This window comes from Engystomops pustulosus, chromosome 1 (assembly GCF_040894005.1).
Source record: "Engystomops pustulosus chromosome 1, aEngPut4.maternal, whole genome shotgun sequence".
Classification (NCBI taxonomy): domain Eukaryota; kingdom Metazoa; phylum Chordata; class Amphibia; order Anura; family Leptodactylidae; genus Engystomops; species Engystomops pustulosus.
The window spans coordinates 220,810,803-220,882,891 of NC_092411.1; the positions used below are offsets into that span (position 1 = coordinate 220,810,803).

The 72,089-nt window shown below is 39.7% G+C and overlaps 1 protein-coding gene and 1 long non-coding RNA gene across 2 annotated transcripts; one reads left to right on the plus strand and one right to left on the minus strand.

Annotated features, from left to right (window-relative positions):
* Nucleotides 1-26,208: 26,208 nt before the first annotated feature.
* LOC140104915 (uncharacterized) lies at nt 26,209-31,437 on the plus strand. Its single transcript, XR_011850456.1, has 3 exons — nt 26,209-26,266; nt 28,966-29,065; nt 31,300-31,437. It is a non-coding gene; the product is annotated as an uncharacterized lncRNA (long non-coding RNA).
* A 9,400-nt stretch (nt 31,438-40,837) lies between these two features.
* PCDH18 (protocadherin 18) lies at nt 40,838-47,340 on the minus strand. The gene is made up of 4 exons (XM_072119409.1): nt 44,265-47,340; nt 43,935-44,020; nt 43,681-43,847; nt 40,838-41,752 (listed from the first exon to the last, which is right to left on the minus strand). The coding sequence occupies exons 1-4, from the start codon at nt 46,764-46,766 to the stop codon at nt 41,067-41,069; spliced, it is 3,441 nt and encodes a 1,146-aa protein (XP_071975510.1). The 5' UTR covers nt 46,767-47,340; the 3' UTR covers nt 40,838-41,066.
* Nucleotides 47,341-72,089: the final 24,749 nt, after the last annotated feature.

Consider the following 72,089-nt stretch of genomic DNA (forward strand, 5'->3'; position numbering starts at 1 on the left):
AAGTTAGACAGAAAACTGCTGCAGGGGCTTAAAAAATCTGGGCCATAATGTGTGCACAGGATGCAATTGAATTAATTGATTAATTATCTCCTCCTCATATTGTGACTCCTCATCTTCCCCGCATATTGTTGCCCTTCTTATCTCCTTATATTGTTGCATTTCTAATCTCCCCCTTATATTGTGGCTCCTCACCTATCCCTGATATTGTGTTCCCCCTCATCCCCCTCTCATATTGTGGATCCTCTTATCTCCTTCTCATATAGGAGACCCTCTCATCTCCACCTCATATTCTGAGCCCTCAACAATAACGCCAGGTGGTGGGCTCATTTATTTTAGTTGTCTTAGTTCATTTTTTGTACATTTTTCTTTAGAATTCAGATGTGGATGTTTAAAGATGTCACAAATAAACCTTCCCGAGGTGTAGTGGTTGCTGAGAAACTGGTTTTATGCAACTTTTTTGTTGAAAGTCATAAAAAAATAACTCAGATGCCACACTTATTACCCTCTAAGATAAATCAAACAAGCCCCTCCCAAAAAATAGTCAGGTACAAATTTCCAGACTTAAAATGAATGATCGCCAAGAACTTGCTGAATGATAGAAAGCTGATTTCATTAACACAGTACGCATTCTGAGGAATAAATATTTTTTTCTTGTACAGTTGCTGTTACTGTTGATGTTATCTGGTTTTAAAAAATAAAAATCATTTGCTTTAATATAAAAAAATTTAGCACATTTTCTAGGCATTTTACTGATTACTGGGTGGGTTCTGACTGAGATTCTAACTGATGTCTGACACAATAATGCTTCAGGTCTCGATGCAACGCCGTTCCAACACTTTGATCCCAATTCTTACATAGAGCCAGATTGGGAGTAAAACAGCAAGCAGGATCCCGCACATACCTAGCAGACATCAGTGACAGTCTCATTGGTCCTACCAATGCCATTCATTTATTGTGGGGAAACATTTTTAATCTTTTTAAGTTCTTAAGGCAAATATACATCCAATTATTCTACGGGATTGGACACTGTTTTAAATTCCTGATCCAATGCAATTCCCTCAACACTCAAGCGCACAGCAGGGAATATTTCATATTTCCAATTAACCTGGTAAAATAAACTACTCCTATGATCTCTATAACTTATAATGCCCTCTAATCTCAATGTAGACAAGATCAAAAGTGAGTGCTTTCTCTGTCAATACCTTTTAAAGGATAAGTGAAAAGATGATGACAAATAAAAAGCTTTTGAACCACCTACACTCGGTTTCATCAGGCAATCTGGAAAAAAATTTCTATTAATTTCTATCATCATCTTTTCAATGTATCAATGACTGGGGACTCGCAGTTCATATTTACTGAGAACAGAGTGCAAAGATACATTTTCCTGTACGCATTATTATAATGTACAATATAGTAAATATAATTATTGCTAGTTTAGCTTACATATATGTACCTTGTTCCTTGATTAATATTTTTTCTTTTTTATCCAGCTCACATATAAGTTATAGTCATCAAAAAGAACAGAATTAAATGTATAAATAAACATAATAAAACATAAACACAGTTTTATGACATCATAATGTTGAACATCTGTTCTTCATTTAATCAAAGCCCTAACAAAGAGCTGAGAGAAAAGAAGAGATGCTGAAAAGGGAGAAAAGAATAAGTTAAGTATAGCTTATAGTCTGGCTTATTAGTGGAAACCTTCTTTACCAATACCGGACCTGTTTAAATTGTAGCTTGGCAGTTTTCCGGTGGACACTATAGTGCATTTGTTGGGCCAGGGCATTCATGCGCCCGCCCCTCCAACTCTTCTGCTGTCCTCACACACATAAAGTGGAACACGCAACACAAAAGGCTAAAAAGTGGCAGAGATGGGGCTTGATTTATACCCACTCCTCCAGAAAACTGGCAGAGATGGCATAATAAAACTGCATACTTGTGCACCAGTTGGGTACCCTTGTGCACCAACTCCAGCCTCTTAGTAGATTGGACACATGACGGGGCTCTTAAGTAAATTCTAAGCCAGGTCCGGCCTGGATTAGAATTTTGCTATAACCTATAACAGGATCTGAGAGCCTGCCAGGGGTCTCCCCCACTTGCTGTCTGCCCACTTAGTGCAAGGGTGGCACAGGAAAGGTAAAAAGTCATTTCCGGCCATGCACAAGGTATTTTGACTTTTTCAATGCTTTTAGACCAGGAGATTGGTGTACAATCCATGATAAACTCATCCATTGTCTGTATTTGACCTTTTAAGGGATTATGTTATTTTGGGGCCATACTATAAGCCTTTATTTGGTACTGGCATTACATCTTCCTTCTTTAGTGGTATAGTATAAAACACTTTGTTTTAATATATTGTAAAAAAAAAAAAAAGCTAAATAATAAGGATCTCCTGATTATTTTCAGTGAAAAATGACCACAGGCCACAGAGTCAAAGCCAGATGTGAAGAAATATGATGAAAACAGCAAAGAGATGGTTGCAATGTCTGATAATGTACTTAGGAGCAGTAGGTTTGGAAGTGAAGTTATTAGAAAGGAGCAATGAGATTTCCAAATCTACAGTGTGGTGTTAGACTGATTCTTGAAGTAATAGGATATAAAATATATTGGATGGTGTTATTTCTATACTGAAGTCATAAAGTGAATTGAAATTAATATTTTTTTGCTATAGTTTCTTGGAAACAAAATAAAGTATATAGTATAGCAAAAGCAAACTATTTACAGTATATTATATATATATATATATATATATATATATATATATATATATATATACATATATATTGAGACAGCAAAAGAGGAATCAAACTTGACAGCTAGTACATTGGGGCACATTTACTTACCTGCGTGTAGTCCGAATCCGTCGGATCGTCTGGCGGCCCGCTCCCCGATTTGCGTTGCGTGCTAGCCGGCGCCGATGCGCCATAATCCGACCATGTGCGACACAATCCCAGGCGTGATGCGGTGTGGATTGTAAATCGTCGAAATATCTGACCAAAGTGCGGCCGTAGGACCCTTAGTAAATGAGCCCCATTAAAGGGGTATTCTCATCTAGGCATTCACATTTCATTAAATTCATTTGCCATATGTAAACATTTCTTCAATTGGATGTTATTAAAAAAATGTTCCTGTGTGAAGATAATTTCTCATAAATGTAGCCATGTTGTCCCTTAGAAACCAGATAGCTTCCTCGGATACGACCACGTCACACTCTGGCAGCTGTGGCCAGACATACGCTATAGAGTCCTGCCTGACCACCTGGATTCAGCAATCATTACCACAGGACGGCTGTGCGACATGTAGCAACATCCGGACATTTCATACACAAAAACTTTTGTTTCTTTGTGCAATCCCTCCAGCAGACGTGGCCGTAACCAAGGACACAGTCTTGTTTCTAAGGGACAACATGGCTACATTTATGAGAAGTTATCTTCACACAGGAACATTTTTTTTTAATAACATCCAATTGAAGAAATGTTTGTATATAGCAGATTAATGAAACTGAAAGTGAATGCCCAGACGAGAATACCCCTTTAAGTAAACAGAGTCAACCCTATATATATACAGTATATGGAACATTAAAAGCATACGTTGGATATCATTGAATGCAAGATACAAGCTACAAGCTTTCACTAATTTAAATTGTGCAATTCAAGAAGAACAAATTAAAAAGAACATTAATTATGGTCTGGATTAAAGTAACATATGTAAGTATGCTTAACTTTCATTGTGGCAACACATAATGTAACTAGTAGCATTCACATGCCTTTATGCACTCCTGACAACATGAACATCTAGGCATACTCCTGATGAGACAGCAGATGGTGTCCTGTGAGATCTCTTCCCAAACTTCCTCATGACAAGACTCGACTCCTTGACAGTCTGCGGTGCTATATGTTAGCATTGGGTAGGCTGATTCATTCATAATGTCCAGAGGTTCGCCAGGTTTCGTAAAGTCTTAGTTTAAATAGAATCAATGCCTTCATCAAACAAAGTCTATAGACATACCTGAGCCACATAAGACATAAGGAGGAAACCATTATGTCAAATGTGATAATAGAGAGAAGCCAATCATTGGTGGATTTAAATGAGGCTTCATGGAATTATACTATGAATAGAAATCTGTCTGCGGGATGCTGACCACCATGTGTGACCTATAAGACCATTTTGTAGGGTCATGACAGTGCTCCTTCTGTTCATCCGTACTAAAATGTAAATACTGTACATATCCTGCTGCTGTGTTGCTGCTCATTTATGGCCCTAAATATTTCTTCTCATGCAACTGTCCATGTCAAATCTTCTTTGTGCCATCCTGGAGTTGCTGGACTACCTGTGTATCATGAGATAATAAAGTAGTATGATGTTACCAGCAGTGACAATGATACTAACAAAATACAAAATTACTACATCAAGACCATCTTAACTACAAAAAATGTGCATTACAGTTTGATTGACGCAGCCTCGGTAATGGTGATGGCGAGATGATACAATCCTTAAAGGGGTATTCCCATCTGGGAACACATATAATTTAATTCATTTTCCATATATAAACATTTCTTCAATTGGCTGTTATTAAAAAAAATGTTCCTGTGTGAAGATAATTTCTCATAAATGTAGCCATGTTGTCGAGATACATGCGCACTTCTGATCTGCTCCCCACTACAGGTCACAGACATGCGCAGTTGCGCTGTCGAGACGCGACTAGCGTTTGTTATGTTTTTGAAAAGGAGGTTACCACACAGGTGAGATTTTACACTAATTTAAGGTAGAATATGAATTTCTAAACACTGGATTACCTTACTATGGTTATATATTTATTTCACCATTGCCCAGATCGATGTACTGACCTTAGATTGTTGTAATACTGTGAAATGAAGCACAATTATACATATTCCTGTAATGTTTATCTTTTGTATGATGTATGATGTCACTGCACTGCGACTATAAATATCTGTATGTATTCAGACACACATTGCTTGACAAGGCTGAACACAGCCAAAACGTTGCGGGAGGTGGAATAAACACCAAGTTTGTTTTCACTACTTTGGAGTGCTGTCGTTTTCTCTATTGGATATATATTGGACTCTGACTGGTGAGAGTCAAGGATAGCACCCATTACTATTGCTGATTAGGACTGTGGTGCTGTTTTTCAGATTTTCATGTTGTCGAGATAGCTTCCTCGAATACGACCACCTGACATTTAGGCAGCAGTGGCCAGACATGTACTATTGAGCCCTGCCTGACCAACTGGCTTCAGCAATCATTACTGGAGGATGTCTGTGGGACATGTAGTAACTCCCGGACATTTTATATACAAAATCCTTTTGTTTCCTTGTGCAATCACTCCAGCAGAGGTGGTCGTATCCAAGGAGTCAGTCTTGTTTCTAAGGGACCATATGACTACATTTATGAGAAATTATCTTCACAAAAGTATTTTTTTTAATAACCTCTAAGTGAAGAAATGTATACATAGCAGAATAATGAAATTGAATATGAATGCCCAGACTAGAATACCCCTTTTAATGGCAAAATCCTATGAGATTTGTCCCATGTTAGATTATGTTACATCTAAAAATAAATAATGTAAAATAAAGTGTTGTGCTAAAAGCTTTTAAAGTTGTGTTTGTGTTTCTTAATAATAATTTTAAGCATTTTCCCTAAAAACTATTTTTTTGGACAAAGCATAAACTATGTACTTGTGCTTTTTTTAAAACATAATTTTTTAATGACTTTTTAACATTTTATAACAGTAAAACAATAAAAGAAAATAAGGATTAAGGTTGGCTTACCTCACATGGCATACAAAGCATTAATGTAAATAGTATTGCATACATATATATGTGCAAGATGTAAAACCTTAAAAACTGTTAATATTTGACAAATTTCTTGATGGGACCCATCTGTATAACATTCATTGCCATAGGGTCCCATATTACGGCAATTTGTGGTAAAGGTTTATTTTTTTCACCGGTTGGCCTTTGACAGGTGCTATGAATCTGGCAATCAGAAAGCCCATTGGATCTCATGTTTAAAATATAATTTTGATTTATTTATGTTAAATTAGCATAATAACACACTGTGTTATTGTATGCAATTTAATAAAGGCTAATGAAGCATAATCTTTGTGTTTCTTATTTATTATGGAGTTCAGTTTCAACCATGCAAAGCAATTGGATTTTTTTAAGACAAATATTTCCCATTTCTACCATGTTGGTCTTGTTCTGATGAATTAGCTTAAATTTAAGTTGTTTCTTTTTCATTATATAGTCTGAACTTAAAGGGATTATATCAGGAAAGCAAGTTATGGCAAAATGATGTATCATGCAGTAACTTTTTGGGGCTTCACTGATCCTGAGATCAGGGCCCTTTCTACTTTACAACATGGCTGCCATCTCATCCATTAACCTCGTCCCAGATAAATACCTCAGGTGAGGGTGAGAAAATGTAATGATCCAGCTTTGATTCAAACTAGGAACACTTCTTTTATTGAATCCATACAAATCACATGGCACACATCAGATCAAAAACTTACAACATGTTTCTGGTGTAAATAGCACCCAACGTGCTAGATGACAAACAAGTAATATAGACAGGTGTGATACACACCTGTGACATATTTAATTATCAATGGGGCCCACTCTCCCTCCATTTACTTGTAGTTAGTACTATACAAAATAAAGGAGTTGCAATATGCTGGGTGTGCTGCTTAGGTGGCTAAGACTTTCTTTCGGGACCAATCCCATAATTTCATTTACAACCCGATCTTCTCTAAGGTGAGCCCAAAGGGCATGAAAAAAATGAAGCCAACTTACTGTTATGGGTTAAATGTATTAATGTAAATTGCCACCTCCTACAATCCCACCAGCAGGAAATGAAGGGCATACACTGAAGTTAGCCACCAGGCGCTGCTGAAAAGAAATAATTGTAACTGTAGTGTTCTCTTCTCCAGTGCATTCATGACTATGAGTCTTCCTTATTCTTTGATATCTCATGTTGACCAGACAACAGAATTGAGACATTAAAGCCAGTGAATACTAAATGAATTAAAAATCCCGGCTACCCAGCAGCTATTGCCATTAGCGATACTGTGCTCAAATTTGAATTCTAGATTACTTTTTTAGATGAAGACCTAAATAGGATGAAATGTTTGTCACCATCACAAATGTTCAGTATTGTCATGGAGACATTTTTCTAACGTCAAACTCACATGTCAAGTTGCATATTACAAAACGCATTAGGGAAAATACACATAGGCCACAAAAAGTAAGCCCCTGGAAATGATCATTGTTAGGAGAGGCCATGGACATTTAAGTTTTGATGGTCTAGCTGTTTAATTGGACAACTTGAACATCACCTTCACCATATACCAGGCACAGCTTTGAACTTTTCCTATAAGCTTTGCCTGGTATAAGAAGTGCTACAGCTTTTTCCTGTTCTAGTGAATGCTGCTGAGGTTCATTAATTAGGTAATTTTTTTAATATTATGTAACATTGTGAGAAGTTATACCAAAAGGTCAATTATGTTACTAGTTGAATAAAAATAGATTAATCAAAAGCAAAATTTTATATTCATACTCGAATGTAGAACTGACTTTCCGAAAAAGTATGTATAAGCATGCATGTCATACACAGCAAACAACTATATATAATGGTACATTTTCCGTGAGATAGAAAGTGACTTTCAGGCTTTTCAAAATCATTCTCCTGTCTTGTTCAGGCAACATCAAAGCAAATGAATTAGAATTAATGTGAGTGTTCCCTACAGAAGTACAATTTTCAATGCTTTGCTCCTGCCCGAATATTTGAAAAGCTATATATACATGCAGATAGTTCTATGAAATAGCATAGCAAGAGGAATCCATTTTTGCTTGGGAAATAATCCATTTTGCTACTAACACAAGGAGACGATAGCATCTTTTTATATTATTAACTGTTTTTACATTCTCCATCTTCAGAGCTGTTCTTTTGAGTGGATCTTTAAACTATTCCCATTGTGTTTGTCTTTTCTACCATCTGTATTTTACAATTTCTTTGTCTACAGCATGTTATTACTGTGCTAGAAGTGTAAGTCTTCCTTTAAGCACAGTTTACAGCATTAAAAAGAATTATTGCTGGAGATTCCACACATTTGTTCATATTCATGTGAAGATTGACGTGAAATCCATGCTTTTATGGAGTCAGCTGCAGTTCAACACCTTCAATGACACAACTTTTACAATATGTGCAGTGTGAGAAGAACTTTTCTATCATTAGAGAAATATTTTTTACTTTAGACAAAAAATACCCCCAATACTAGTAGCCTGGGGCAAGTTACCGATCATTCTTTACAAATACAACTAGTGACAGGTTATCACAAAGCCCTATTAACTAAGTGCCTCCATTCTTTTCACTAAGAACTGTTTCTCTCACATCCCCATAAAATCAACTTTATTATCTTACCTAGCATTGTCAGATCCTAAGCAAGTCACAGGGGGCTGTCCTCTCATCCACGCAAATTTTTACTCCTTCTAACCATTAAGCACTTCATGTCATGTGACCAGGGTGATGTCATCAAAGATTCTTTACTCACTAACAGTTGCAAATGATCACATGAAATCACAATCTCCATGGAGAGTAGAAGTGTAGGGAGGCATGCTGTGATTTCATTAAGAAACTATTTTTAAAAGAAGGGTGTAATTTAGTTAATAGGGCTCTATAGGAACCTTCCTCCAGGTTGTGAAAAATGTAGTGACAGGTACTCTTTAACCCCTTGCAGACATGTGACGTACTATTACATCACATGTCGGCTGCGAGTGTACGGAGAGGGCTCACGGGAAAGAGAAAACACCCACCCACCAAATTCCTTTTTTCTCCATTTTACTGTATTTGGAATTTTTTTCCTGCTTCCCAGTACTCGGCATGGGACATTCAATACCATCACTATGAAGTACAATTTGTTACTCATATAGCTCCTTACATGGAAAAATAAAAAAAGTTATAGATTTTTGAAGGTTGGAAGTATAAAATGGAAAGGCAAAAACTAAAAAAGGGCCTCAGAGTTAAGGGGTTAAAGACTAATAGTTTTAATATTTTATTCTCAGAAAAGTATCTGATGGTTTTTTTTTTCCATTTTGTAGCAAGTTTTCTTCTTTCTATTTACCGGTGGAATCTCAAAAATAAACTGGTCTCAGGAGGTAGAATGCCATAGCACACTATTTACACAGTTGTTTTGTACAATGGACAATTCACAACAAATAAGTATATTCAACATAGATACAGTATACTAATGATATTTCTCATTTTCTACTGAGCAACTCACCAAAATGGTATCAGTATTTTTTTTTTTGCAAAAATAGGGTCCCAATTGTTTTCATTTTACCCTCAACAAGAGGTTTCCTTTGTGGCAGTTTGAAAATGGGACACCTTCATAGGCCGTCAGTTGAACTAGCTGAAATTATTTTTGTCAGCATTGCTTTCTAATTACTGATGGATTTAAGCTGGTGTCATAACAGCAATGTTTTTGTGTAGTGACTGAATTATGTTACTACAGAAGATGTTTTATCCATTTACAGAGAGAATGGAGCTGTTCTTTTAGCTAAGTCTCTGTTGCTTCTGGCATTTGCTGGTGGTGGTCTCTTCAGTTGTCAGAACCCTTACTGATTTAACTTAAGTTCACTATCCCATGGAGAGGTCAAAAATACTATGAAGCTGTAAAGCCTCTTTAAAGCAATTGGAATTCTTTCAAGAATGTCCAGTTAACATTTTAAAAACATTTAAGTAATAACATTTTTCTTCTCAAAACATACCCTTCTTGCACTTTGCACATATACAATATGTTTATAGAACCAAAAAGTTTTATTTTACATACATTTTTGACACAGTGAACAATGGAAGTCTTATAGGTATCTAGTCTAGTGAGATCATTGTCTTTATTCCATTGCTTCCATCATGAAGGAAGTATGCAGCTCAAGGGGAACATTCTGACCTTTCAAACATAGTTACTTAATAACAGCTGGTTTTACTTTTATCATCCAAAGGTCTCCATTTTTACTATAGTCTCAGTGCTAGAACAGGGATAGAACAGCAAAGCACAAACTGCTAGAAGTTAGAATCCTCTGAAATTCCAATATATCTGTATACTATTCAAGCAAACACCATATATTGTCATTAATGCTTGTACCACACTTTTGTGAATGTATCATTTACTTAATGGTATGGGTTTATGTAGGTATTAGCCTCTTGAAGTGATCCACTGTGTCTGTTAACATCAGTCTCTTTGGGACTGTGAACTATTCCATAAACCTATAGTAACCCTTTATCCAGTGAACTTAAAGTTATGGTCTTCTGATTGTACCTGGATCTTTATTTCAAGGTCATCTACCATCAGATTTATTAATGGTAGCTGTCCCAAACTTACTTGCTCGTTATGTCTGCCAGGGGATGACATCACTTTTTGTATGTCTGTGAACTCACATATTCTCTTATAAAAGACTTTATAAAAATGTTCAAATCCAGCCTGCTCCCGTCTGCCAATTTGCAGACGTCACAATCAGTTAAGTCTAATAAACAAGCACAGGTATAGAGGAGGCCAAGAAGGTCGAATGAGGTTTGCTATTGAGCCTACATAGAATCCATAACCTGCTCAAATAGTGCGGCCCCCTACATAATGATCCGCACCTAGACTATTGCCCCAAAAGCTACTCAAAATGTGGTCCAAAATTACCCCTCAAAATGAAGGGAGGCGCTATAGAAATCAAAAATAACTTGTCTAAAAAATCATAATCTTTATTAATACCAAAATGAATAATAAAATTAACAAACCATGAAAACAAATAGTGGCCTCAGCGTTGAGGGTGTCCACGGGATACAGTACAGTAATGGATGATGAAACACAGAGAACAAAAGAAGGCGGTCTAAAACTGGATAAAGTGGAGATAATACATATATATATATATATATACAATGTATGATGCACCAGGCAATCAATGGCATAAAACCTGTAAGGTGCTGTCTATATATGCAGTGCATGCTCAGCTAGAGGTGGTCACTGGGATGTACTAAAGTGTGCAGGGACCTCTCAGTTTAGACTGCCAGTTCTTACCTAGTGAACGTGATATACTCCACTGTCCGGGAAGACTACCGCCCCAACGCGCGTTTCGGCTCAAAATGAGCCTTCGAAGGCTCAGTTTGTTTCACCATCTATTACTGTACTGTATCCCGTGGACATCCTCAACACTGAGGCTACTATTTGTTTTCATGGTTTGTTAATTTTATTATTCATTTTGGTATTAATAAAGATTATGATTTTTTAGACAACTTATTTGTGATTTCTATAGCACCTTTTCTCCCTTGATTTTGAGGGGTTAATTTTAGACCACAGATGTCATGATCAGTGGACGGGACCAGGCTGCAATGAACACGAAGGGAGCGTGCATATATTATCAGGCGGCGGAGCCAAGAGGTGCTCCGTTGACTTATCAGCTCGAACCAGTCTGCCCATTCTCCTCTGACCTCTGGCATCAACAAGGCATTTCCGCCCACAGAACTGCCGCTCACTGGATTTTTTTCTTTTTCGGACCATTCTCTGTAAACCCTAGAGATGGTTGTGCGTGAAAATCCCAGTAGATCAGCAGTTTCTGAAATACTCAGACCAGCCCTTCTGGCACCAACAACCATGCCACGTTCAAAGGCACTCAAATCACCTTTCTTCCCCATACTGATGCTCGGTTTGAACTGCAGGAGAATGTCTTGACCATGTCTACATGCCTAAATGCACTGAGTTGCCGCCATGTGATTGGCTGATTAGAAATTAAGTGTTAACGAGCAGTTGGACAGGTGTACCTAATAAAGTGGCCGGTGAGTGTATATTTTTTAAGAGAATATGTCCTCTGGCTGACATAACGTGAGAGTAAGTTTGGGACATCTACGATGATGGCAGATGTCCTTTAAGTATTTAGATACTTAAAGGAGTTGTGTTATATGGCTGGGGGGAAAATAATACATTACCTTTATTCACCCCTATTCAACTGTGGCGCCGCCTGTCACTGCTCGTCTATGTTTGCATACAGATGCTGACCCAAAAACAGCCTGAAACTCATGCTCTAGCAGGCACACAGCTGTAATTGGGACACTTCCAGCATCTGTATACAAACAAGTGATGGACTGCAGAATGGAAGTACCGGAAGAGGTACGTATCAGAGGTATATATTTTTTACAGTCCCCTAAGCTATATAGATTTTCATTCCCGGACAACCCATTTAAGGTTTTTTTAAACTGGTTTATTCTTCATTATTTAAACAGTTTCCAATTTTGGGCCATGCCCTTACTAACAGGGTGGCCACAGGTGAAATAGATAATAAAAGGAGAAATTTCACCAACTCCTCCAAATCCAGATTTGTGTATTCTACAAAAGGCGTAGCATCAGTGATTCCATTGTTATGTAGTCTCCACCTTTTCTGAGTGATATTAGTTTTGGCACCAAAAATTCTAGTTAAAATGGCAGTGCATGGACACAGCAATTGCAAATGCAGCTGTGGACTCTGCCAGCAGCATCTTAACAGTGGGGCTTTAGGTCCAGTTATAGTGGCTGGACCCAAACAGATTTTTAAAATACAGGTTCAGCTGAATTCCGATTTTAATGGGTCCACTCATCACAAGTGAATGGCCCTCTTGATGAGGATATGAGGGCATATATATTCTTAGAGTGTGGATAAAGTTATCTCCTTACCCCTAATAATAATTATTATTATTCATATTATAAAGTGCCTACAGATTACACAGCACTGCACAGGGCAGCCAAATTAGGCTCACAATCTAATTAACCTACACAAATACGACGAGAACATACAAACTCTTTGCACTTGTTGACTTTATCGTGTGTTTCGTTTTTATGTCTATGATCTTCACAGACATCCAGATCCTTCTGTTCATATTACTATACTAGTTAAACTGAGTTCTCACATATGAAGTATGATACAAACAGATCATATAGATTGTGAGCCCTCCTGGTCACAATCCACCGTTGGTCTATTTCAGTCCAATTTGTGTGTCTTTATTACATCTTTGAACTTCTTTTTTCTGTAGTACCATTGAATTAATGATGATCGATAAATAAATAATAATGTGGAGATGCTTTATGGATTACCATCCTCATTCCTAGCAAAAATATGTGAATTTACCATCAGACATAGTTTTGACTTAAACTGCTCTTAATTTTCTGCTTTTGTTATTTCTAGTAGATTTAGGAAGAAAAGAAAGTGACTTTAAATATTCTGAAGGACCTACCACACGTAGCCTGTTGTTTAAAACGTTCAACTATGTAATGCTTCAATTTCCCTCTGGGAGTTCTGTTAGACCACTGGTGACTGCGTATAGGTGACTGCTTGGGACTTCAGTAGAAGTTCAATCTGTGATTAACCAAGGGACAGGTTCTAAGAGTAAAACATTGTCCAAAGCAGTAAGCCCCCTCAAAACCTATATATCCATTGTTTGTACCTATTTTATATATCCATTGTTTGTACCTATATTTATACCAATTTAATATTCAGTTTAGATTCCCTCATGACTGGTATGATGCCAAGTGACTGGCACAAGGAGAATGTGGTGCCAATATTAACATAAAAAAGTTACTAAAAGACTATATACAGGAGTATGTGACATCACATAGTATAATAAGTGACAGCCAGCATGGGTTTACTAATGGTAGAAGTTGTCAGACTAACCTAATCTGCTTCTATGAAGAGGTGAGCAGATGCCTGGATGGAGGAGCTGCTGTGGATATTGTGTTCTTGGACTTTGCAAAGGCATTTGACATTATCCCTCATAGACATCTTATGGGTAAAATAAGCTCTGTTGGTGTGGCAGGAATCTTTTGCAATTGGATTGAAAACTGAAGGATCATATTCAGAGAGTTGCCTTTGATTTCTACTTGGAATGGTAGTGATGTACCCCTGGGTTCTGTGCTAGGCCCACTACTATTTAAATTATTTATTAATGATATAGATGTAGGAATTAATAGCACTGTGTCTATTTTTGCAGATGACTCCAAGCTGTGTAGTGTAACACAGTCTATACAGGATGTATATAGCCTGCAGGGGGACTTGGACAAACTGAGTGTTTGGTCATCCACTTGGCATATGAGGTTCAATGTGGATAAATGTAAGGTTATGCACCTGGGGGCTAATAATCCACAGGCAACATATGTTCTTGGGGGAGTAAATCTTGGAGAGTCCCTCAAAGATAAGGACCTGTGTGTACTAGTAGATCATAAATTAAATAACAGCACGCAATGTCAATCAGCTACCTCGAAAGCCAGCAAGATCTTGTCATGTATCAGAAGTGGTATGGACTCTGGGGATAGGGATGTAATATAACCACTGTACAAGGCATTGGTTCGGCCTCAACTGGAATATGCTGTCCAGTTTTGGGCACCGGTCCACAAAAAGGAATCCCTGGAGAGGGTACAACAAAGAGCCACAAAAATGATAAGGGGTAGAGCTTATAACTGTTATATTTATTTAGTTGTGAAAGAAGATATGACTAAGAGGGTACATATTTAATTTATAAAATATATAAGAATGGTCCATACAAAAAATATGGTGTTAAATTGTTTCAGGTTAAATCAAACCAAAAAACAGGGGGCACTGTCTGTGTCTGGAGAAAATAAGATTTAATCACCAGAAGTGACAGGGCTTCTTTACCGTTAGAACTGTAAATCTGTGGAATAGCCTGCCTCAGGCACTGGCCCCAGTAGGGGAAGCAGAGAGCTTCAATAAGGTTCTAGATGACTTTTTAACTAAAAATAATACTGACAGTTATGTTATAATATACAATTGTTTCCCTGGAATCCCTTCCTCATCTAATCCCATCCTTTCCTTGGCTGAACTTGATAAACACTTAATGGGGCTTATATACTAAGGGTCCGCGGCAACACTTCCATCGTATTTTGCAACGTTTTCAAGAGTTGCGTCGCTCTGACAGGTATTTAACTGGGGATTCTGTCGCACATGATCGGATTGTGGCACAGCTGCGCTGGCTTTCATGCGTCAGAAATTGGAGGGCGTGTGACGGGTGATCCGACTGATTGAGACTGAGCGCGGGATTTAACTTTCCAATTGTGTCACAAGATCAAGCACTTACATGCACCAGGAAGCAGAAGGTGAACTCCGGCGGACCTGACCAGGGAAGCGACACATGCAGGATATCGAGCGCACAATCTTAGTGAATCGAGTGCATTCCGGTCAGACAATGCACTTTCGGGAAAGGCGTCTGGACAGGTAAGTAAATGTGCCCCAATGTGTCTCTTTTCAACTGTATTACCTATGCAATTTGTTGGAGTTCAAATCTATTAAATTAAAAAAAATGTTATACATTTCTTAACGTCTATTTAATTCTATTATCCTACTGTCCTGTTGATTACATTGTAATCTAAATGAAAGACATGAAACCACAACATAGTGCATGATACATTTAGATTTGCATTAAAAACCAAACTTGGCTTATACTCGGTTAAAAAAAAAAATTAATTCACCTTTCCGGCACCCCTGCAGGTATTCTGTTCAATCCGGCAGGCAAATCCGTGCAACGTCACAGGCACTGATGCCAGCTGCGGCAGTATTGTTTGTGCCAGCAACCGGCACACAGTGGCTGACATCAGAGCTGTGCGCTGCATGGACCTGCCCCTGCCGGATGGATTGACTGGAAGACCTGCGAGCGGTGCTGGAAAGGTGAGTTTTCACTTTGATTTTTTTATAATTTGGTTAAACTGGACAGCTGGCTGCTTATAAAACAGGGCAGGGGACTGCTGGCTGTAAAATGGCACATGGGGCTGCTCACTGTATAATGGGGCACAATGGCTGCTGGCTATATATTGGGGCACAGGGCTGGCTATACACTGTGGGGCAGGTACTGGCTGCTATATACTGGGGGCAGACGCTGGCTGCTATATACTGGGGGGCAGGCACTGGCTGCTATATACTGGGGGCAGACGCTGGCTGCTATATACTGGGGGGCAGGCACTGGCTGCTATATACTGGGGGGAAGGCTCTGGATGCTTAATACTGGGGGGCAGGTGCTGGCTGCTATATACTGGGGGGGCAGACACTGGCTTCTGTATACGGGGGGCAGGCGCTGGCTGCTATATACTGTGGGGCAGGCGCTGGCTGCTATATACTGGGGGGCAGGCACTGGCCAGCTATATACTGGGGAGGCTGTGACTAATGCATTTTCAATAGGTCTCCCAGTTTTTATGGTAAAATTAGGGGTCCTGGCTTATATTTGGTCAGCTTATAATCGAGTATATATGGTAACCTATTTACATTGTAAATTTTTATATGCCCAATTCCACATTTTGTATTGAAATCCAGGGGATTGTTTGAGCTCCATATATTTTACCAACAAGGAGTCATCCTACAATTTACAGAGATCCATTTTAGCTCAATTTTCTAAATCTATGTGGTCTTTATTCAAACTGACTTATGTCTGGAAAAGTTATACAACTTCCTTTGTAAAAGTAAAAAAATACACACACAGAAATGCCTCGTGATAGAAGAAAAATCCTTTTATTTTAAAGAAAGATTGGTAACCCTATTCTCACCGGATGTCATTAAGCCGTAATCCCTTTCATTGTATAAGATGATTCATAAAGGTCCCAATCAGCTTCTTAAGACAGACTGCCTAGAGCTACATGAATCTTGTTACTGTAGCAGCTTTAGAATAGCCTTTATTCATATAATACTTTACATTTTGATGCATGAATACATTGTTGTCTATGTATACCAGCCCCATACAATATACCTATATTCTCCATCTATGTTAAAAAAGGATTTCAAGTGTATATGGGGACATGTAATTGGAAACAGCCCTCAAATTGTAGCATGTTTCCATCTATAGAATCCGCCAAATTAGAAAACAACAGTATGCCAAAAAAAAGTTTTTACAAGCAACCACAAAAGGCTATATTTATAACAATATGCAACAAAAGAAAAGCAAACGTTGCTTGTGCAGATATATTTACACCCATTGCCATTCATTTCACAGAATTCCAAAGTTGATTTTCACCCCCGACTTTCCATCCCCCTCTCAGCCGTGTTTTCTTTAAAAGGCAAGCAAGGGATAAAATTACACTTATGAACTGGACGTTTGACAAACAGTCTCCATGGAAAATAGGAAATTGGGCTTTTGCTTAAATGAAAGCCAGATGTCTCTTCAACAACTAGAAAATTCAATAACTTTGACCTACTTTACAAAATCGTAGAACTGCATTTATTTACAAAGTCCACCAAGACAATAACATCTTCCCCCCTCCTAAAACTGACCAGTCGCTAAGGACAAACTATTTGCCTTACTAAGATTCAATGTACGCAATGAAAAAGATACATTTTTTCGGCTCCATTTTCTTACATTCCTTTCTTTGTACAAATCTAACCACAAAAAAATGAGTAGGAGTAGAGAGAAAATAAACAGATCAGATGTCATGTGAAGGCATACTAGCTGCAGAAAATGTATCACAGACCCAGCTCACATGCAGTTCTGAATTTTCAAACACAAAGCGAGGTTTGTGCGGCGTTCTCTGGATTTGAATACATGTTTGCATTTATTTACATTGGGCTCTCTGGAAATAAATGCTTAAGTGGCTTTCATTAGTAATGTAATGCTGATACCTATGGGGCATAGTTAATCAATTCCCCTGGCTCTGATAATGAAAGCCGTACACATAGTAGATCCCTTGTCTGGTAGGAATGTCTGGCAAGTAAAAGCTGACATTACATTTTTTGAGAGATTTTTTTTTTAATGTATATACATAAAGAAGTATGGTAGTAGAACCGGCTAACACTTGGGGCCGCCCCAATTAGCTGCATCCGGTGCCGGATTCAACACAGCAAGTAGACCTTGAATATAACCCCATTCTTTGTGTAGTATCTGTTCTGTGCCATTGCAGTTAAACTTATTTCCATATTAGCTGCACTTCCCAGGTTTGTCCCTTAACATAGAATAGAACTGTGCTTCCAGCTCCATTCTCTTTGTTAAAGGAAATCTTCCACTATTTTTGGCCATACAGAGCTGCAGAAAGTGTTAGATAGCAGCCCTATATGTGTTTGTAATCATATCTGTGTGTGTGTTGTTAGTTGCAGTGGATTTATATTCCAGTATTGTTGCTGGACTCAGTGCCCTGGGGTAATCTCCTCAAACTATTATGTTCTATGCATTCAAACAGTTCCAAAGCTCCTTCCCTCTGGTTTCCACCAGATGTGTTCTAAAATAGTGTCTCACAACAGAGGAGAGTGGTTGTGCAGTGAACAGATCTCATACAACAGTGCACAAGAGAGCTCCATGTCCAGCTACAATCCTTGCAGCTTTATATGGTCAAAACTGCTAGAAGACTCCATTGAAAGGGAACCTACCACCACAAATCTACCTATAAAGGTAGATTGGGTGGTAGGTGGATCATTGGGACGTGAGGATAGCCCTTTTAAGGGCTAATCCTCACGTCCCTGCACTTTTTTGAGAACTTTAATTTGATATTTATTCAAATGTACTTATGTGGCTACCGGGGCGTGGAGTAGCCGCTTATGAGATTACACGAGGCGGCTACTCCACGCCCCGGTAGCCACTTTACTCCTCCTACTCACCCATCTTCGGCGCGCAGCTCCGCGTAGCTGCGCGCCCTCGTCCGGCGAGCCTGCCGTCTGCGCATGCGCAGAAGAGCAGGCCCGCGCCTGCGCGGTCACAACTCCGAAACAGGCGCGGGCCTGCTCTTCTGCGCATGCGCAGACGGCAGGCTCGCCGGACGAGGGCGCGCAGCTACGCGGAGCTGCGCGCCGAAGATGGGTGAGTAGGAGGAGTAAAGTGGCTACCGGGGCGTGGAGTAGCCGCCTCGTGTAATCTCATAAGCGGCTACTCCACGCCCCGGTAGCCACATAAGTACATTTGAATAAATATCAAATTAAAAGGGCTATCCTCACGTCCCAATGATCCACCTACCACCCAATCTACCTTTATAGGTAGATTTGTGGTGGTAGGTGCCCTTTAAGTCTGGAGACAGAGGCACTGATGGCTGGTGATCACCAGTTTTGAACCCCTACCTATCTTGTACTTAGAGATGCTTTGGGATAGACAATGTGAATTTTGAGGATTAGCAATGCCAAACTAAGAGTGCAAACAAGAATGTGTGAGGCTTGATACTGAAAAGCAACAAAGCATTCAAAAAGGTATACGCCTAGTATTACTATTAGGATTTTTTCAAGAAAGACCTAAAGCACCACTAAATGAGAAGATAAATATTTTTAAAAGTATGTGGATGATACAGGGACAATAAAGTTATACTACCCCACACCTGTCACAAAACCTGATACTATGTGTGCTGCTAAAACAGCATAAATGCTCAATACTCATCAAGACAAAACATCACAAAAGCTTGTGGTGATGCCCATGAACATACAAAGCAGGATGGACTTGCTGCGGCAGGGTACCACCAATTCGTACCACAGGTGTAACTAGCCTGCGGTGGCAGCCAGGGTACCTTAACGGAAGACAGTTTCATGGTCGGGTCCAGGCACAGGGTCAGGGCAGGCGTAAGAGATGCAGGGTCAAGTCCAATCCGTGGTCAGCAACAGGAGGTCCAGGCAGATGGGAACGGGAACACAGGCACACGGAACACAGCAGCACAGGAACACGGAGGGACTCTGGTGACACAGGAGCACGGAGGGACTCTGGTGACACAGGAACACGGAGAGACTCTGGTGACACAGGAACACGGAGGGACTCTGGTGACACAGAAACACGGAGGGACTCTGGTGACACAGGAACACGGAGGGACTCTGGTGACACAGGAACACGGAGGGGCTCTGGTGACACAGGAACACGGAGGGGCTCTGGTGACACAGGAACATGGAGGGGCTCTGGTGACACAGGAACACGGAGGGACTCTGGTGACACAGGAACACAGAGGGACTCTGGTGACACAGGAACACGGAGGGACTCTGGTGACACAGGAACACTGGAACGCAGGAATACACAGGAACACACAGGAACGCTGGAGACACAGGAACGCAGGATAACCACTAGGGAGCTTTTTCTAAGGCTGTGGAGCACAAAGATCCGACAGGGGACACAGGGGCTGGGAATTTATCTGGGAAGGCAACAGGACAGCGCCAATTATCGGGGCACTGGCGATTTAAATCTTTGCGAACCGGCATGCACGTGCCCTAGGAACCACAGAGACTGCCGCTGGAGCCAGGAGAGGCGAGTTCTCCTGCGGATAGGGTCCAAGGGCACACAAACGTACAAAGGTGCGCCTGCGACCAGGGATATGTTCATATAAACATTAGTATGAGTCATAAGCCCCTGTTAAAGGCCCTAACTTCTTCAAATGAGCATTATATTAGAGGGATTTCCCATTAAAGGAATTTATGGCATATTGATTTGATATTTCAGAGCATCTGATCGATGGAAACTTAACAGCTGGAAATCCCTTAGCCCCCTACATCCACTGTGTGTTAATGACCACTATTTGTCCATTATGGTCTATACTAGAAACGTGCTGATTAGATGAGCTGTTTCCTTTTATCCCGTAGGCAATTATGAAATGAAAATTCTGTAAAGTTCTGGTTGATAAAATCTGTTAAGACTTTCTTAACCTCTATAAGATTTTATATGACAATGCATTGAAGTTTTCTGAGGAGCTGCCATTTTGCACCAGATGCCATATGCTAGAACTATTCCACCCTAGAAGCATGACTTCACCTAAAATCAATTAAAACACACTAATTGTTTCTACCCTCTCATGCACTTTGTTCTATTTTTTGTTCAAAAGCAGTAAAATATGCTTTGAGGACATCAATAAGCTTACAACACACTGTGTAGAAAATTTTAAACGAATATTTCAGTAAATTGTCTGTAGATTTTCATTTCATATTGACGTAATGTGTGCATGATGGTGCTAGAAACATCTAGACATGGTTAGTTGACTTTCCATTGGTCAATGCTCAGCTGGTAAGTAACAAAGTTTAATTATTTCATTAAGAAGTATATAAGTGAATTAAAAATGCAAATGAGATTGTCTACATGATGAATGGCTGTCTGATCTTGATGAATTCACACTAGAGACGTGAATAAGCTGGCTGGATGGAGAACAACAATCAGATCACTAATGGTGAGATAAAGGCGCAGTTGGACTGGGTCAACATAGTTGAGGGAAGAAAGTTTAGCCTTTTATTTATTATGTATAATGTGCCAGTGGCCAGACAACTTTCAAAAATGAGAATATAGCTCCAAGAACATGTTGATCTATATTGTACTATAATCTTAATACTTATCACACATTGTATTGGAAAAGTACATCCATAGAGGGTTAAGACAATTGAAAACAAAATACAATAAAAAATTTTAGCAAAGAGGTATCACTAAATCATTTTTGGATTCAAATGGACTCAAAATGTGCATTACTATATGATATGATAGAGATTTATGATATTTTTTTTTGGTTTTGTAATACAGACTCTGTTCTGTGTGTTTACATACCGTGTTTTTCAGACTATAAGCTGCACAAAAAAATCCTTTGAGTTTCTCAGAAATCAAAGGTGCGCCTTATAGTCCAATGCCCCTTACATATGAACCGTACTTACAGACTACATCTGCCTTGAACAGTGCACAGATCTGCCACCTGCTGGTCATTCATCCTTTTTATAAGGTGTGCCTTATAATCTGGTGCGGCTTATATATAAACCTTGATGTTTTACCAGGCATTTATTGATGGTGCGCCTTATAATCCAGTGCACCTTATAGTCTGAAAAATACGGTACAATACAATGACAAGAGCTTTGTCATATCATAAAGGAAATCTACACTACAGGGACACTTACTCACAGATCCAGGCACAGTGACTGGTAATCTTATTACATTTGTTATCCATGGCCTCCTTCCTTCTAAAATCAACCTTTTAAATTATGGGGTTGTTAGCAGAGCCCCTCCATGCTGCAGCTTAACAGGCCATGAGGAAGATCCCCACAGTCACAGTTCCTTCTCAGCTCCCCTTGCTCTTGCCCTATAACTATGCAGTTTAAACAGATTTCATATCCGTGTAATAAGAACAACCAGCACAACACTGTAAAAATATTATTTATGGTGATTAAGGGTGTAAGTAAAAATGGCTAAATAGCTTTTTGCTTTATTTTAACTATAATAAAAGTTAATAGAAACTAAAACCTTACCTTTGTATATATAGTATAGTAGTAGAAGTGCAAGTTTGAAAAATACAAGTATTCATATAACAATGTTAAAAAAGTTATGGCTGTATGAAATGACAAAAATAAACATTTTAAAAAATCTTTAGCCCCATTTCACAACATGTAGTGCCCAAATTTCCATCAGTAAAATGGATAAATTACAAACTTTATGACACTTGATTGAAACAGGAGTGTGAATAGTCCCATTTACAGACAATGGATCTGCACACGTCTTACTGTAATATGTTCAGACCTGGAATACAGCCATCTGAATAAGACCTCACCATACAAATTAAAATACCTTCCTTTAGTAACAGGTAATAAATAGTTACTAACTGAAAATATATAGAAACTTAACTTATACTACAAGAATGAAAGCAGTGTCTCATTGGGGTTCCTTGAACCCTCCATATTATCTGCTAGGAAATAGAAATGAGTAACCTCCAAATTTAATTTGTCATCTGCTGTATCTCTAAGGACCACTAATTTTTAAAGCCTTAACCCATTGGAGGATTGTTGGGTACTCTGTTGGGCCAGTCTGAGATTAAGTGCTCATGACCATGTACTTCACACGGACATCAAAGTTTACGATCCATTGGAGATATGCTCCTCATCCCTCACATCTCAATAGGAACCAGGTGGCATAATGCTAGTCAACGATAACCGTGCATAATGCAAGTCAATGGCGGCCGTGAACAATTTGTGTGGCCAGTTCACGTCCACCATATACAGATGTCTGTGTGAGGCCTAACACTAAATACAGGCAAAAATTGTAGTGCAGCCATCATAACCTATTGGATCTTTGCTATCAATTTTTAGAAAACCCGAAGCATCTTATTAAAAAGGTTTCTATTAGAAACCTTCACTGGTTCCTATGAACACTGCTATTAACATAGTAAAGTGGTGTTTCTTTTAAAAAAAATAACATTTTTTTTTTTAACATTGTGATTCCATGCTGCTCAAAAATGTGCATTCATGAGGAGGTTAAGTGAAAGCAGGTGCATATAAAATAAGAGGGAATTGTTGTTGTACACCTGTTTGTCATAAATGAACCATTTCCTTGTGACTGATACAATGTGGAATTTGTAAAAGGTGTTTAAATAGATTCCATACTAACTTTTTAACTCTGAGGTACAAAGCGTGAGATGAGCAACATAAAAACACTATAAACTACAAGAATCTAAAGAATTCATTACGAAAATAACCCTCTTCTCATATGATATTGGGGGTCCGAACGCCGCACTTTCGACGGGTTTACCGAATATTTCCATTTTGCGTCGAATGGTCCCGGAAATTAAAAACCGATTTGTGTCGCAAGATCACACACTTACATGCACCAGGAAGAACAAGGCGAACCCCGGCGGGCCTCGGCGCAGCAGTGACACCTGCTGGAAATCGGGCACACGACCTTAGTGAATCCCAGCAGACTCAAATCCTCGTCAGACAACGCAACTGGACCGGGTAAGTAAATGTGCCCCAGTGTATGTGATACTGCAATTGTGTAGCAGACATTAACTATATACATCTAACATACGTGTTTATAGGCACTCTTCCAATGCCAAAAAACATGAAAGAATTCTCTGCAACGTCATGGGTGACTCTTACATGTTCATTGATCCTCCTTTGGCCTTTTACAATGATCCTCCACAGCCACCCATCCATATCTAACCTGTCTAACTACAATCTACTAATTTTCTGGCTTCAACCACCCCTGCACTCAATAAGTCAAACATCTAGATATCTGCAAACTCTCTGAGACTTTATTAACACTCTCTACCATATGTTCAGTCAAGGAGATGTTCTAAAAACACCATGGTTACCTTAGTCATGGTAGCCCCCATAACACTCTCTATAACTAGATAACCCAACCGGCAACCATAGCACACCAACCTTACAAAACATAAGAGGCAAAGTGTGAGGAGTTCTGAATAGTGTTGGAAGAAATCTCTCTCCATGGAAGACCTCCTATTACAAAAGCAGGTGGTCTTCACCTATACATCTGCACTTATGTCTGTAAAACAGGATTTATCTTATATTTCCCAATCTCACAACACCAGACTCCACACGGTACCCTTAGTCATGGCTCCACATGGTCAAGGGGTTTCTTTCTCCCCATGACTAAGGGTACCATGTGTACCTGAAACGCATAGGTTTTTTCTTCCTCCACATGGTCAAGGGGTTATGCTGTATATACTTTTTTATAAATGTCTTCAATTAAGTCTGAACGGACAAGAATTTTTTATCCATCACTGCTGCAGAGTTCCTATTTCTTTGCCTACGGCTATGAAATACGTCTTAGTGAATCCCCAGCACATGTGAACGGCTTTAATTCCCTACTATTGCCTCAAATTTCAAAAGCAGGATAGTCAGCATCAGGGAAAGTTTCAACCTTCAATCCCTTCAACCAACTCAGAATATCCAATGTCCCTCCCATTTAACAAATTATCTACCCTTACTGATTAGAAAGTTTTCTCCATGCTGTCAACCTCACACCTCAATACTTGTGCATTTGACCGAATTCCATGGTATCTTATCCCCAACTTTAATACTGTACCTGTACGTATCTCTTTAAGTTTATACCATCCACTTTTCACTATTCCATCTTCCTTCAAGCATGCAACAGTCTCCTTGTCTAAACTATTTCTCCATTTGTTTCAAAACTCTGGTGTGGCTGTGAGCCGCCATTTTGAGGAAGATCGTTGCATGCCATGACATCATCAGGAAGTGACCATCCATCCCAAAATGGTGACACACAGCGACACATGTTAGTGCGAACATTACGGTTTAGGTAATTGAATGAAGTCAGCGTGCTGGTCCCATTTTCACATTTGACATGATTTTTGATGATGCCCATAAGTAATTCATACAGATTCACCATAGATTTTCATGCATATTTTGCTACAGATTTAACCGAGAATAGGCATTATGTGTACATGCAGAAGAATTCATTGCTTTCCTAAAGCACAGTGGTTGCATCATCTGAATTTCGGGTTTTAGCTTCAACATACAGAAGATACGTAGTCAAAATCTGGACATGTCAAGTCAAACACTTGAAACCAAATAATTCTACTGCAATTCATTAGGATTTCATTGATTGTGGCTTACTGAATTGATAATCAGGGGGTTACTAATAAGTACATGCAATTACGTCCTTCCATTCAATAAACTCTCATCTTTGTTAGAGGAGTCCAAGAGGGATACGTAATATACTTCCCTAGACTTGTGACTCCTTAGAAGGAAAGATTGCTGTCTGCAATCCCCGTTGGGGGTACACAATGCTTCCTTCGGCTCACTTAACATTATATTTTGTGTGGGGGGTAAGAGAATTAGTGAGAACACTTGTGCTTACTAGTTTAGCTCACAGATGAACTCTTTTAGAGTGAACCTGTTACTAGTTGTTTGTAAAATAGGAAAACCTATTTATATTTAGGAAGGGACCATGACCTTTTTGCATCTTTACTTAGCCGACTAGTACACAGATGGTAAGAAAAGTAGATTTTATTTTTACCTGATCATTTTGTAAGAATGTGGAAATGTGTCTAACGTCTTATAAATGTAACACTTTTTTTTTGAATTTTAGTACAAATTCTTTCTTATAAGGAATTTTAATGCAACATTTTCTCATGTGAACAGAGAGCTTGCATCTGGGAAATCACAACCTTCACACATAATTCTGCTTGCACCATATACAAAGATTCCTGCAGTTCAAAAGAGAGAGAATTTTTAGACCATGTGGTTTAAATCAATAGTTTATGAAGTGGGAAAAGCAAGAGTCTCACAGAAATGCATGGAAAAAATGAGCACAGTGCAGAGGTAACCACACAGGCTTATGGCGGGGTATGAATTTAGAAGAAAAAGTATGAACCACTCTCAGCAATGATTGAGAGAACTATACAAAACTGGGATAGAGCATACTGACACTTTATATTTTAGGGGTTTTTTATTTCAATGGATTTGTGGTCCTGTGAAAAATTTTTAGAGCCCGTTCTTTTTGTTCATGTTTGCAGATCATGGACAACAAAAGAAGTCTGAAAAAAACATTGATGATGTTGGAGAACCAGGTAACTGATGTTAAACCATCACATTTTTATTTTTGTGAAGATTTTAAAAAAGCATAACAATAAAATAGCATATGGACATGAAAAGAAAAAGAAGCAAATCACAGGGAAAGTGCACTATGTATAGTGTTACGCTCATGAGGATGGACATTGGAGATGGAGCAAAAGGTAAGCTATGGGTAATATATTTAATGTCCAGTTGACATATTAACATTATAAAAAAAATTCAATAAATAAAATTTAAGCAAACATTATAACATCTTTCTTTCAGCACCAGCTAATGCCACACTAGCCATATCTTGAGAAATAAATACTTAATAATGAATGAATCATAGCTAGGTGCTGGTGTGGGGCACCAAGTCATTATCTATTAAGAGAAGATGAAACGCAGTGAAATGAACGTGTGTAGGTTATGATTCCAATTACACTTACAATTATACAATTATAGTTGCAACTACACAATTCTCTCATGATACAATTGTGACATGGTCATGACATGGCCAAGAAGAGGTTGTGATGCTGTCCTGGGGTGGCCAAAAATTGCCCCACCCATGAATGTATCACCACTGCGTCTTTACCGCATCACAACAGCACCTTGTAATCATACCCCAAGAGCTGTTTCACACTAGCCGTGATCAGCCCATACTTATATATGATGCAAGAAATCCCTGCTGGGACTCTTTGCATCATCTAAAATAATGAAGCAACGAATCCCACCTAACCTACCTAGCCTAATGTATGGGACACTAAGGTTCAGGAAATTGTGCAACAGATCTGAACTGATGGAAATTTATACCTCTCCACACCTTGTTTCTGGCTCACAAAAACCTGAGAAAATTGCTGATGAATAATTTGTACCAGTTTATAGTTGCAGGCCAGTGTAATACCAAAAAAACCACAGCAACACTGTCACTGCAGCCTTTTAACTAACGAAAAGAAAACTCAGAAAAGAAAATTCAGGACACCACATGTCTCACAGGTTCTAGGCTTGTGCAACAAAACTCAACGTAGTCGGGAGTGTGCATTTGACAAACAGTAAAGCCATGAGTTAGCATGGGTTAGCACTCAAAACGCTTAAAATGTTAGCGCTCAAAATGTGTAGACTTTATTCTATGCTAGATGGTTACGACTTTTTATGGGTAGACACTAAAAGTAAAGAAAACGGGATTGGTCGATTGCCTGTGCCTAATCCTTTTTCTACAATTTGTTTACAGTAGCGTTAAAGGAGTATTCTCATCTGGGCATTCACATTTAATGTAATTCATCTGCCATATAGATACATTTCTTCAATTGGATGTTAGGAAAATGTACCGATATATAGAAAATTTATCATAAATGAAGCCATGTTGTACATTCCAAACAAGATTGTTGTCCTTGGATACAACCACCTCTGCTGGAATGATTGCACAAAGAAAATAATTGTTTTTGCATATAAAATGGCCAGGAATTACTGCATCTATTTGCATCTTTTTTTAAGGGACAACATAGCTATATTTATGGAAAATTATCTTCACAGAGGGACATTTTTTGATAACATCCAATTTCACAAATGTATGTACCGTATTTTCCGGGCCATAAGGCGCACCGGAATATAGTCCGATGCGCCTTATATATGTAATAATTCCATATATAAGGCGCATCGGACTATAAGGCGCAGGGTCGGGGGCGTGGCGGAGGTCCGGGGGCGGAGCGGAGACAAGACCCGACGGGACGCGACGGGACGCGATGCGGAGAAGAGACGCGGCGACGCGGGGAAGGTGAGTGGGGAAGGTGAGGGGGAGGTGGAGGAGGGCAGCGGACCATACTTACATAGACAGCAGATCTCCAGCGGGAACTGCAGACCACGCGGCAGAAGTTGTTCGTGCCGCGTGGTCTGCAGTTCCCGCTGGAGATCTGCTGTCTCCGGTCTCCGGTAGCGGGGACCTATGTAAGTATGGTCCGCTGCCCTGTGCCATACATAGGGCGCACCGAACTATAAGGCGCACTTTGGATTTCCAAGGAAATCCAAGGCTTTTAAGTGTGCCTTATAGTCCGGAAAATACGGTATATGGAAAATTAATAAAATTAAATGTGAATCCCAAGATGAGAATACCCCTTTAAACCTGCAGCATGTCTATAACTGATGTGGTAATTACAGGTGGATGTGAGACTTTACAAGACTAAGGTTTTCAACCAATGTGGGCTTGAGTATACATGCTATACATTGTATGAACGGGAGACCACAGAAATCTTTCTAGAAGCATACTGGTTTGTAGAGAGGATATGTCAGTCCTGTTGGGGCAAACTCCATGAATGCATATATGATGTAATTTATGAAAGTTAATAGAAGTAATAACAGTATACTGTACATTTGTTAAAAGTTTTTCTGTTCCCAGAATGATAAATTGCCTAGTGCAGTGAAGGGTGAAGAACAGTGAGGCAACAGTCCATTAACATATTAGTCACATCCACATAGTCACATCCACGCAAGCGAAACAGAATTATTAATGTAGGGACCATTGTATGGACGGGAATGTTTTATAATGATTGGGAACTTAGAGAGATAATATATAGTATTTATATAGTAAAAGTATTGACCATTAGGTTGTGATGTGTCGTTGCACTGACAAGCCAGCACATTATATTATATTTAAATAGACTTTCTACACATCTGCAGTTTTATTTTTTTCTATATGCATTTTATTTTTAATTGTGATCTTTAGCAGGTTCCCAGAGCCCATCTATCAAAAGACAAGGGGGTGAAGATGCAGGACATTTGATTTTAAGGAGAACAAGGCCTTTGCATCCATTTTTGTAAAACTAGTAAGAAAATTTGCTACCTTTGCACCATCTGACAAAATATCTTTACCCTAATAAGTGTTACCCAACCAGCATTTTGGGAGCCATATTTGGGGTGTGGCTCACCATACGTCTTCCACAACACAAATGCCCATGACAAAATGACCCATGTTTGCCCACAGTAAGTAAGTATCTGCAGTCAGGCAGGAATAGGCCCTCAGCTATGGAAACCACAGCCATGTGTATGTGCCCAGACACGAGCATGTGTGCTACTCATTGAATCCACGGTCTAAGGGTATCAAGCTTTGACCAAATGCACTGGCATTTGACAAGGCCGCCATATCCTAATCAACAAACCAGCCAATTTGTATGATCATTTTTGGGTCACATTCAATTTTTTGTAAATGTATTGTCCTCTATTTTCTCCACATTAACTAAACATGGCCAAGATGAAATTCTGCAACTCCATCTGCTGACCACAAAGTAGGTCGTTCCGAAAACTGATGGCTGCAGTTTTTTGCTGTTTCCATAATTTCAAGTGTCTGTAATTCCTATAGAGGTAAATAGGAGTTATTGAAACAGTATAACTGTAGGGCACCATAACTCTCACTTACAAAAAGTGTAATACAAAGCACTATATGCAGTTCTTTTGTTTCTGTCTAAAGTGATTTAATCTGCAATGGTGGTTCCTCACAAAGCCTAATGTGGACATGTGAGCAGAGCCTAAACATTTTCATGTGGCTCCCTACCAAAACTCTTTGTCTTATATGGCTCACATGTTACACAAGGTTGGAGACCTCTGCTCTAATAAATACCAATAGTCCAATTTAAATATATTCTATATAGTAAATTCTAATTGTAAATTTTAGAGTTTCTTCAACGATAACCCATTACCAGCTTTTACCCTACCGAACCGTTAGTCCCCTCAGGTAGAGTATGAAATGTCCTTTCTAAATTTGCTCTTTTGTATGAAATGTCCTCTATTTACCTATGAATAAAATTTCTCACCCAAAGTCAGGCTAATGGAAGTGGTTCCAAGGGGTGTCCCTTCAGAAGCCTCTATCTTCTCTAGATATCTAGAAATACTAAAGATAAGGATCTCATCTTTCAGATCATGTATGTTTCTGTGAGCTACAGAACCAGAGCTAAAAAAGATAGTTGGAAATGCAAGCTAAAGTAACTGCATCTGTGTCCAGACCTGTAGCTCACAGAATTGTAAGCTGGATCAGAAAGATATGATTTGCATCTTTTATATGACACAAAATCATATTTTTAGGTACTATATGACAGATGATATGGGCTTCTGACTCAAACTTGACTCAGCTCATGTGAAATGGGATGAAAGGAGTCATATTTGCTTGACTTTGGGGGAGATTTATGTGTACGTAGGTAAACCAGTGATATTCCAGGAAGAGGAAAATTTTAGAAAGGACATTTCATTGCCTTCTGTATGCAATATTGTAAGTATTTAGGCAGTGGTACCCCATAGGAAACTTACATTATCACTATACAGTAGCTCTGTATATCCTTTATGGGATGCTAGTACTGACCATCTGAATTTATCAATAGTGTTTAAGAGCGAACCATTTATAGTTGTAATCCTGTTATAGTTATACCCTTTCATCAAGACACTTGTTTTATTAAAAAAAAAAGGATTATTTCTGGGTTTTAATCAATTTAAATATATTTTACATAAGATTTTAGAGTTAACAGATTAATATAGTTTCCCAGAGAAAACTGACATTTTTGAGCATTTTCCAGTTCTGACTCTTAACTATCAAACACTTTGGGACTACTAGGGTTTGGTTGGTGAAGTAATCCTATTTATATAATAATAATGCCAATGACTATAACATCACTACACCCATAAATTAACAGCAGGCTGAATGTGATGCTCCAGAGAGAGGCACTCCCATGAACATTTTACTTTCCTATTCTTCTAGATCCTCTGTACATCAATGCAATTCATGACATGCGGATAAAGAGTCACTTTTCTGAATAGATGCATTATGATACACCCATAGAATCGGAAGGGGTATTCTACCTTACTGCCTCCAATTTCATAAGGAGACAACCAGGGTTATACAGAAAAAATATGGAGCCCCATATCAAAAGTCAGAATTTCAAAAGGCAAGGGTTAGCTGTCTTACCTTTTCAGAAGTCAGGACGCCCACCCCCCTCCCCAAAAATGGTAATGGTTTCCTATGATATAAATGTTGCTGTTATTTGGGTACTGGATTTTGTTTTCTATTTTTCAGGTGTCACAGCTGGCGGGTCAGGACATTGCCCTTGGGAAGAAGGAGCAGCTTGACGCCTCATGCTCAGGCATTCAGGCAAGCTGCACTTAAGAAGAAGTGCTAAAGAAGGATTCGGGTTTAAAATGCAAAGGTCAAAAAGTTGATGAAGTTATTAATGTTAAATTGTGCTAAATAAAACTGTTGCCACCCCACAATTTACCAACATGTTTAAGGGTTTTTACTTGGTAATGTAAGGTTGCTTGCCCACCAGGTGGTAATGGGATAAAATAGTCCCCACAGTCCCCCTATTTTTCTACCACCATAAGCTATCTAACAAACAGAGACTAAACAAATATTTTTTCTTATTAAAAACCCCCTTTTAAAGACCATTATTACCAATAATATTGGTAACCACGGTAGTTCCTTTAGGTACAAAAGATAGGGCTTTCACTTACAGGAAACAATGCTGAAGATCTGGCGAGGCAGGAAGGGAGGTGCCGGATTATAATGGTGAGACGGATAAGCCAGCGCCAATCAGGAGGAAGCTGGCCCTTTAAGTCTAGGAGAGCCAGCCTAGTTGGGAAGCAGGAGCATTGGAGAGGTGAGTCCGGGCCGGGGGCCACATGGTGTGCCTGCGATCCGTACCGAGGATTGCGGGTGCGGGCGTGATAAATACATTGTACATAAAACAACCAGGTGCAGTAGAGGGGAGGGGCGAGCACTCCTCACCCCTCCCCTCTGCCTAGAAAATTGAGCGGCCACAATCTGGCAAAGGATAGGACATATCCTATCAATTGCTGCATGGCTGTCCACCCAGGTCATAGTGTGGTGAGACATTTTGTGCACTGGTGCGGCCAAAACATGGTCATAATAACCATAATAACGGTTCTGTGCTTGTAGCCTTAGTATACCATAAAATAAACTAGAACTCCCCCAATTAACAATAAACATTGCCATCTAATGAATTTATATGTAGTAGCCCCCAGATTTTCAACCACTCCCATAGAATTGAATGGAGCAGCAGGAGGCATGCTCAACTGGCCACATCATTCAATTAGTAAGAACAAAGAGTGAGACTCCTGTTGTTGTTATCTAGGGGGGCTATTCTCAGCCGCAATCTCATCCCCCCCAAAACACTTTTATGAAACTCAACAAGGAGATATGACAAGCCTACAGATCACAGCTATAGAAAAGGTTGCTGCCCGCAAAAAAGGAGGATATAAGACACACAAACTCCAAAATAGAGAGATATATTGGATTCTAAAATTAGACAAACACTCACCAAAAGGATTAAACAAAAGATCCAATACTATATATTTCTACTAAAACATAATTCAATAATCGCCTTATCTATATTGATAAATATAGGGGCAGGATTAAGCGCTGCTACAGCGCGAAACGGACCATCGCCTTCTGTGGGCTCCTGCAGTTCATGTTCTCCCCTCCCGCAACTGTGTCTTTTTAACCATGATGAAATAAAGCCTTGGATTTTTTACTGGGTGAGTGCCAGCTTTTTCCTTCTTATGAACATTTATATTGATAAATACATGTCTATACACCATACCCACTCTACTAATATCCTTTCTGCGCATGCCCCAACATTATGACGTAAAAATTTTAGTAATTTAAATGTTTCTCACACTAGCAGCAGATAGACCATGACTAAGGACCATATTACATTGTGGCATAGTATCATACTTTTGTCTGAGGTGAATTTTAGAGACTTTTGGCGGCTCTTTTTTGCGCCTTATGTATGATCATGTCTTTTTACTTGTGATACATGTTCAGTTTTGCCTATCCTGGCAGGCACAAATTTGGGCTTCTTTTTGAGGCTTTTTGTTGCAAATGTTTCAAATCCACATGGACACAAGACACGTGAGGGGTCTACTTTGCAAAATTTCAAACATTTAAAGTATGTGAAATAATTCCAATTTACATTTTAAAATAGGGTCCTTGAAAAAAAAACTCCCTTGCACCTGCCCTGGACCAGATGCAGATTTACGCCAAAAAAGTCACAAAAATTGAGCTAAAAAGTGAAACCTAAGTGAAAAGTCGCCCTGAACATCTGGAAAACAATGATGCATAAGGCACACTGCACAAAGATGCAGACAAGGAGTACTTGAAAAAAGACAGTTAAAAGTCGCAAAAATGGCAAAAATTGCTAAAATTAGACAATTTGAGTAGCTGAAATAATGATACATGTCCCCCATAGTGTCGGAAACACTTAGGTCTGCACCATGTTTTTAAAACTTTGAGCATGCATTTTGTATCCATGGAATGAAATACAATATCAATGTCAGACATGGGCTCCAGGGTCTGCAGAGGGTGCAGTTACACCTTGGCCCAGAAGCCTTAGGGGTCTAGGAAGTGTCTATATGAGGAGACCAGTGCTATAAACAATACATTACCGTTGTTTGTGGGTCTCTTAAATATTTTCATTTTGTCCCACCCTGTCTGTGATTGTATTGAGATTAGAACACTGTTCTGCATGAACCCTTGATGTGCACATGAATACTGAGTAGTGAGTGTATCTGCTTGTGTATCTCACTAATGTGTAAGCAATTACAATACAACCTTGTTGTTAGCTAATGCACCCGGAGGATAAGCCACAATAGGCGGCCGTAGCTTTCTCCAGTTTACCCTATAAAACAAATAGGATGTGGGAATGTTAAACTACTTGCAGTCTCCTGAGACAACCTACATAAGGGCATTTCTCATGACTGGTTCATTGGGTTACATTTCTTTTCCCTTCCAGTTGTGCACTCGGAATGACCTGCCATATGTAACCCTTCTGCTCTCAGATCCAAATTTGTTTGCATTTTCCTCTTTTGTGTTTGCTTAAGCTGATTTTGGGCATCTGGCCTGACTTTGAGAATGATTCTTCAGTTCCTTCTTCCTTCATAGAAACAAGCTACGATTTTTGCCTTATACAAACGTCCTCTCTCATTGTACGTATCTAGACACGGGCAGCAGCTAATTCCTCAATTAATGTAGACACAATTTCATAACTAAAAATAAAGATTTCATTATTATAATTAAAATAATGACACATACTGTAGAAAAGCACTTTGCCCTGCTTGTTATATGGCCTATTAAATGAGGAAAAAGTTACATTAAATTGCTGTGGCAGTTATTGCAAACGTAGCTTCCATTCGGCTTGATACAAGATGACTTCTCCTATGTTCTCTTTGACCTTCTCTGGATATGCAGGTACAATGCACCCTTTTGTCAAATGTCTGCCAATAGGAAAAAAAACTGTAAAATACCACTGTGTCCAGACTGCTCATTGCAGGATTCATCAAACTTTAACACCAACATCATTCACAATTAATTGCTACAATTGTATACCAGATCGTCATTTAAAGGCTATTCATCAAATCTCCTAGCAGTCATAAAATATGATTAATTGCAGCTTGCGAGTAATTGTATAAGGAACCCTGCTCCGAGATAACATTAGTGCTTTATGAGCCTGTAATACGTCTCTGTGTAGGGGATTTTTAGAGAGAATAAAATATGATGGCATCAATTCCTGAAGTAATTGCATTAAAAAAAAGTATGGATAAAAAAATGTCACTAAAATTGTATGGGAAGAAATGTTAGCGTATTTGTTCGCCGTTTCTTTGCCTGGGCTGTATTTTAATAGGGTTTCTGTTTTATTAAAGGACAAACCTGATATCCCTCATTTAGCATGTATTGATTAACTAATAATAGGTTGGGGATCTGTAGTGTTAGAATTATTACTTCATTGACTGCACATTAAACATCCATTTGCAGTTTGCACAGATGCCATGTAGTAATGTAACACGAATAATCTCCATGTGGATCTATAGCCTAACATACCATATTTTACATTTAACAGTGTATCTACAGGTTCAGTGCAGTAACTCTTACCACTGGGGTGAAGGTAAACGCCAAAGTGGATGGGGCTGATAGGGTTAATTGTAGCCCAGACTAGGTAGAATATAAAATCTAAATAATTCTAGGGGCTAGAAATAACAAAATTCTGATACTAATATACCATATCTTTACTGATCACTATAGTTACAGGATACGAAGGGGAGACTGAATGCAGTTGCCAAGCTCCTGTCAGAGTCTACATAAGAAAATAGCTGGATAAGAGGATAAAGACATCAACTGCCTGAAGACATTGGAAAACCTTGCATATTGTTATGAGTAGGTTTACATTACCTTGGATAAAATATATAAGAGCCTAAGGAGGGAATTCCAGTTGAAAAAGGCTCAGATGAGCTCAGGTAATTACTCCAAATGGCCATTTGGAATCATTTGGGATTAAAAAATAAAGAATAAGATTTGATGCCACCTCATAGTGCCGGGACTTCTTTCGGATTATGAGGGAATTCATCAAGTGTGGATCAGGGTCTGTGTTTGTGGTGCATGAATTGTGCGGTAAGGGCCAATATTGTGGTGCCGACACTTTATAAATATATCACACAAGGTGCAGCAAGGGGAAAAAAACACAAAAAAACTGCGGAAAGTGAATAATGAACATCCCTGTAAGTCAGCCTAGAATGTCATACGAGTAACTTCCACTGGATGCACCAAACCAAGAGACTCTCAGTTTTTTTCTCATATGTTCATATACTTTCTGAAACCCCTCAAGTTACATCCTTGACCCCTAATATAAATATCATGGATGCACAGCTGGCTTTAGAAGCCAGGCTTAAAGTTGTATGTTTTTGGGCTTCCAAAATTTGTAGTGGTGGCTGTATTCATACTATGAGAAGGAATAAATTGGAAACTAAAACCTAATATGGAAGAAAATGTACAATGACCTAACAACTGCACACACTTTTATATCTATAACTTAATCACCATCATTTCTTTAATGTATTGTAAGTAAAGCCTTATCAGCCATGTCATCAAACAATAGACAATATGCCTTGATAGATACGACAGATGTTACCGCAAAGAAGTCCTACTGGTCAAGGTTTTGTTCTTCCTTTACCATCTGAGCCCAATTTTCTTTAAAACAGGTGTGGAAGACAACAGGGGATGTATAGGAGCGTGAAGGATAGTGATGTCAAAGCAATTTAAACATGACATCCATCCCTCTTTGCATATCTATTCCAGCAATTGGGGGCTTTCTAAAGATCTGGCAGATTGGTGAATTGTGGACAGTATTGATTTGGACCATTTACAATGGTAATTTTATAGGCCACAATGAAGTGACCTGTGTTCCTCTGGGTATATACGTATCAACAACTGGTGTAGGTTAAGGACCTAACAGTCTTTCTTATTGATTTCTTACATCTATGTGTCATTTTGTGATTATGCCAAAGGGAAACACTGTTTTGAAATTGGATGAATATTTGCCAGTTCTGTTAAGATGCCGGAAGTAGTTAAATGATCAAAATCAAGCATAATAAATGAGGGACATGTATAGATCCGTAATATTTTTATATGTAACTTTTATTATTACGCCCCTGCATGCTGAAGCTTCATAGGCTGGCACACTGTGTAGAAGCACTTCACTCCTCCCACTGTGTGCTGAAACATCCTCTGCTGCATTGAGATGATGTTAGGCAGAGGGAGAGGAAAGTGAAGGGTGAGACAGTGTAACAGACTGTGAAGCTAAAGCATGCCCTGGTAATGCCTGCCCTTTTGGCTCATTAGCATAAATTTAAAAGTTGATTTTAAAAGGAAGGAGACTGTGGATAACAAATATAAGAACATTACCATGTTGCCTGGATCTATGAGTAAGTGCTTTATCTATGCTTGATTTTGATGGTAGATTTCCTTTAAGTCATTGTTGGATCACTAACATCTGCCATTAATGCTGATCAGTAGAGATCTAAACAATCTGTTGCTTACTTGTTGCTATTGCACGAAACTCTGCCTGTTTGTCGCCTATTGGCACCTCTCAGCTTTTTCCATAAGGTGGAAAGTTGTCCCTTTATAAGAAAAATCTTAGTTGACATGGCAATTTCCCCAATCATGCACTTAGTTAACAATATATCATTAGAAAACCTCTCTGAGGTTTTTGGGATACTAAAACAGGTCCTCCTCTAAAGGTCATTAGGCACCTGGGTTAACCAATTGAAAAAAAAACATTTGTACTTATCTAGAGATTAGTTGGAACACTAAGAACTTATGGGATTTGAAGGCTACATGCACAGGGCACAGATTACTTTTGGATTTTCCAAGTAGAATTTCCACGTGGAAAATATATGGATGGGATTCATCAAAACCCCATCTACAACACGACAATATATTGCTGGGGATTCTAGGTTTGGAATTAAACAATACATAGCTTGATCCCCCCCCCCCCCCCTTCAGCAGAAAAAAACAGGAATTAAATAGGTAAAATATGGCAGCCGATATTGTTAGTTGTCTACCACTGCGAAATTGCTGAGGTCGCATGCTGCTGTGCATGCAACCCTAGCGTCCCAAATACCCCTGACGTATGTTTGTTGAAATAAGTAAATGTGTTCTCATTTATCTCAGTGGAGTTGTTTGGCATGACATAGCCAGCGAAGTAGTAGACACCGATTTAATGCTGCTAAACCCCCCACTTCTTTGGTTCCAGGGCAGCCACTGCACGAAAGGCTTCAGTGTTCAGTTATCCATGTGAAACCTGATTGCAGAAGGCTAGGATACTAAGATAGGGAAAGTGGTGGCATCGGGGTGGAGGGAATTTGGTAAGGAAAGTATTTTCTTGTTTTTTTCGGCCAGCTGCACACAATCATGGAACTTAAGCGCCAATCATGATTACAGATTTACCCTATTGTTTAGCTAGGATGGAGAGACTCCTGCAAGTCCCAGAGTCCTGTCTTAGGCGCTGTGGTCAGTCCATGTAATCAGGGCAGCACAATGGCCATATACCGACAGCCTAACATCTGAATATCCTGAGGCAATAAGGAGAAGAATTTGAAAATATGGCATCTACCTTCATAAAAACCTACTAAACCACTTATTTTCGATGACAAAATTATGAAGATGAACAGAAAAACATCCACATATTTGCTTTGTCCCCCTAATCTAAGAAAATGTTAAAAGACAACTAGCCCAGGCGGATTTTGCTTTGAATATTTCTCCGTCAAACCATGTGACACAGAGAATAAATAACAGAATGACCACATGTCATGGTATGAATTTAATATATGCATCACATCAATAGACAGATGATTTAACATAGTCAGAAATTTCACTGCTGTCATCTCCCTCACAAATCACCATATGTTACTCTATAGGGTATGGATCTGGAGTGTGACATCCATACAAATAGTCTTTAAACATCTTAGATTACCTTCATGAAAACATGCCAGTGTCGTACATGTGATGACCATTATATGGCTGCCCTATCCATCAGGGGGATATAACTAGTTACTGATCCCAAAAAAGACGTCAATGACATTTCTTATGACAACAGTGAATGCAATGTTTAAGTATATAACTTAGTGGACAAGTATATATATTAATGAAAATCACAAAATATTTAATAATGACATATTATATATGAGTTTGAGGAGCTCTTCCACGCTGATTTCCAATTATTTTTATGTTGGAATCAGCAAAAATAATCGGGGGGAACATTCCCTTAGAGTAGCACACAATCCTCTGTAGCCCACAAATCTTCTTGGGGGTTTGGATACATCAAAGCCAGTGTAAGTTAAAGGGTCTTTGTGAAAATTATAATACATGGCTGCTTTCTTCTAGAAACAGAACCACTCCTGACCATGGTTTGTGCAAGTATTACAGTTCAGTTGTACAGAGATGGATGCAGCTTAGTGAAAATACCAGGCACCACCTATTGTCAGGAGAAGCGCTGTTTTTGAGAGAAAGAAGAATTTTTATCATTCTCTGGACAGCCGTTTTAATGTTTGTCAGCTTTTTGAAAACAAATATATCCAGTGTGAAATCATCTTACAATGCTAGACAATGGAGGGGAGGTGTATTATACGCAAGTGCATCATGCACTGGATCAGCTCTGGCCTACTAATAGATATCCAGTGGTGTGGGTGCAATTGCAGGGTGCATAGTGCACCTGGCTCAGTTTGAACTTGGTGCATGCTATAGCCCAGCACTGGCCCACTCCATAGACCAGCACTGCCCCCACCCTGCCCAACCTATGAAGAGAGTAGAGCGGTCATTGGGAATTGCGACTTAATCACAACTTGTATGTCGGTAAATCACCCAATGTTTCCTCTGTCCCTTGTGCACACACTGGGTGCTCTATTTGAGCTATAAAGGTTATCCTTTTACACATTTTGCAAAGTTGTTAAGAATATACATAAAAATTAAAAGCAAATTGAAAGAAATCTGTATTAGGGTTGGATTGGCTAACTAATTTAAAACATTTATAACTCAACTTTACCAACAGTAACATATTACCAAATTATATTTTGTCACTATGTTACACGAATACACCATTGGAATGGGTTCCCTATCAGTGCACCCTAATATCCTAAGTAGAGCGATTTGACCTTCCTTACCACATTAATAAATCCAAACTCAAAATTCTTAGTATTTGCTTAGATTAAATTGTAAAAGCCCAGTAACTTGTGCACAATGACCTCATACTAGTGGGTTTGTACACTAATGAGGGTGATATCACTTGGCATCTACCATAACCTTTACACAGCACCCACAAGGGCAAGGACCTAGCAACCCAATAGAACCTGCCATCAGGCTTAACCCTCGTGGCTCTGGACCCTTACCCCTGCAACTGCAGCAAAGTGTGTAGAGATCTCAATTAGTTGCCATTCCATAAAGTCTCAGACACTGACTGAATGTAGAAGGTCACTTTATGCAGTCTCCTGTGAATTTAAACAATAGGAATTAAAATCACCTTGGCCTAGTGGGTAGATTGGTGTTACCAGCACTTCACCCACTAGGCCAGGTGTTTTTAGCTACCAGGAGTCTGCATAAAGGGTCCACCTGCTACCTCTCAGTCCTTTGTCTTGGACCATATGGTTAGGTTGACTTTTTAGGATCTGTCCCTGTGTTATGGTACTGCATAGTGGCTGCCACTACTGTAGTGCTGTGGGATACTGAGGCACAGAGCCCGGGGGGAGGACTAGTCTAGCAGCAGGGGGGCTGTTGTGCTGGTTGGTTGTTTCCCCCATGGGTATGATGGTGTTGGTGGTCACATGTAGTGTTACACCCTATAGATTAGGCACCCAATAGACAGAGGTCAGCCTAAAGTGACTAGTGGGCTTATACAGTTTGATCAAATGTATTAATTTTTGGACAGCAATTTGTGGACTACTGTGATTGGCCCAGCAAATTCCTGCATTATTTTGAATAAGCCCATAGATATAACTATTTACCTACAGAAACGTATGGTATAGCATGTCAACAAAGAACAACAGTAGATGAGAAAAGGAAGAATAGTGAGAATATTTTTTTTATTTTAAGTGTAATATGAAAACAAGTGGAAATCATTTCTACAAGTGTTTGGTCAATATATAAAAGTATTAATCGAAGGGGGTTTGCATATTAAAGTTGTATATCCTCAGGAGGGTAACACAAAACAGTGACCTGTTGCCACAACCTGTTAGATTGCTTTGTTTCATGCAGTAAAACATGCCATACAAAATACAAAAATAAAATTTCTTTATTTTTAAATTACACATAAATATAAGATACAAATGTATTTTTAAAATACAGATAGCAATAGTCACACTTGTTTTGTGTACATATGAAAATACAGCATTTGAATATTTAACATACACCGACACATTTTTATAAATGCAACCAAATGTCAATAGGTTCTTCTGATTGTTTCCAAACTCCATAAACATGGAAAAAGACTGTTGTGAAGTCATCTAACTTTGCCTCACGTCTTGAAGCAGTTTATTAATCTCAGCCACAAGTTCACTAGCATCCATAAGTTCATGTTTCCCATCATTGAGATGATTGAGAACATTATCAAAGTCATCTTCTTCATAGTTCTCTGGGATTTCCTCCATGGCTGGCAACCACTTAGAAGATGGCTGTGCACTGGAATGATTTCCTAATGAAGGTCCACCAACATTGTTGGGATTTTGAAAATGTGTATTTGCTGCCCATGCAGCAACCCCTTGGGGGTAACTTACTGTCTTAGCAGGCGCTTGGCCTTTCCGTCTCTCTAAAGAGTTTGAGCGATCTGCTTCACTACTTTCAGTATAGTTGTCCATAGATGGAGGTAGCAAGCGTTGGAACACACTGCTCATTTCAGTGAGGAGCGAAGATGTACAGGCCTCAGCTGCTTCCTCATCCTGAGACTCTTTGCCAAATGTAGAAAAACTTTTTTTCTTCTCATTAGGATCAGTGGGAAGCACATCGTCCTCAAGAAGAGGAGCCTGTTGTGTCTGCTGCTGGTTTTGTGGCTGTGTCTGTTGGAGAGGTTGGACTTCTTCACCAGGGATGAACATGTTATTCCTGTAGTCTGCGGATGGAGATGGAAGAGGTGGCATCCAGCACTGATCTGAGTGTCCCAGAACCCGACATTCGTCTGTACAGTATCTCATCACTGTAGGAAGAGAGAGAACATAAAAACATGATAAATAACAGATGAAGCAAGTGGTGCTATAAATATATCAAATCAATAATCATAATGATAAATATGAAGATATACTAATAATTGCCACTATGTTTCCTCCATAGTGATCATCACAAGCTCTATTCACATTATTCCACATATTCTCAGACACTGATTTTACATGAGCTATACCAAAGATTCCTTGCCATTTCCTTATAAATGGCTACCATATATCTATCTCTATCCTGACAGGACATGTTACAATATCATAAATACCAAATGTAGTATTAACTTGCAACCTAAACCTGCCCATTCTCTACATTTATGACTATTCTAGCCCTTTAAAATGCAGCTGCCTATGTCATCCGGCAGCACTTACTGTCCAAGTCTCAGCGAGGATATAGGAGCTGAGTGTTCAGGCAGTAAGGGGTTAAGTTCTGAAAATAAGTAATTGGTGCTATTTATATGGGCAAAAAAAAAAATAACCCAGGTGTATTTGGATGAAACTAACAGACATTGTGGTCAAATTACTAAAGCAGTGCATTGGGAAGGATGAAAAGGCAAGAGAAAACAATACAAGGGGACAGATGGCCTGGCTGGAATACAGCATACGACCACATTGAACATAGGTTCCATCTGCAGGACCCTTACAACAGGGGACAGCAGGAGCTGGGGGCTGTGTGGAGGGAGTGCTGTCACTATCTGTGGGGGGAGGGCCCCAAGTCATTGTTCTTCCAGAAACCCTTTGCACTTAGCTGACATTTTTAAATAGATTAGTAAACACCCCTCTATGATACCTAACCTGTGTGGGGCTACACTGGCTGCTGTTAGCCTAATAAAAGGCCATTGTTTAGTACATAAACAGAATGCGAGCTGGAAAGGCAGAATTGTGCCTGTGCAGGGTGACCTTGGGAGGGCACAGTGCTGCTGATGGCGAGCACTCAGCAAAATCATCTCTACAAAGAAAGGTTTTCTGTAATCACACGACTCTCGTGGTCTAACCAAACCCTCTGCTCCGAGAACTGGAACATTTGCTAAACAGGACTCACTGCTGCTGATTTAGGAACCACTATTGATTGTTCACACACTTGGAAAGGCTGATTTCCTAACCCGTCACTGAGACATCTTATGATCTTTCCACAATTACATTACTTAGATAATATGGCTTATAAAGAGTTCTGCATATTACATACAGTCACAGCGAGTCTGCACCCCAGGGAAGACGACACGTGTTCTTCATCACCATAATCACAGTAATGATATCACATGATAAGTGATAATCGCCCCACTGACGTTTAATATGTCACATGTATTGCAGATTTACTATGCTCTAGCTGGAGAAGGTCACACTTCATTGATATATATATATATATATATATATATATATTAATATTTACATATTTTAAAAATATATATACAATATATATGCATATATATATATATATATATATATATATATATATATATATATAGTATATATTTTTTGGGGGGGTTAAGTGTATATGTTATTTTAAATAAGGTAAGTTGCAACTTACATAAATGGGCATAAGGGTTACAAGTTTTTGATACTGAAAAATTATATAAAAAATTATACATTTTATGTTTTTTTTTTTCTTTTTTTAATCAACCCTAACTAAGATAGGTTACCTCTTCTGGCCAAAACCCTTAGAATAAAATCACATGAGAATAAAACCTAATGCTTAGCTGAAGCTGCTTTTGCTCTGGGCAAGATGCTCAATATTGTGGCTGTCTCATCTCTAGCAGCTGTGCTCTGTAGCTGAGAGCGGACAGCAGCAGGCAGGAGAGAATGGAGAGTTTAAAGGTTCCTTTCCATGTTATGTGTGGCTGTTACATTGTATCCATTCTGTATCAATCTGAAGAGATGAAAGAGGTTAGACAGGAGACATGACGAAGCCTACCTGGAGGAATTCGATGCCCATCAGTAAGGAAAAGTTCACTGAATCCTTCTCCCAGAAGTCTGTCAATTGGAGAATCTCTTCCCAGATCATAATCACTGTCTCCTGCTTCACTGTCTCCGCGACCACTGTCTTTTAGACTAAATTTGTCCATGTCTTGAAGGGCATATCTGCAAAATAAAAAAGCATGTAAGTATGATTTCATCACTTGAAAAAAAAAAACTATCGATATTTAAACCTGATATTGAATATCTCACCTGTAGCTTCTAGAATATTTGTTTCCTCGAAAGCTTGGTCTTGGCTGGTATTGTCCTTGGTGAAGCATGGAGAGCAGTTGGGATACCTGCCAAAAGACATGAAGAAAAAAAAAACATTATTACAGTCATTAGGTGGTTAGACAATAGACAGCTTATGTAGTAAATCTCCTGCTTTACACAATAGTATGATGAACAAATGGTACTGCTGAATGAGGTTGGGCTTCAAGGAACTAAAGACTTTAAGACTCTCAAATCTATATTAAAAAGTAGAAAAAATGACATATCTTCTCCTATTCATAATGTTTATAAAAGAAAAGAGGTCCCATTTACCTCAACAGCGGGCGTAGCATGGGTCAATTCCAAAGAGAAGGTGTCAGGAACATGATTAGATGAAATTGTCATAAGGCTGTTGAGTGACTGGCGACTATGATGACTCTGCCTGCTGCTCATCTGGCCACGTTCCAAGGTAGGGGATGGTGAAGGAGAAGACCTGTGATGGGATCTGATAGGAAGAGTCCCATTCATGGTAGGAACTAGTGTAATGTCCCCTTTGTGAATTTGTCTTGAAGGCCTCTTTGGATGATGCTGGTAAGTTGACTCTGCCACCCTGCAGTTGTAAGATCTGTTGTCCTTCTTTTCTCGGTTACATCTTGTAGCAAAAATCACCATAATAACTAAGAGAACTGCACAAATAGCTCCCAAGGAAATAATAATAATCATTGAGACATCCATAGAGGCCTGGTTAACATATGTGGCTTCTGTACTGCCAGCAGCATCAGAAGCTTCGAGGATATGACATTTGAGAAGAGCTTTGGTGGAACGTGGTGGAGTCCCTTTGTCTTGAACTATCACTAGAAGGTCCCATTCGTGGATTGGAAAAGTCTCCATACTCATATTAGTGTAAATTTCACAGGATCTGGAATCGATGAGGAAAATATCATATTCATTCCCTGCAATGATTGAACAAGTAAGTTCAGAGTTCAAGCCAGAGTCTCTGTCCATGGCCTTTATTTTGGTAATTAAGTAACCACTTTCGGCATCCCTGGGGACGGCAATCTTTGCAGTGTTATTGTGAAGAACAGGAGCCACAATTACTGGAGAATTATCGTTTTCATCTACAACTGTGAGAACCATTGTAGCATTTGTGACCAACTGTGGCACACCACTGTCTCTGGCCTGGACAGTGAAGACAATCTGATTGACTTCTTCATGGTCAAATGCCCTTAGTGCATATATTGCTCCATTGGAAGGGTCAATAGTGACGTAGCTTGTAATAGAAACACCTTGAATAAAGCTTTCAGGAATGATATATGTCACTTGCCCATTTTCAGCTTGATCTGGATCAGTTGCCCTAACAGATGTAATATGTGCGCCAAGTAAATTGTTTTCCATGATAACAATCTCGTATCTGTTGGTCTGGAACCGCGGTGGGTTGTCATTCTCATCACTTATCTGTACTGCAAAGTGCTTGACTGTAGAGAGACTTGGCAGCCCCCTGTCCTCGGCTATTACAGTCAAGCTATACTCAGACCTCTTTTCTCTATCAAGTGTGACGTTGGTCAATATTAAATAATTGTTTTCGTAGGTTTTTTGTAGCTTAAATTGTCCATGCCCATGAAGTTTACAAACAATTTCTCCATTCAGTCCTGAATCTTTATCTTGCACCCTCACCAAGGCCACAAATGTATCCAGAGGTGCACTTTCCGAAATATAAGCAATCTCTTTACCAGAAGACATGAGATTTATATTGATTTCCGGTTTATTATCATTCACATCCATCACATTTATGATTATCTTGCAGTGACCTGGGATAGAATTGGGTCCCATATCCTGGGCCTGGACATCAATCTCGTAAGACTTTGTGGTCTCATAGTCCACTGGCTTGATAAGTGTCAGCTGACCTTTTTCTGGATCCATTCGGAAAGTTTCAGTAATTTTGGGAGAAACATTGCTGTTGAAGGAGTACACCACTTTTCCGTTTGCCCCCTCATCGGGGTCTGTAGCATTGAGGTCAATAAGTAAGGTGCCAACTGGAGCATTTTCAGGTAGCTTGATAACATAAGATTTCTTCTCAAAGGCTGGGCTGTTGTCATTGGAGTCAGAGATGGTGATTTTGAGGATTGCTGAGCCATATCTCTGGGGGACCCCCATATCTGAGGCAGTGAGTTGCAGCTCATAGCTGGACTGCTGCTCCCTGTCCAGCTCCCTGACTACAATAAGTTCTGCATATTTGGCGCCATCGGTCCTGGTCTTTACCTCGATCTTGAAATATTCATTCTCGGAGAGTGAGTAAGTGTGGAGGGAATTTTCTCCGACATCGGGATCAAAGGCGCTATCTAGGGGGATCCTGGTGCCCACCGCCGCACTCTCAGATATCTCGATGGGGATGAGGGCTCTGGAGAAGTGGGGGGCATTGTCATTGATATCCAGCACCTCCACCTCCACATGGAAGAGCTGCAGATGCTGGGTGGGCAGGGTGATCACATCAAACTCTATGGAGCAGTTCAAGTTCTTCTGGCACAGCTGCTCCCGGTCGATCTTAGCCCCGATGCTGATCTCCCCGTTGTCCTCCTTGACCAGGAGCAGAGGAGTCTTCCCCTGCTGCATGGCTTTGAAGCGCACCGAGGAAGGGTTAGGCAACTTGGACAAGACATCAGCCACATCGTCGGCTAGCCTGGCGACCACCGAGCCCACCATCTGCTCCTCGTATATACTGTACTTTAGATTCTTGCCCAGGGTGACATAAGGCGTCATGATGATGACCACAGACAATGCACAAAATAAGACACAGTTCATTTTCCTACCGATCCTTGAGTCCCAGCAGCGATCCATTCCCAGCAGACGATTGAACTTGTGTAGCAGCAGTCAGCCTGGAGGCGCCGGCCGGCTGCGGGGGAGCGGGGGCTGCCGGCTGCTGCGGTCCGGGCTAGCAGATGCTGGGGAGTGCACAAAGTTTCCACATAAATCCGAGGCTGTGGAGCTGAGATGTGATCTGCATGAGCAGCACTAGCTCCCCATCACATCAGGATGGCGGCCACGTCCAGCATTGTATCCATGGATTGCAGGGGGTTGCTGAATCTGCAGTCTCCTCTCTGCTCTGCAGCAGACTAAACACCCCTGACTGCTGACTCCAGCCTAAAATCTGTACAACTTCACTCCAACTCAGACAAAGCTCCTGCTCTGCATGTGCTCAATCCCTTCCAGCCAATCAGCTCCTTCCCAAATCAAAGGACAGTGAAGTCACATTAGTAGCAGGAGAATGTGCTGGGGGGGAGGCAAGAAGAAAAGGGGGGCTCCTCCCCCTGCATTCACTTTACTGAACGTGCCGGAACAAAGGGGGGACAAATTACTGCTGGAGGAAAACTTTACATCCAGCCTTTGTATCAGTCATATGCAGCACACTTCTTATTACCAGGCTCCCGCATCTGCTATGGATCGCCAGGATCTAGGATCGCTGCTTGCTGAGGCTCCACTGCTGGATGAGCAAGCACGGGGCATCTGCTCCCCTAGCCCTAGATGTAGACTATGGGCAACTAAAATATACAGTTCTGTCATTCTGTCTTCAGTATATAACTATCCACTATCATAAATAGATCTAAATTTCTATCATACACACATAGATCTATCATCTAAACCTGTCTAACATATCTATCTATCTATCTATCTATCTATCTATCTATCTATCTATCTATCTATCTATCTATCTATCTATCATCTTACATCCACCTATTTATCCAGCTTATATTTACTATCTATCTATCTATCTATCTATCTATCTATCTATCTATCTATCTATCTATCTATCTATCTATTGTATAGAACTTTATCAGTCTATCTACATTATGTATCAAACTATGTAGCCATAAAGTATATCAGATATCTTTCTATCATATATAAATAAATCCTAAATTTATCCCTGGAAGTCATAGAATTTACAAATCCAGAGAGATACAGCTATTATTGGGCTTAGTGACCTTCTTAGGCTGAGCGCACATCTTCATCGGGACTTTACATTTTTTTGTTCCATTTTAGGAGCAGAAAGCCAGATGAGACAGTTCTGTCATATAATGGACACAGTTAATTCCTGATGGGCGACATTCAATTTCTGTTATGGTGTTAATCATTTTACCTGCCAAAATAGTTCAGCTACACTATTATCTGTAATTTCTGCCAGACTCTGAGATAGAGGTCACAATAAGAAGGTTACACATTACTCTTGCACCACTAAACTGTATTATATATGGATATACCGCAGCATATAGATATGAAAGCCTATAGATAAACATTGTATGGCAAAATCCACCCAACTTTTGGTGGTTGTAGCCTTAACAGCTTACAGAGGAATACTCTGCAGAATATCCCTGGTGCAAACTCTGCAGAATGTTCACATCTTGTGGCTTCAACCTAAGAATGATTTCTAACCAGGGTGGACAGCTTGGAGAGGGCATGAATCATATCCTATCACTCTGAATATCTCCATATAGTACAAGTACTACTAAGACCTATATATATAAGTTATACTATACATATCATACAGCGATAGCTCAACCCACTGACTACTGTCGGAACATTATACGTCAGACACTCACAGCTGCCTCTGGTTTTAATTTGCGCGTCTCTCTTGCAGTATGCAACATCATGGAGCCAGGTTTGATTTATTTTACCATCTATAGGTGACATAACCTATAAATTCTCATTGGGAGAGATGATTATCATTCATATGTTTGACAACTCCTTCACCAATACCAAATACAAGACTCAGGACTTTGGAAAATTGAAAAGAGCCTGTGCATTGACCTTTATGATGTTCCTGAAGAGCACATATTAAACACCCTCACTAGGTGATGCCAGATTCTGATGAGTGATGAAGAAGTGGCTACACCTAGGTCAACATCTGTAATGTCAATTCCGGTTTTCAGTTCCATCATAGGAACAGAGAACTGGAATTGGCAAACCTGATGCATCACATTCCATCATCTCTAAAAACCAGGAGGGGGCGATTTTTGGTTAAAAATATTAGAAACCTAATATCTTTAGGTACCCAGTTCCAGCACTAGTGCTCCAGTCCAATCGAGTCAGAAGTGATGATGTCACAGTCATTGTGCAGTTTATAACTCATCCAATCCCCAACCCCAATGGTCACATGCTGTTTATTCACATGTGAATGCACAATAAATAAGAGCCGGAAACCCCTTGGGAATGGAGGCATTTGGAGAGGTCAGTATATTTTTTATCTTTTATTTTATGTGAAACCTAATTGTCAATAAGCTCTTAACGGATCCAACTGACTGATTTTTACCAGAAGTAGTTGTGATCATTCTAAACTTTTTTCTGGCTAATAAGATAACATTTGCAGTGGATACACATCTTCCTATAGACCAGTGGTGGTGAACCTATGGCACGGGTGCCAGAGGTAGCACTCGGAGCTCTTTCTGTGGGCACTTTCATCACCCCAGCACACCAGACAGGACTCAAATAATCTTCCTGCAGTTCCAAGCAACTTAAAATATGCTTCTTCCAGTCCTATTTTGATACTAACTTTGTTACTAGGGACTGTAGGAAGAGGGAGAATGAGTAGACCTCCTGCTGGCCCTATGATTCTCTGTGTACAGAGGGACACTGGAAAGAAGCTAAAATAATGAAAATTTTCCATCTTTCTACTATGTTGCTGTCCTCAGGAGGCCAATTTGATTGAAAGTTGTTGAACAGGGAGCAATAAATTACTGCTTTAATTTCTGGTTGGCACCTCGCGATAAGTAAGGGGGTTTTGGGTTGCAGTTTGGGCACTCGGCTGATAAAAGGTTCGCCATCACTGCCATAGACTATCACTAGCCCTCTTTACCATACAGTTCATCGGTATCCAATTTTTAATCCGTAATTAACATAAAATAATCCTGTAATATTGTTTGACTAAAGGTCTACAAATAAGAGTCAGAGGGAAAAATATCTGCCATTATATAGGTATATGTCTGCAGTGCTCCCTAACATGTGAACAGAGCCTAATGTCTGCGATTTCAACTATGACTAGTAGATTTAGATGAGTGAAAAGTGAGTTTCCATGGAAGCCAACAAGGCACATGTGTGAGACTGTACACTAGGGAATAAGAAGTTCCCCACCACTAGAATTCCAGGATGCTTATTTTAGGATGGGGTCCCATTGAGGGAAACTCATTCCAAGTGAACGATCGCCAAACATACACATGAAAATGAATTCATTGTATATATCTAGTGGTACCTTGTGTAACAAAAACATCGAGAGTCAATATATGTAAAGTAAATGTATAAGAAATGAAGCATATTACTAAACATCTATAAGTACTACATGATGTACTTTAATGATCATAATGTTATGGTAGTTCAGTGGTTTGCACTTGTGCCCTATAGCACTGATCCTCATTATAAGGATAACTTCACACAAGCATATTTACTCAAAGTAGAGCCTATAGGTGGGTCATATTTTCCAGACCTGGATTCACAGCACCAGTCATTTCTGTTTCTGTGAGTCACTGCCTCCTCACCAGACTACTGTCCCATACTGTAATCATATTTTAAGTATGAAACCCTAGTCCAATAAGGAGGCAGGGTCCAAATGGCTTGGAAATTGCTGTTCAAATAGTTTTCATAGGACTGCAGGTAAATTTAACCCAATTACAAAATATTAAAATGACTCTGTTCTGCTATAGATTAATTTGGGGGTGGGTGGCGGTTATTTATCAACAGCACACAATATGATGTTCCCCTTCCATGCGCATTGTGCAGAATATACTAAGAGGTGCCTGGATTAATTCTACATCAGGTCCTGTCTGGCATAGGATACACTATAATCTATGCAAGTAAAGTGGTTCATGCTAAAGTTAATGCACCAGGTGTAACCCTCACCTCTCCCTTGGTTTGGAGGTGGCATAGGGGGATAAATAATAATTTCTTGACTTTTTTAATGGCTTAACCACCAGAAAACTGGCATACAAGCCATGAGAAATGCTCCCCATAGATTGTAAGCTCTTGAGAACAGTTCCCATTCTTTCATCTGACCATGTTTTTGCTCTATGATGTCTTTCTTTTTTCTGAATATGTCCCCCATTATCTGTAATACACTGCAGAATATGATGGCGCTAGAATATTCTATAGATGCATAAATATAGATATACAATAAGGAGTATGACTTTATTAACTCTGATGGAGACACTGAGAATGATGTTGCCTTTTCTTTCTGTGAGGGGGAGGGGTGCCTTGTGTCATCCCACAGAGAAACCGGGTACTGACCTCCAGCAGTTGGAAAAGAATAGATGAAGTTAAAAGGCGGTGGTGCACTCCCCCCCCCCCCCCCCAGGCAATGCCACACGTATAGAGAAAGAAAACAAAGGCATGTTATGTCATAGAATGATAAAAGACACACTTCACGGCTTCCAAGTGAGCACTCAACGCTTATATCTACAGAGCACCTTAATAAATGGCTACAGCGGCTGGATGGGAATCATGTGCATCAGTGATGGAAGTAATGTGGTTAAATTGGGCTTGATCAATGCAGCGAAAATTGCAGGCAAATGACAGGACTTTTGCTAAAAGTGTCTCCTGCCTCACTTGTCAACCCCTTTAATTTACCTGCCTGTGGTGGCAGAAAGTGCTCATTGTGAGTCTTCATTAGGCAATGCTACAGCTCCAGGAGATATCAGCGGACACAGCTTATCTAGTAAGAGCTTTACATCTCCAGAAATGCGAAGGTGCAGGGGAGAAGCGATAGCAGCGCAGCAGATGAGGAGTCACTCTTCTATGGCTCAGTCACACAGTGGGAGGTTTACTGGGAAATGTTATCATGTAACAAACTTAAATAAAACCCAGCGTGGAGCTCTGCCGCATTATCCACAGCTTCTCTGCTTTCTCTCAAGTCAAGGAATCTTCATAACCTTGACTGGGCTTACATGACACTGAGGGCAGCCGAATTTCTAAGGCTGAAGGTATACAGAACAAAAATAATGCATAGAAAAGACTGGTGGTGCAAAACCAGTTCTCTGATATGATGTATAACACCGTATAACATGGGCCACACACATCTAAGTTCCCCATTCTTCTGTCGTATGGAGCGATAGATGCTGTTGTGTATATTCTTACCAACATTTTTTTATGCCCATTTATGAAAAAACACGCCAGCCAACACACATTATACTTTTTATCATTTAAAAAACTTTGTTCCTTTTAACATACTTTATATACCCAAAAGACAGTGTTCAGGTTTCCATACAGGTAATACCATATGACAGGTAGCTGAAACTTAGCAAACCCTTTGGTTTAGCACAATATGATACTAAAGTACTAGTAATTCTGACTTTTTGTTACGATCTTATCTGTGATTAGTCATCCATTACAGAGATATTGGGCCTTGGGCAAAACAATTGCAAGGGTACAGAGTCCATGACGACCATTTCACCTGAGATACGGCATGAAGTATATGCACTATAGTAACTGGGAGCTTTGACCACTTACTCCTTAGTCCGTGTGTTTCTGCTAATATTAGGCTACATTCACACTGCCGTTGTGGGGACATATATACGGCCGCAAGTTTGCCACATTTGTGGCACCATATAAGGGTAAAACATATAATATGCTCTGTCTTTCTCAGTTCATTTGACTATGCACCATACATTCCTATGGAGTAGGGTCAGACAGTAAGTGTTCTGCTTAAGGAGAGATTGCCAATTAAGGCCACGCGGCTTTTAGGTGGCCTTAATTGGCAATCTCTCCTTAAGGAGAACACCTACTGTCTGACCCTAGTCAATAGCCTCTCACACTGCCAAATCAGTTCCCTACACTGTACTGAGGAGACCCAACCAGGTCGAAACAGTGCTGTCTAAAGTTGGGAGTCTGTTCTTTATGGAATAGATATACTGGTTTTGGCTTAATCCCACACCATGTTTTTAGACTTCTTGTAGGTCATACTTGATGTTAAGGGGGCTGCCTTTCAAGGTAGCAAAAGGAGGCATTGTTTTCCATTTAAGACCTTGGAAAACTTATTTGCATTCTTCCATATGGAGTAGGGAGGAATAAGCAGCAGTCACCCCTCTTCCTCTCCAGAGCTCCTCCTGTATTCTTGTCTGGCCACTGCCCACTATACAGTGGAATCCCACAGCATAGGGGTCAAGTGATGAAACTAACCACACATGTACACTATGATGGCATGACAAAACATGCCATTGTTATTTGTGGCCAGACAACACCTGTTATATCTATCATACACAGGAACCCTCCTTATGACTTTTCACGTCAGTCAATATGAACTGTGGTCCTGGGATCTGGATAGGAATGCCTGTTCCCATAAGAAAATCTTCTTTAATTGTTTCTCCTTCTCCCACTAACTGTGTCTTTCCTGCGCCCTCCCTGTTTCTGACTCTTTCTTGGTTATTCTGTTTCTAATCTATTTCCCTGCATTTCAGTTTGGCGGCTTCTCCCTTCTACTTTAGTTACAACCCTCTCCCTTCTCCCAGAAGTTGGGACCTCCCCTCAATTTTCTCATTGACTCCTTCTTTCCATCTGATATTTTTCTTCAATATTCCTCTCTTCATCCATCTTTCTAGCTCTTATCACTTCTTTTTTACACTCTCTTTCTCTCACAATCCCCTGTATTCTACCAGGTTCACTACCCCAGAAGTGGCCCCTGCACTTTTTTCTACCAGATGTGTACCCCGCCTCATTTCTTTCCTTCCCGCTCACACATCCTTCCCTCCTGATCTACATTTCTCTTTCTTCTCTCTTTTTCCTCACCTCCTCCTCTCTTACCCTTCGGATAATGCTGCTACCCTTCAATATCCATTCTCAATCTTTCATTTCCATTATACCTCTTTACCTTTCCCTCTTCTCAATCACCTCTTCCCTCTCTCTCGAGCCTACATTCTGTTCTGCCAAAGTTTACAGACACATTTCCAGCCTGACTCTGATCTATCCTTGTAGCCAAGGCTGGGGAACGTTACTACATCACGTCAAGATTATTTCTGACAAGTGTATTTTTTTCTTGACTTTCCCTGAGCCTTCTTTCTTCTAGGCAATGTCTTCTTATTTCTCTCCCTGGCTGCACACACTTATTTATTGTATATGGAACACATTTTACTCTCACCTTTCTCCATCTCATTTCTGTTACTACTTTCACGCAGTGACTGTTTCTTTGATTTTCCTCCCTTAGGTTTCTCTGCAGGATTTTTTTTTCTAGTAAAACCATAGTGCTGTTTCCTTTTTCTGAAGAGGCGAGTTGAAGCCCAGCATGGATCCTCCTCCCTCCAAGAATTCTAAAGCATTTTATATACCATTGTTCCTCTCTTTCACAAACCAGCGCCGTGTGGCAAATTGTGCAGAATGGAAATGCCTATAATGAATGTATTTAGCATTGGGTCAGGCTGATGAACATTTCTCCTCATGAATAATACTGTTTTTACAAGTTGTCTGCCCTTTTTAATGTCTGCTGCTCCTCAGTCCCCTCAACCCTTCTACCAGCAATGGGGGTCTATAGCCATCTGGCTGAAAAGCCCTACCATTCACGTCAATAATTATATCACTTCAGGCTTCGCAAACATCAAAAGCTGGAAATGAATGAGTCAAAGATGGACTGAAGAGGATTGAAAGATAATCTAATTTTGTTACTTCATGGTCAGATTTTATTAAAGCCCTAAAAACCCTCCTCCAAACAGTTTCCAGCACTTTCTTTCATACAATAATTGGAAAAATTGGTTTATTTAAAATCCCTTTCAAATGTTAAGGTAGTTTTTTTGTATTAAAAATAAGAAAGAAAGAAGCAGTTATTGCCTTTTCCACCGCGTGTGTGGGATGAATTATTCATAGGTAGAAATAGTTTCAGTGCCACATACTAAAATATTTAAAATGGTGTGTAAATTAATATATGCCCACGTGAAAAGGGTTATTTTTTTCAGCAACTGGCAAGACACATTTAGAAATTATTGATTTGAATATAAGAAGCTTCAGAAGAAAAAAAAAAAAGTTCAATGGATCTTCAAAGTAATTTAGCAAGCTTGTGAGAAGAAGGTGCTCACTTCAGATCACCTCTGGAGAGTAGAGGCTTTAGAAGTGTAGAGAAAATGACATTAGGTAGAGACAAGTCTTCTATTGTTTTCGGCTTTCTGGGTTCCCATTTGCATGCCATTCATTTGGTACTTTTCTTCCAGAGTGTTTCAAGGTGCCCCAGTTAAATAAACTAATGATGGGATGATGGGCTCTTATACAGAGCAGTGAAAGTTGTTTGTTTGCTTTCCACAGTTCAGAGCACCTTTGACACCAGGGGCTTTGTTGTGACTAAAGGAGGAGAGCTCCACGTGCAGAAACAAGGGGCCATGGAGTCGCCTTTGTGAGGCAGGAGGCTGGAGTGAGCCCTCTAGACAGCATACAACAGGGCACTCATGCCTTGACTAAACTGTAGCAATTGGAGCAATCTGCTTTACAGAGTCTAGGACATAGCTGATTGAGTTTACAAGAAAGCTGACATTATGTAACCCTACTATAGTGGACGCATTGATAGCGCTCGCTGCCTACTTTTTCTACAGCAAACTATCCTTCTACAAATAAATGGATATTACACATTGTAGAACAAACCGTAGATATTCAGGTAATGTAAGTAGTGATGAGCGAAAAAAAGTTTGGGTTTTGTCAAATCTCACAAGTAACACCAGTGATTGGTGCTGGCATCCATTGCTGTTGTTAACTCTTTAAATGCCACCAGCTGCATTTAAATCAGTAAACATGTAGCAGCACTGCACTCCGCCATTTAACAATCCTCACAAACATGGGACGAAGTTCAGGATCGGGCCTGGGGACCAGAATAGGCAATGTTTGCAAACTTTGTGGTTCGCTGAACACTACAAATAAGGCATATCTATATATTTCTTTGTCAGTCTAAATTTCTATCTAGTGCTGCTGTCTTTCTTATATATGGATAAATGTGGACGTCTAAACTGTATTTTTGGAGTGAACCCTATTTAAATATCCTACTGTTACATATGGAGCTCATATGGATCCTCCATTGAAAAGATTTTGTCATATAGACAAGAAAACATTCAAGTTAATTAATATGTGCAAAATACAAGGGGGTTTCTTTGTATCAATATACCATCTATCCTCTATATATCTATCTAAATGTGCTGCTTAGACTATATATCTATCTATCTAAATTCAGGAAAAGGCAGCACTCCAAAATCCGTAGTAAAGGGATGCTTTTCAATGCTTGAAAAAGGTGTGTTACCACACCGAAACGTTGCACTGATGGAATAAAGATTCACCCTTTACTACGGATTTTGGAGTGCTCCCTTTTCCTGAATCTACTACTAGGACCCTTGCCAAGGGATCTACGGCTATTGCACACACAACTAAACTGTGCTGCTCTGGACTTTTTCTTGGTATCTATCTATCTATCTATCTAAAAATGAAAAAACGGCAGCACTCCATATAGTGAAAAGGAATGTGGTTTTTATTCCACCTCGTGCAACGTTTCGGCTGTTTCCCAGCCTTTGTCAAGCTTGTCAGGCTTGAAAAAGGCTCTCTTGAGCCGAAACGTTGCTGTTATTACTCATTATGGAATAAAATAGAATCACGTTTCTTCACACATCCGGAGTGCTGCACATTTTTTGGATTTTTTGCTACCAGAGGATCTGAGGCCCGATCCCAGGACGCCTGCACCCACTACAGTCAACCAGATAGTGCCGCTGGATCTTTCTACAAGTATCTATCTATCTATCTATCTAAAAACCGGAAAGTTCAAAGCAGCACAGCAACTTGGTTGGGTGCAAAATCTGTAAGCACTCTGGCTAGAGCACCCCCATTATAGATTTCCACAAACAGGCAGCACTCCGAGATAGTGTTCAAAAAGATCGGGTGTGTTTATTCCATGTGCAACTATCTATCTATCTATCTATCCAGATTGGTCAGCTAGCACTAGCTTCAGGGGGGGTCCTCCATTGGGGGTCCTCCCATATAACCAAATCCTCTGCCAGCATTGCATGCATCTCTCTCTCATCCCACCTTTCTTCCTTTCTTCACCCCTCTTACTTTCTTTTGTATTTGTTTCTTAACTAAAATGGATATAACATAACGTACTATCTTTCTATCCATCTATGTAATTCAGCACCCTGTAGCTCTAATGTTTGTTGATGTACTTTATTGTAGATGTCACCTGATGTCATTTGTAACCACAGAGCCAATTTAAACCCCAGATCAATATCTGTAACATCTTGGAACAGTTTACCATGACTTATTATATTGTATTATGATATTGGCCGGCTTGTTTATAAATTAAGGCTGTCACAATGAAATCCACCCATTTGATACAACATTTCTTCTTTTCATACACCATACAATGCACCCAAGTGGCTGCGCTCTAATTGGGGAGTTATATATGAGCACATGTGTAAAGTGACCTCATTTACAAAAGTCATTTTTTATAAATATGCATGGCATGTACAAACACATAGGGAGCCACAGGATATCTGAATAATGGATTATTAGGATTGCTTGTTACTCTTTAGGGGAATAATATGGAGTTTTTGCTCTTTTTTCATCTTCTGTCTATGGTGCCATAAAGTCAGCAAACATTTCTGGTCTTATAATAGTCCTTTCCTTTCAACAAAAGATCAAGCAGGTGGCATGCAGCAAAGCTGTGCCTATCACCATCTCCAGGGTGCCAGAACATCCCTCAAAGTTCCTGTCTAAGGAATTTGTTGGTGGGATTTGGATTGTAAAGGCACGTGAGCATCTGTCGCCTGCACTGTCTCATTACCATTCATACAATTAACTCCTGCAGCCAGTGCAAGGCATCCAGCAATCCTCATTAGCATAAATCAATCCCAGCTCTCTTCTTCTCCCTGACATCCAGATACAAAGCTAGCCGGACACATGCACAGTCTTCAATCCAACCCCGATACAGAAAAAAAAGTGCATTTTTTATTGAACAATACTATCTTATTGGGCTGAATACAATGTTATGCTTCATTACAATGTGTCATTAAGGATGGGGCTCTAATAGTTTGCATCCTATTTGTTTGGCCCTGTAGACTGTTACCATTTGAAAGGGATTTTTTTTTTGGGACAAATTGCTGAGCATCTGTTTCTGCAAATCTGGAGGTCATTTTGTGCAACACATTTCAATTGTTTTTTAGGCAATAATCAAGCGTTATTATGGGCAGAGATGTGGAAAACGATGACGGTCAAACAATCCAATAGGAAACATCTGTAATGGTTTGTAAATGAATGAGATTCCAGTGTAATTGTTCATGTCTATGTGAAGGAAAATGAACCAAGAAACAGTGACTGACAAGTTGGTTGGAAATTAGACATTGCATTGTATATATAAACAGCTACACTCATGCGAGATATCATGTGCAGCGTAATGATTATTATTTAATAATATCATCATTACAATATACTTCTTTCAAACTTCCATTATTTCCAGCTGATTTAAGTACTGCAAATACTTCTATAGGGGTTCATTGGCCAAAAGAACTGAATCACTAATCTGATTAGAAATATGTCAGCAAATTTGTTCTGGTATCTTTTATTTGTTCTGCATTCCATATTACATCCTAAGTGCTGGATTCACATAATGTGGCTATGCTTAGTAGTACAACTATGGCTACATATTTAACAATAGGCCAGTGGTGGCAAACCTATGGCACGGGTGCCAGAACTGATACTCAGTGCCATCTTTGTGGGCACTCAGGCTGTCATCCCAGCACAGAGTTTGCCAAAAAGGACTCAAGACAACCAACTACTAGAGCTCCAGGCAACCCAATATGGGCTGTACTCAGTGCTATTTTAAAGTGACACATCCTGGAATTCCCCTCCATATTTCAACTATATTGGTAACCTCAAGGTGCCAATGCAATTGTAAGCTCTGGCACAGTAGGGAGCAATAAATTGCTGCTTAAATTTTCCACACTTGCCTACATGCCCATATCAATGACATCTTGTTGAGTTTCCTCTACATTATATGGACCAAGCTATACTGTATGGACCAAGCATACATTTGCCTGTGTAGATTTCTTTTATTTTTTTATCTATCTATTTTATCTATGTTTTGCATCCTATTACCTTTCATCCAGACCAAGTGTTTTCATCCAGCACAGCCAATGATTGGGACGTATCGGCAGAAGGGTGAGCACACACAAAAAACTTTTTTCTTTTTATATACATTTGTACACAGTTGGAAGAGAAAGTAAGTATTGGGCATGCTGAAAATCAACATGCCTGATCTTTCTTTTTCTGTCAATAGGTCAATACAATCCATACACATATAACAGTTGGCCATCCCACTAAAATCATTAGGTTTTGATTACTTTGCTCTTTCTGTGTATGGCCACCTTTACACTCACCATGTCTTTTACATAGAAGACATAGAAACTTTATGATACTAAGGTCAGCTTCCCCTCCATACACATTTCAGACTTTGCATGATAAATGTGGTAAATCATGGTCCAACTGAGCACCGGAACGCCCTCTTCAGTGCAAAATTTGTGGCGCACCACAAAACTGTTGCGTACGACACATATATGGTACAAACACTTGTTAAATACCTGTGCAAGCAGTTTGCACTGTAAAGAACGTGCAAAGACTGACAGAAAACTAGAGCTGGCGCTTAGTAAATGTGCCCATTATTCTTATCCACAGGGATCATATCAAATGCTCGCAAAAGTTTCAATGTTTTTCAGAACTTTAAATCTAAAAAATATACTGGTTCAGAAAACTGGAAAAGATATAACCGTATCCTCTTTTGGTACCAAAGAGCCAACACAATAGCATACAAAAAACATGTTTTTGTTAAGATAAGAGTAATATGAGAATCTAGCTAGGGGTAGACAGCATCAAGCTAGAAGACTATATTGAGCTGGACAGTTGCTATGTTCTAGTTAATAAGAGATAAGCCAGTAGAGCTATAATAGAAGAGGGCATACATCATAAGGCATCAACTTCACCAATGTGACAAGTCACCCTGCCACATTATTTCAGCTGTGTTTCCAGCTAGCGAAGGAAATGAATGGTTAAAATCCAGTGGTAGTCCAGCTGTTACTGTAATACATCTTCCATCCAGCTCCACACCCCAGGAGTTGATTGAAAACCATGATTGATGGATTAAGAACAACAACGACTATATGGCTTCAACCAGTATTACTGGGAGATCACATTACTGGGAGTTCTCCAAAAACATTACACAATTAAGGCATGACATCAAAAGACGACACACAAAGTACCAACACATCCCAGATCCATTATGTAAGAATTTATAACTATTACTCTCTAGTAGTTCATGTGTATAAACCAATAAACAATAGACTACAGGTTAAACTTTCAGATCATCTCACATTCTACTGACTTCATGTGGTTTAATCAACGCCTTGTAGTTTGTTATATTCTAAATAAAGCACATTATATAGAACATATAAATCATGTCATTAACAGACATGAGGTTATTTACTGGAGAATACCTTCTCTTTATACCACCCATGCAGATCTCAGCAGGCAATAGATCTGTATCTTGCTCTTCTGGTTATCTGTTTTCATAGCTTTAAGGGGACCTTGAATTTATCTCAGTTGCCTCAGGGTCTATGATAGAAAATGTGTTTCTTTTATATGTAGGCGTACTCAGTATAAGAATGTGTATAGTGCAGGTTGGCCCTAGTTCAGATGACATTCAAAGGTCAGCGCAGTCTGATACAATGAAAACTCCTGTGCCATAGAAATAAAAAAGTTACACAGGCATTCTTAGGCTACACTCACACGGCCATATGGGGGACATATGTATGGTATATACAAATCCCCCATAGACAAAGGGCTCATGGCGCAGTATGGGAGCGGTACGGTGCTGCACACATGCGGCGCCGTACCGTTCCGTAGCCGGGAGAAAGATAAGACATGTCATATCTTTCTGCGTAATACCCTCTTCTTCACCCGAGTGCCGCCGTGTGCCTGCCGTGCTACGGTACAGTGGGTACACGTTCGTGTAAATGTAGCCTAAACTGTAGCCAAATTTATGAGTGTCTAATGCTAAATGCAGCTTTTATACCACTAAACTACCAGCCCCATCGGGTAGGCTATTCCTATGTTGCAACTTCCAGATTTACCTGCAAAAAAACTCTCTGAATTCATAAACAAATGATCTAAGAAGAAATGTTTTTGCCTATGATGAGTCACTTTTAGAGGCTGGAGTAGGAGAGTCACTTAAATTGGGCTCTGCAGCAGCTAGAACCATGGCTCTGGATGCATTGTTCACCACTTCAAGCTTGAAACTCTGTGAGCTGCAAAACCTGAGATATAAGCAGTTGGAAACATAATAGAAATTCAGATTATTGTCTGTAGCTCACAAGACCCAACGATGATTTCAACTGCCTGTATCCCTGGCTCTGTAGCTCACAGAACCACAAGCTACATGAGACCGTATATGAGGGCTCTAGCTAGTTTAGTGTTGTAAAAGTAACTAATCTAACTTGACTCCACTTAATTTGAACCCATTGAAATACATGGGATTGTGCATAATCATTGGTCATGTACTTGGAGTAATACGAAAAATTGCAGCATGTCATCAACCATATGCACATAGGGCTGTGATATTGACTTTTTCAAGAAAACCCATTTCAATAACTATAGTATGAATAGTGAACACAATCTATATGGAACCATATTCTATAACATATTCTAAAGCTTCATTTACTGCTTTCTTTGTATGCCATCCAGTCTGTGTCACAATAATCTTTTCCATTTCCGAAGACACAGTGACCTTCGGCGTGCTTTGTGATATATACGTGAAGATGCCTGATAGAATTTCTGTCTGTGCTTGCTGTCAGAGAACTGCTCAATGTGTTGGATGTGCTACAATTGTATATCAGTGGCAGCTCCATTCATTGAGATCTGAATATCTGGTACAGGTCATGGAATCCATCACTCTCCAATATGCAGGAGTCAATAGGAATCAGTACTTGCATATTGTTTCATCAATAGTATGAAGCGTATGTTCGTCTAGTTTTTCTATGTGCATGCTGATAGAGCACAGCCAGTCCTGTAAACTGGGGTGTTGGATTGTTACAATTTCCAATAAATGATAAGTGGAAGGTTTAGCACAGAAACACGCCATGGTTTTCAGTGCTCTGTATGCTGCAGTTGGCAGCTAAAGTGGCAGAGATATTTGGTCGCAGTCTGGATCTGTTTTTCCACATTAGTGTTGGACACATGCGTGTAAAATACATCTGTCAAAATAAAGAATGTTCTTGATTTCAGCTTCCATGTGCTAATCTTTTGATAGGTGTTTTATATTGTTTAGTATATAAGACTTACTAATCTGTATTTCCAATATATATTGCATTATCTTATGTTCCTTCTGTTCATATGACGTATAAGGACATATGGACATCATTAACAGGAAGCCCCTCAATTATCCAGAGTAGCGCTGTTATATTAGTGGCTATGGAGGACTCAAGGTCACCATGTATCACAGAGTTACCCATTATCTATAGGGACCTTTCTACTGACATATCAGCTGAATGTCAGCATGGACCCCTGATGATTGATTACTAGAAAGACTTTGATCTGAAAACATGATAGGACAACCCTTTCCAGATTAGGTAAAGACGACTGATTGTTTCAATGTATACTGTACTATTCTCTATCATATACTTAAAGAGATATGGAAGAATATTCCATGTATTTACATAGCAGACAACATAAATGTGTGACAGCCTGCCGAGCAGCAAAGACTAATTTTAAACATATATTAAAGGTAGCGTGTATTTTCCTGCTATGATAACTATGACATATGTTGTATAAAGCTACTGAACTGAATGGTCCAGCCTTTTTCTACCATTGAGCAGGGTATTGCGACCACTCCGAGGTGTAAGCCAGATGTAGAGGATGGGGTTGCTTTCACTGTTTAAGCTCAGCCCACACAAGAAACAATCAGTGGCGTAACTAAAAGCTGGTGGGCCCGAGTGCAAAGCCTGTGCCAGGCCCCAACTAAAATGTGTGGTTTATAAAAATAGTCTTCTCATATAGGAAAGTGACACCATAAGGGCCCCCTAAACCTCTTGGGCCTCTTGGAAACAATAGTATCTGAGTCTGCAGATGCTGCATTTATATACTGGTTTCTGGTGCTGCATTTGTGGACTGAACCAGGTTCTGGTGCTGTATCTATGTACTGAACTATAATTTATTTAGGGGAACCACTATATAATAACATATTTGAGGGTCCTCTATATATTTAAGTTAAAGGGGCAGGCAATGTATGTGCAACAATTGGGTGGAGTAATTTATTTATGAATTCAGGGGGATGGCTCTGCATATGCTATTATTCAACCAGAATCACTTTAATAATTTAATAGTTCCATGGGATTGGAGGTGCTGTTTATAATTTTGGATGGCTTGGCAGCAACGCTTTTGAGATTAACCCTGTTGGGTAAATTACCTAGAAACTGTCTGGTATGCACCTTTATGGATTTGCATGTTTGAGCTATAAATTAAGAAAGTTCTCTTTAAGGAAACCCTCTATATGAAACAATTTACAATGTGATGGCACTAGCTTAAAAGTATTAGCAAACATTGTAGGTTCCTCAATCCTTTAAAATTTGAGGATACAATATTTATTAACCTAGTTTACAAAGTTGAATATCAATTTCACCACAAATCTTCCTTCCAGTATATGTTCCTTATTTTGGTGTATAATTTAAACCCTGTGATTCCAAAAACATTCATTGTCATTCATGTCACCCTCTGGAAAACAAGAGCAACTAAAATAGACATTTTATAAAAGGCAAGCAAATGTTCTCAATTCATACATGGTTCCATTGTCACCCCTCCCCACTGACCCCTCTTTCTTCTTCAATAGGTCCATTACTGACCATCTGCCCTTTTCATTTGAAAGGACAAGTCAGAGGGGATGATGGGTCACTAAAGCCAGTTCTAAGTGTCTGTCTTTAGGAGGCTTTCTGGCTATTTTGTCTTCATGTTCTCATATGACACGTCTTCATGAAATGCATACAGCATTTAAAGAAATCTAGAACTACAACTAGTATTACTACTACAACAAATATGACTACTATTACATGTATCTAGCTCAATAACATATACTCACTTGGTGTTTATCATTGGTAACAGGAAACAATAGCCATAATTGGATTGCATATCATGTTTTTTTTTAAATGGGTTCATCATTTTTAGACAAAGTGGTGTTTAAAAAAATAAAAAATACATGATATTTCTTCCTTGATGAAGAAGAGATGCTTAAAATAAAGCATCATATGGTGTCATACTAGTAGGCAACATCAGTGACACTGTTGTGGGGTCCTGACTGCCTTGGGGTACTGCCGCTGGCTCTGCAGAAGTGACATCTTTTGTGAAGGACTACAGATGAGCCAACTCAAAGTGTAGGTGGTCCTGGTTCAGCATTGGGGCGTTTACCTCCCAACACGGACATGTTGCCAGAATGGCGACCAAGTATGTAATCTGGCAAAATAATGCCCCAACAACTAGCTTTGGCTATGATTGGCTAGGGGGACACTAAGTCTGCATTGGGAGGAGAATATGTAGGATCATGCAGTAAAAAAATAATTTATATCTTTCTACAAAACTAAAAACTTGCATAAATATATATCAAATCTTAGATACATGAAGTAAAAGATTTGATTTTGATAGATTGACTATAAGACAATAGGTCAATTGTCAAAAATTCTGAGGTATTTAAGTTTAATAAACTCCCTGTTTGAAGAATACTGCTAAACAGTGTTGAGGTCATTGCCTCTAACTTCTGACCTATGACAGTTTATAAGGACTGTAGATTAAAGGAAAGTAACCTTCTACTTACTATGTAGTAAAATGCACTCTATTGTTTCCTGATACTAACTGTATGTTCACAGCATCTAGAACAATGGGGGAATTTAACATATTTTCCCCAAGCAAGTTTGGTGTGAATTTGAATTTCTTTTTTTGGTGCACGTCTGATTTTTTCTGAAACATTTTGCACATTGTATAGTTTAAAGCTCCATTCGGCACTTTTACCTAAAAAATGCAGATGTTTGTCGGCGTCTGAGCCAGATTTATTTAGTGACTGAGACATTTCAATGGCAAAATAAGCTCCAGTACTAAGTGGGTGTACAAGCCCCAAACTACATGCATTAATATTTCATTTTTTAATTTAAAAAAATCTAATACTAACAAAGGCCATGATCACTGTGAATATGCGGAAAAAAAGGGAGGAGGACAGAGAGAAACAGCGCTACCTAGTGCGAGATTATCCTTGGTTAGTTCCAGGTTGCTCTTGAGTAAGAGATGCTCTTGGGTAAGATTGGGTACTCACCTTTGCTGGTTGTGCTAGAGACAGGCACAACGCTGGGTTAGGCATATGTGATGAGTAACCGCTGCCACGTCCACACCCTCGCACCAAGGTTGGGTAACAAGGGCGTATAGCAAATGGGCTGGAGGCAGCACTCGTTGTAGTGTGAAACGCATTGTCCAAAATATCTATGAATAAAACGAAACCTTTTACCCCTGAGGACCAGCGCCTTTCAGACGTCCTATTTTTACACATAGGGTGGTACAACCAGTGACCTACCCTCCAGCCCAAAGGCCATGATGTGTAAATGAAAGTTTTGTTTAAAGAAAGAAATCTCTCCAAACTACAGACCAAAAGTATACTCCAAAAAATTATTTAAAAACGTGATCCACATAAACCGATTTTTACATTTTTGAGCCTTTAAACTTTTTACATTTTAGTCCTCCATTATTTGATGATTTGCCTCCCTATTTATTTAGAACACAAAGTCTATCAGGGGGTTTACTTAAAAGAACAATATTGACAACACTAGTACACTTTGCTAGGCTTTAGTACAGGGGTAGGGAACCTACAGCTTGGGAGCCATATGTGGCTCTTTTGATGGCTGCATCTGTCTCTCAGACAAATCATTGATTAATAGTGATCGGCAGTGTGTACATCTAAGATACACATAGCGATGACCACTGGATGCAGACAGGGATGTTACCGCTGCCTGCATCCTTTGTGTGACCAAGGTGCCATCGCCGCACCATTGCTTAGGTGACTGCGCCTGTGTCATAGAGTAGAGCAGCATCCACTCCTCTCTACACACCATTGCCTAAGCATCAATGGCAGCGGCACCTGGGTTATAGAGAAGAGTGCTAACTATCTACTGGGGGAATGTGCTATGACTACCTATCTACTGGGGAGCATGTACTGTGGCTACCTATTTACCAGCAGGCATGTGATGGCTCTACCTATCTCCTGGGGTGCATGTGCCGTGATTACTAATATACTGGGGGCATGTGCTTTGGCTACCTATCTACTTGGGGGCGTGTGCTGGGGCTAGCTGACCATTTGGGTGCATGTGCAGTGGCTACATATGTACTGGGGGGCATGTGCTTGGGCTACCTATCTATTGGGAACATGTACTGGAGCTACATATCTACTGGGGGGCATGTGCTGTTGCTACCTATTTACTGGGGGTCATGTGATGTGGCTACCTATCTACTGGGGGCATGTACTGGGGTTGGCTATCCACTGGGGGGCATGTGGTGTGGCTACTTAGTTACAGGGGGACATGTGATGTGGCTACCTATCTACTGGGGGCATGTGCTGGGGCTACCTATTTACTGGTGGGCATGTGCTTGGGTTTCCTATCTACTGGGGGGCTTGTAATGGGGTTACCTATCTACTGGGGGGCATGTGCTGTGGCTACCCATTTACTGGGGCATGTGCTGTGGCTACCTATCTAGTAGAGGGGAAGTGCTGGGGCTACATATTTACTGGGGGGCCATGTACTGTGGCTACCTATCTACTGGGGGACATGTGCCGTGGCTACCTATCTACTGGGAGACATGACTGGTCATTGCAGAGTTTGCTCCCAGTTGTCTTTGAATCCTTTCAATACCGTCTGTGCCCCAATACCTCCACATCTCCCCCTGTGCCTGCACACTCATTTTCAGTATAGTGTTTCCTATAGTGGTTCTAATACTACTACTACTACTATGTAGCACATTTACTTACTCGGTACCCAGAGTTCACAGAAAGTGCATTGTCCAACTCCAATGCCCTGTGCCGCGATTCACTAAGATTGTGCGCCTGATATGCTGCATGTGTAGCTTCCCCGCTAAGGTCTGACAGAGTTCACCAGCTTTTTTTGGCCAGTACTAAAACAATAAAAATGACAACTCACTAAATTTCATTGGGGAAGATTTAACATATACTAGTGCATGATTTTCCCCCGCCCCTCCCATTGTGCCAAATATATGTAGAGGCCCTGGCCGATCAATATATCCGCGGGGTGACAATTTGATGGTCTGGTGTAGAATTGCGCTACAATCTGCGTCAGAACTGAGTTAGTCCACAAGTGTGGAGCATTCTTACACTACTGCCCCGTTCACAGCACTAAGGCTTGTTCTTCTTTGCTTTTTACAAAGTAACATTGTATTATCTAAAGTTTTAGTCTGCAACATTTGTTAATTTTCAAAGAAACTTTACTTTATGTTCTTTTCTGCTATTAAAAATGCCATAATTAATGACAATATTCATATAAGATGATTCAGTTAAAGTTAAAGGTTTTAGATGAAGGAACCTTTATTAATAGCTGAGATTTTATAGTATTTCCAATAAGTCTTTGTATATCTTAATTAAGGTAATAAATGTTAAATTAGACGTTTTTAATTACCTGTAGGACAGAATGTTTCGGTATAAATGAACAATTCCATATTTCACAGTTACGTCTTATCAATACGATAACTTAATTACTTGGGAAAGACAAGTTTACTACAACACTAGTTGAGAGGCCAAGTCAAGGGAAAAATTAAGGATACACCCCCTGTTCTGGCTCTATGATCCTAGGACAGCACCTGTTTTTTTTTGGTTTATCGTCCAAACCGCACCCGGGTTGAATAGAATTCTGCTTCTGCTGCAGCCAATTACTGGCGTCAGCAATCATAAGAGCCAGAATGGTGACGTTATTGCTAAACATCATCATTTTAGATCACATGACTCCTAAGAAAAGTGATTGGCTTAAATGGCTACGGGAGACTGAGAAATACAATTTCAGATAGAGGAGAAACGAACCAGGGGATACTATAAAATGGAAAAAGATGGCAAGGTTACATTAATGTTAATGGATTTTTAAATTTTAAGTAACACATTTAAATTTGAACCAAAATCAAACTAAGTTAGAAAAGTTGTTTATATAAAAGTGGAGACAGAGATTAAAAATACTAGATACATGGTCTGATGATCAGTAGGCGAATGGCTAATGCTAATATGAGTATTAACCAAGGTCATCTAATGTGTTCATATACATTAACCACAAAGTGTAGGTATAACTTCAAGGTCTAGACTAAAAGTTGTTGGTCTGAAACCCCATCTTTATAATTCTTCAAGAATTCACCATGAAATACTTACCGTATTTTCCGGACTATAAGGCGCACTTAAAAGCATTGGATTTCCGTGGAAATCCAAAGTGCGCCTTATAGTCCGGTGCGCCCTATGTATGGCGCTGGGCACAGGGCAGCGGACCATACTTACATAGGTCCCCGCTACCGGAGACCGGAGACAGCAGATCTCCAGCGGGACCTGGAGCGGGGACCTATGTAAGTATGGTCCGCTGCCCTCCTCCACCTCCCCCTCACCTTCCCCGCTCACCTTCCCCGCGTTCCCCGTCGCGTCCCGTCGCCGCGTCACGTCGCCGCGTCACGCCTCCGCCACGCCCCCGCCACGCCCCCGGACCCCGGACCCCGCGCCTTATAGTCCGATGCACCTTATATATGTAATTATTACATATATAAGGCGCATCGGACTAATGCGCCTTATAGTCCGGTGCGCCCTATAGGGCAAAAAATACGGTAAACTTTTAATAATAAAATAAGGAAAAAATATTATATAAATGACTTTCCATTGTCTTCTTTTTCTGGACTTTACAAATGGAACCAGTTAATCTACTTTCCTATTAGTGACTACTCACAGTATTTTACTACTCACAGTATTTTCCATCCAGTCCCGCACTACTTCCCTCTTCTTTGAGACTTGGTTACAAATACTTGAGAAAAATTTAGAACACTTAAGTTGCTAAATAATAAAACACTAAAGAATAAGCACTTTTTTCCGACAGATGGACCATGACACATTACATACAATATGACAAATACATTGCACCAAGTAATTTTTTGCTTCATAAATTAATCTATTTCTCTTCGAATATGAGCAAGAACATGGGTTAGTTAAATCAATTACCTGTGTGCGTGGTCAAGTTATTATCCTGGATATTGTTGCTTTGATTTAATATGTGCATATCGATGAGTGAATCTATTTGTTGGTTTGTAGATTTAGCACAAATCTGCATCTGTCATTTTTCAGGCACTGACTTGGAGCCAAATCTTTTCGGCTTTGTATTGGACTATTATTTTAAAGTGGCAGCTAGCTACTGCTGTCCTTCATCCCAGAGCTTAGGGAAGGGGAGTGGCGAGTAAAAATGAAAAAAATGTGTAAAAATTGCAACAACGAAATAGGAGCTCTTCATGAAAAATCTGTGTATTAGAAAACTAGGAGTTGTATACCAATTTCCTGGACACTTGGAGTAATATCATTCACATGGAATGTAAATGTTCCTCTACTGACATGTTTTAAGGAAATCTACCATTTGAGTCTGTGCATTATGAACCAAACCTTGATGCTGGAGCGACACTGATGCAGAAACGTATCTTGTTTAATTCCTGAAGTGGTTTTGCTGAAAAATCAATGAAAAAATTATTATAATGAGGTTCTGTCGCTCCTGTAGCTGCCCCAGCGCTTCTCTTCATCCTAATTATGCACTGCTCCAGCCTTGTCCTGCCTAGCATAAGCAGAGAATACATCCTCACTGTATTGTCCTTGACAGGCAGAAGTAATCAATTGCTCCACCATTCCCAAGCTGATGTGTATGAGTCATCCAGCTCAGGTTGAGTGTCTGGACAGTTTAGGAAGCTCAGTGTAATGTGTTTATCAGTCTACTCCCAGCTATCCCAACATCCTGAATTTTATAATAGTTTTTTGAGCAGAGCCACTCGGTTCAGGGATTAAACAATATATGTTTCTGCATCAGTGTCGCTACAGCATTCTTAAGGTATGTTTGGTTCACAATGCATAAAAAGAAATGGTAATGCTCACTGGATCCACTGGCGGACTCACTTCTAACCTGGTTATGGACCCCTAGTGCCAGCAGAAGACAACTAAGTGCAGAAATATCTAGAGTCATCTAATCCAATAAGTCCAAAGAACCCCAGGCTGACACTGAGAGCTCACATTTAAGCAAATGGTCACATATCAAAATCAAGCATGAAAATCAGGGAAATTACTCATAGATCCAGGTACTGTGACTGCACATTCTTTCTTCTAAAATCAACCTTTGCAATCATGCTTATGAGCCAGAAGTGATCTGGGGATGTTACCAGAGCGCCTCTGCACTATGGCTTCATAGACTTTCACACTGTCTTACCCTTTCATAATCTCCCTCAACACTTCCCCCTCCCTCTGCCTGATTTAATGTCACTGCAGCAGAGAAAGTTTCAGCACATGATGGGAGAAGTGCTCCTTGCACACAGTAACAGCCTGTAATTCTGCAGCATGGAGGGGCTTTGGTACCACCCCGATAGCATCTTGTGCTCATTAGCATAATTTTAAAAGTTGATTTTAGAACGACGCAGGCCATGTATAACAAAAATGAGAAGATTATCACAGTATCTGGATCTAAGTGAAGTGCCCCAGGTCCATCGTGCTGGATGTTGATGGTAGATTTCCTTTACATTTTCTGTTTTGTTTGCTATGTGGCCATATATAACACTCTGAGAAAATAGTATCTATCTTTTTTTAAATAAGGGCAGATCGGAGCCATGTATAGTTGAACCTCCTACACAGAGGCCTCATAACAGACACATGGGCCTCTTACCCCATTTACGCTAATGGTTATAAACAGCTTAAGAAATACATTTGTGACATTTCAGTTCATTCGAAGTCAAGTAAATTGAGACAGATGCTAGTTTGCGGACACAAATCCTTATAATAGCTTTCTGTCTCTTTACATGGAAATTGATTAAATGTTACACTTTTACGTGAAGATAATAAGAAAGAATAGAATAATGTATACAGACAATGGATAATATTCACTTGGCTATAAACTCATGGTATATATAGACATTCCATTAACTCATTGCTGTCATCTGGTCAAATTAACATTTATTGAAGTGAGACCACATATTCAATAGGATCAACAAGATAATGGGCAGGTGACATATCAGACCTTCCCAGCAATTTATCTCTCATGAGCATGCTTTGTCTTCATGGAGAATCAGACTGCAGCAGATCCTGAAGCTGTCTGCCCATTGACTGGCTGCATATTTTATATCATAATATGAATTACAATTGCAAATAGTTGAATGTCCGCGGTTACTTAGTGAATGGCCACATCCATATTCAGATGGAAAAAGGAATAGCTCTTGGAGTTGATCAGGACATTTATTGTTGAAATGGGTATATTTTATGCAGGGCAGTGTTAATGTAGACCGGATTTCTATAGCTTTTAAGACCATAATCAAAATATATTATTGCAATGTACATTGTGTTATGCATGTTAAATAGATCTAAACCAAATCATTAAAACAAACCTTCCAGACTCACTCACTGCTGTATGTATGTGAAAGTATCATGAGAATCATTTTTAATAACCTGTCATTAAAAATATTTCCCTGTCTTCGGGGATACTTATTATAGACTTGTGTTCATACACAGCAGCCAATCACAGGAGACAGGGCTACAAAAGACACAGAGAAGCTTTCAGGTGCTCTAAGACACAGAGATGGTTCTCAGACTACCTTAAAGCACATCTACCACCAGGATGAAGGATTGTAAACCAAGCACACTTACATACTGGGCTCTGCACTCTCTGGTGGGATCTGCTTTTCTTCTAGCGTCTTGGGCCCTAGTTTTCCAAAAAAGGCTTTTAAAAATGATGTAAATGAGCCTGAGCATCTTCATGCTCCATAGGTGTCAATTAGAGATGAGCGAGTATACTCGTCCGAGCTTGATGCTCGTTCGAGTATTAAGGTACTCGAAACTGCTTGTTGCTCGGACGAGTATTTCCCCTGCTCGAGATCGAGCATTTAATTAAAAAA

Excerpts from the sequence above, each read along its gene's own strand:
- PCDH18 (XM_072119409.1), bottom strand. The coding sequence starts at position 46,766 with ATGGATCGCTGCTGGGACTCAAGGATCGGTAGGAAAATGAACTGTGTC. Across the intron at positions 44,021-44,264 it reads ATGCTACGCCCGCTGTTGAG|GTATCCCAACTGCTCTCCAT; the intron begins GTAAATGGGACC and ends GTCTTTTGGCAG. Across the intron at positions 41,753-43,680 it reads TGGGCATCGAATTCCTCCAG|TGATGAGATACTGTACAGAC; the intron begins GTAGGCTTCGTC and ends CTCTTCCTACAG.